Consider the following 71,694-nt stretch of genomic DNA (forward strand, 5'->3'; position numbering starts at 1 on the left):
CATAACCCACTTGAATCAAAGTGTGAAATATGATATATCAAGAACTATGTAATGTTTTGAACAACCAACAATAAAAAAATAAAAAAAAAGAAACTGAAAAAAAAAAAAACGAACTCAGAACCACCGCCAAATCACAGGGGCCCTCCACCTTTGTGGGTTTTACCTGCAGGAGTTCAATGTTCCCACTGAGACTCTCTCTAGGTTCCACATGTTTCTGGACCTTTCTGACATGCGCCAGAGCATTCTGTTCCTAACAAGGCTGCCCTCTAGAGAAACTGCTTTATCAGAGTCTGAACAACTGGGATTCACCAGAGCCTGTGTCACCTGGGGGAAGGCAGGCACCCAGATCCAGCACCCTCCATCCTGCTGTTCCACCTAAGAGGGCAACAGTGAGAAGCACTGGGGACATTCCTAGCCCAGGGATGCAGGCTCATGAGATGCTGACTCACTGGAGGGGCCACAGAAAGCTTGCCTCCCACTCCTGGACACTCCCCAAGGCCTATTTCCAGGAGCTCCCTTCCCCAGTGCTCAAGTTACAAGGCAGACTAAAAGGCAAAGGCTGAGCAGAGACAAGCAAACATGGACACCAGACTCCCACCAGGAGGGACGCTGGAACCCTCAGACCAGGAATCCCCCAAACAACCACGAATAACCTGCCAAGGGCTCTCATGGAAAGACAGAGAACAGGCACCAGCAGAAGGGACAAGTCAGCAAGAGATGGAGACACAAAATGCTGGGACACAAATGAGGAACAGCTTTGATGAGCTCATTAACATACTGGACTCCACTGAGCAAAGAATGTCTGAGCTTCCAAAACAGGAAAGCAAAGCAAGATAGGGAGACAGTGAGGGAGAGGGAGAGGGAGATGGAGATGAGGGAGAGGGAGATGAGGGAGACAGGGAGAGGGAGATGGAGAGGGAGAGGGAGAGAGAGAGAGAGGGAGAGAAGGAGGGGGCAACAAGGGAGAGGGAGATAGGGAGAGGGAAAGGGAGACATGGAGAGGAGTGGGGGAGGAGAAGGGAGAGGGAGAGGGGGAGAAGGGGAGATGGAGTAGGAAAGGAGGAGAGGGAGAGGGAGAGGGAGAGAGGCAGAGGGGGAGGGAGACAGGTAGAGAAAGAACCAACATTTAAGAACTGTGGGAAGATAAGAGGTGTCATGTAGACAAGATGGGAATCCAAGGAAGAGAAGAGGAGAACCTCCCAAACTAGTACCAAATCAAAGTGGCTCAGAGAACTTCAAGCAGAAGGAACAACAAAAGAACTCCACCTGGCCTCGGCCTCCAGGAATCCAAACTGCAGCACCAAGAGAAAGCCAAGCCAACACCAAAACAGAACTACCACCAAACACACACACCTTAAAGGGGCCAGAGGAAGAAGCCTGATTCTGGGAACGAGACACATTATATTCAACTGCTCAGAAACTATTCAAGGAAGAATGCAGAGCAAAACACCTAGAAGTGTTGAGGTGAAAGCCCCCCAACCTACAGCCATGTCCTGAAAACTCAGCCTTCAAAGTGAAGAGAAATAGAGACTCTCAGACACACCACGGAGGGACTGTGTCACCAGGAAGCTGCCTGGCAAGAAATGCTAAAAGAAGTCCTTTAAAGACAAGGACGATGATCCCGGCCGGAAAGAGACTTACATAAAAAAGAAAAACAACTTAATTTTTCTTGCATAAGTTTGTTCAGAACAAAATTAACAAATGTCCTCGATGAGAACTGTATACATACATGTGAGATGACGGTGTGACGCGGGGTGGCAGGAGCACCAGGAAAGCTTTGTTGCTGTGAGGTACCGACACCAGTCTCGACCCGGCAGTGTCATCTGAAAGTGGACCTGGGTTAGTTGTCAGTGTACATTGCAACCACTAAAAAAGGTTTTTAAAAAGAAGTATAACAGGTGTGCTCAGAAATGAGTAGATGGAATCAAAAGGCAGGAAAGAAGTGACAGACAAAAACAGGCACAAAGAACCAGGGCGATTACACAGAACGGTACCAAGCACAGCAGATACTAATTCAACTGGATCAATCATCACATTATACGTCAGGGGCCTAAACATACCAATTAACAGAGATTATCAGAGGGGTTCAAAAAACAGGTTCCAACCCTTTGGTGTCTAGAAGTCCACTTGAAATATACAGTAGTGCCCCCACCCAGGGATACATCCCGAGACTCCCAGTGGATGCCTGAGCTTCAGATGGCACTGAGCCCTATATACACTGGGTTTTCCCCTATATCTACATTCTTATGACTGTTATAAATTAGGCACAGGAGGAGATTGACAATGGTAACTAATAGTAAAATAGAATAATTTTAACATAATTCAAAAAACTTCCCACCATCGCTCCCCTTATGCTTTGGGACTATTAAGTAAATCAGGGGTATGGGAATGTCAGCACTGATCCTGCAACAGTCCATCTGATAACCAAGATGGCTACCAAGAGTGAGTAACAGGCAGGGAGTGTATACAGTGTTGACACACTGGACAAAGGGACGATTCATACCTCAGGGGGACAGTATGAGACTTTATAGCATTGCACACAATGAAATATAATTTAAAACTTAGGAAATTTTTTTATTTCTGGAATTTTCCACTTAACAGTTTTGGACTGCAGTTGACCACAAGTACCTGAAACCTTGGCGAGCTGAACCGTGGGTAAGAGGGGACAGCCATAGATTAAGAGTGAAGTGTTGAAGAGGGAAACGTGGGGCCAACTCTAGTGAAGGAAAGCCGTAGTCACTGTATGAAGCTCAGACTATATTAACTACGTGCAAGGAAAACCGCCAATTACAAAGAGGGACACCACCTGAATGATGATGGGACAGTTCTCCAAGACGCACCATCCTCAGGGAGCATGCACTGCACGGCAGAACATTAAAATACTTGAGAACTGCGAGGAGAGGTGGGTGACGCCATGACCAAAGCTGGAGGCTGGACCAGCTGCTGCCAGAAGTGGACAGACCCTGAAGGGGAACACCAGGAGAAAGTTAAGCACAACAGGACACAGCACAGTGCGCTGACAGGATGTGCACACGTGTTCAGATGGCTTGTACTTAGTGCAGTCGAGGAACAGCTGGTTTGAACTTCCCAGGCTGTGCCTTCGTTTCTTTGGGGCCGCCGGTTCCTTGTTCCCCTTCTCCTCTTTTCCTGCCTTCTCTTGGATTGAGGGCTTTTTGAGTTTGTTCTGTGGTGCTGGGGATGGAACCCATAGCCTCCCACATCGATGCAAGCAATCCACCACTGAGCTGGGTCCCAAGCCTTTTTATTTTTTCCCCAAGAAAATCATTTCTTTAAAAGCTTTAAAAACAAATAATGCTGTTTTGCAAATATGACTTTACTTAACGAGGGCCACCAAGTTATAGCACTGTGATATCAGGAACACAGAGTGTGCAGGGAAACTAACTAATGCTGCTACAGTTGGGAGATTGGCTGCTGTTGCTGACTGAAGTGTGGGTGATACACATTGGGACTTGTGGCCCATCAGATCAGCGTAGTTAATGGTCACACAACTCCCTGCACAGGCTCGGGTCTGATCCCATATTCTGCCTGGAGAGACATTTCAGCCTCTTTTGTATATAAAAGACACACACACACAAACACTCTCTCTCTCTCTCTCTCTCTCTCTCACACACACACACACACACACACACACACTCTCACACTCTCTCTCTCACACATACATGTATGTCCTGTCATACAAACATGTAAAATAGTCTGCAAGGGCACACACTAAATAAACAAGTATTACACGCCTCAGGCAATCCTATTCACTATAAATACATACACATTTTTTTTTGCATTTTTTTGTACCAAATTTCTACATTATCTAGCAACTTGCAAAAGAACACAGTTTCTTTTTTTTTTGATACAAAATGTCTCTAAAGACTTGTTATGTTTGGACTTTAATCAAAGGATATGTATAATCAACAAATCAAGAGCATTGTATGTTTGCCCAGCCCTTTCTGAGACAGGGTCCTGCTAAGTTGCTGAGGCTGGCCTTGAACTTGCGAACCTCCTGCACAGCCTCCTGAGCAGCTAGGATTACAGGTGTGTGCCACTGCACCAGCACAATGAGTTATTTTTAAGATTGCACCTCATTCTTTTTGTTGGCTTAATAGCTACAGCTCTGTGTCACACTAGTGACTCCTTTACAATAGGGTTTAAGTGCACATCTTTACCTTAACCAGTCCACCTTCAAATGACCCCGTGCAAGAACCATGTGACAGCGTATTTCCAAGTCTCCGGCCTGGTCTCTTGTGTTGTTATCATACATTGCACATCTACATGTGTTTAAAAAAATGTTGGCATTAATTGTGCTTTAACAACTCTATTGTCTTAAAGACAATAAACTGGGGGACTGTGACAAGGGCCTACCTGGGTAGGCAGAGGATCAGAGGAGGATGGGGGCAGAGAAAGTATTCAAAGAAACAGAAAATGATGATCCGACCACGGAGGAGGAACATGGTGGGTCACACCCCTTACAGGGGCCTGTGTCCACAATACTAAAACATCATTACAACTCAATGATAAAAACACAAATAACCCAATTTTTCAAATGGGCAAAAAGAGGCGAAGAGACATTTCTCAAGACACCACACAAACAGCATCAAGCGTGTGACAAGAGGTTCCTGCTGCTGGCACTTGATGTGCAAGTTGGAACAATGAGGCACTTCCTGCCACCAGGGCCCTGCTGGAGGTGGGTGCAGCCGTGGGGGACAGGGCAGGAGGTCACCTTCCCCGGATGGGCCAGCCCGAGTGGGCTTCGGGCACAGCCACCACAGCCCTTCACATCCCTGTGCACATTACCCCTGGGTGGGTCTTTTCCTGTCTCCCTGCTCCATTTACTTTTGCTGGTTTCATCGAGTATTTAAAGTAGTACCCACCAGAGCGCTTGGGGGAAAGAGCAGTGCCAGCTGATTCTGGATGGTTAAACCACAGTGGCTGTCACAGGGGGACGCCTCAGCCCACCTTTCCACCCCAAACTGGGGTTCGCCAGGCCTCGCCTTCCAAACTCCCTAAGCACGTGCCTGCTGGGCCAAGCACCAAGCCTGAACCTCATGGAGCCCTGAGATCTAACAACCAACTCACAGGAGGTCCAGGGGGGGGAAGGACATCAAGGACCCCACGGGTGCTCAACCCTGGAAACACTATGGGACAAACCACCTGACTTCCTCAACACAACAGCAGCAAGGGGGGAAGAGAGAGGGACAGACCAAGAGAGCCTTAAAAGACACAGGAGAAACCTCAGGTGTGCTGACCTCTCTGCAACCTGATGCAGACAAATTGTGTAAAACACTTTTTAAAAATCAGAAAAATGGATACATTTGTATGAACAAATTGGCTCTTTGATAACACTGTGTCACCAGTAATTTTTAGGAATGATAATGGAACCATGATTTTTTTTCCAGTGCTGGGGACGGAACCTGGGACTTGAGGCTTCCTAGCAAGCATCCCACCATGGAGCCACATCCCTGCCCTGCAAAGAGGTTTCTGATTCTGGTCTTTTAGAGATACATTGAAAGTGGTATGAATGAAATGAGAGGTGCCTGAGTTCTGGTTCAAAAGAACGGGGTGAGGTGATGTGGAGAAACAAGACTAGGTCTGGCGGGGGCGAGAGGCCCCTGGGGTCAATGCAGCAGGTGCCACACAGAAGCCTGGAAACAGGCAAATACATCCAGTGGATGGTTTAGTCATAGTTCCTGAAAATACCTGATATGTGTAACCCCGTGTAGACGGACTATGGCTGCTCTGTACTGTCCTAATTCTTTACGTGTGTAAAACTGGACAAAAGGTAAGCTGTTTGCCAGGCGTGATGGTGCACACCTGTAATCCCAGCAGCTTGGGAGGCTGAGGCAGGAGGGTCCCAAGTTCGAGACCAACCTTAACAACTTAGAGAGGTTCTAAGACTTGGTGAGACATGGTCTCAAAAAATAAAAAGGGCCTGAGATGTAGCTTAGTGATCAAGCACCTCGGGGTACAATTCCTGGTACCAAAACAAACAAATAAACAAAAACACAAGGTAAGCTGTTTCATAAATAAAATAAAATAATTTAAATTGGAGTCTTACAATGAATCAAAGGCATCTCACATAAATTAGTGGTGTAAGGTCAGGCACCAGTGACCAAGAGGAGGCAGATTAAAAGCTGCTGAACAAGGCTTTATTGAGGTTTGCTCCTGGGTGAGAACCTCTAGTCCAACAGAGTGGGTCCAGGGAAGTCGTACCCAGGCTCAGATGGATTGTAAATTTATCAGGCTTAGGGCAGGAAGGGAGGGCTTGGGACAGGAAAGGGAGGTTTTTAGGGTCCCTTGTCCTCCTGGGGTTGGTCAGAGGATCCTGCTGAGCTCCATGTCCTTCCAGGATCAGTGAGGAGACCACACTGATTGACAGGTGATTATCACTGCTTTCTGTTGGCCCCTGATTGGTTGTTGCCTGGTGCTTTGATCCCTTAGCCCCCTCAACATACCTAGCATCCTGGCCTTTTTGATGATATAGGGTGCCAAATTCCATCTGGCTACTTCCTGCTGGCTAGAGGTTCTGGAAGGGTGTCAGTTTGGTGGGGAGGCGACTGTAGGGGTGTAGGAGCATCTGGTTGTAGGTCACTCTGGTGATTTCACTCATGTACTTTTAGGCGAACCTGAGGAGGCAGGGAGCGACCATTAATAGAAGTCCTATTACTAACAGAGGAGTGAGAATGGGAGTCAGCCACGTAATGAGGGTTGACTTTAGCCAGCTTGGCCAGGGGTTGTTTGATTGTTGCTATTTAAGCCTTTCACCCAATCAACGGAGGGTGTCGACGTTCTTTTTGACCAATCCAGTGTCATGGATGTAGTAGCAGCATTCTTCTTTCAGGAATAGACAGGTTCCTCCTTGGTCTGCTGTCAGGAGATCCAGGGCTCCACGGTTCTGTAATGAAACTTGGGCAATGGATGTTATTTGCCTTTGTAGGGAAGTCAGAGAGGCGGCAGATGCTTCTTCCACTTCCCTAAGTTGTTCAAGCTTCTGAGTAAGTAGTTACTGCATAACCAAGTCCTCCTGCCCCCAGTCCAGAGGCAGCGAGGGAGGAGGCCAGGGAGAGTCCAATCACTACTGGTAGAAAGACGGCCCACCTTGCCCTGGAAAGGGAGGTGGTGACAAGCCAGGTTAATTCAGCCTCACTGTACAGAGTTAATTGAGGGACCAAGGTGGAAGGAACACAAAAAGCAAACGGCATGACGAGGCTTAGATTTTTGTTAGAGCAGCATTGCACCAGAAAAAGAACCCCATAGGAGCAAAGGTTGGGGAAGAGATTTGAAGGATCTGGTCACAGGTGTCAAACCTGAGGAAGTGTAGCAGTAGGGGAAATTCCCTGAGGGGTTACGAAAAAGAGGTACTTCCTCAAAGGATGGAGGGAGCGGCCCTTGGGGTCTGGTTGAGCTGGAGGAGTTGGACATGAGCTTTAGGACTCCGTCTTGGGCGTCAGGGGCTGGAGGTCTTGAAGAAGTAGTTGATTGACCGGCTGGTTGGTGAATCTGTGTATCTGATCTTGCTGGAACTTCTGTAGGCAAGTTAACAGACGTGGTCTTATTAGGAGAAACACGAAGAGGACTAACAGGGGTCCTGCGAGGGGGAGGAGCCAAGGCCACACTTGACTGATCCTTCCCATGGAGACTGCTGGCCTAGTTGCTGTCTCCTCTTTCCTAGCTGTTCCTGTCTGTTGGCACCTGATTGGTTGTTCCTGGTGCTTGTTCCCGGAGCCACCTCAACTGACCTAACAAGTGGCATTTTTGTCTTTTTGAGTGGAACATTAAAAAACAACTTGTCCTAACTGATGGCATTTTAGAAGAGATAATAAATAATAATCACAGCAGAAGTCTCAAATTGCAAGAGAAAACAAAGACAGCACGTGGAAGAAACATGAAAGGTAAAAGTGACCTGAGGAGAACCAATAGCTTCTACACCTAACGACTGACCCCCCACCAAGCCTGAATTTAGAAGTGCTTTGAAGGATGTTAGATAAAACCAACAGCACAAAAGCTGCTCCAAAAAGATCTTTTATCCAAAGCCTTTTTAAAAATGTTTAAATATATGTATATATGAATTATAAATACATACATATATACATAAATTACATATATACACATAAACTATATGTAGATAAAATATATTTTATGTGTAAATTAATATTTTCTGTATATATACACAATATATACATATTATACACATGCATATATATCTATATCTTTTTTTTTTTTTGAGATAGGGTCTTACTAAATTGCTGAGGCTGATATCAAAGTTAGGATCCTCCTGCCTGGGCCTCACAAATCACCGGGATTACAGGTATGTGCCACTATGCCCAGCTTAATTTTCATATTTTAAACAGGTATATAAAATGATTATGTGATTATCTTATTCAAAACCAGCCAAGTACTCTTGAAGGACCTAGAAATTCGACCAGAGACCTTGCATCTAATAGAAGAAAAAGGAGACCCAAATCTTCATCAAGTCAGATTAGGCCCCAACTTCCTTAACAAGACTCCTAAAGCACAAGACATAAAATCAAGAATCAATAAATGGGATGGATTCAAAGTAAAAAGCTTCTTCTCAGCAAAAGAAGCAATCACTGAGTGAAGACAGAGCCTCCAGGATGGGAGCAAATTTTTACCACACACATGTCAGAGGATATATAAAGATCTCAAAAAACACCAAAAAAACAACCAACCAACCCAATCAATAAATAGGCTAAGGAGCTGGACAGACACTTCTCAGAAGACATACAAATAATCAACAAATATATGAAAAGTGTTCAACATCTTTAGTAATTAGAGAAATGCAAATCAAAACTACTCTGATTTCATCTCACCCCAGTCAGAATGGCAGTTATCAAGAATACAAGCAATAATAAGTGTTGGAGAGGATGTGGGGGAAAAGGTACACTCATTCATTGCTGGTGGGACTGCAAATTGGTTTAACCACTTTGGAAAGCAGTGTGGGAATTCCTCAGAAAACTTGGAATGGAACCACCATTTGACCTAGCTGTCCCACTCCTCAGTCTATATCCAAAGGACTTAAAATCAGCATACTATAGTGACACAGCCACACCAGTGTGGCTGTGTTTTTAATAGCTAAATTCACAATAGCTAAACAGTGGAACCAACCTAGATGCCCATTAATAGATGAATAAAGAAACTGTGGTAATATACACAGTGGAATATTACTCAGCATTAAAGAAGAATAAAAGTATGGCATTTGCAGGTAAATGGATGGAGTTGAGAATATTATGCTAAGCAAAGTAAACCAATCCCCAAAAACTAAAGGCCGAATGTTTTCTCTGATTAGCGGATGCTGATCTATGATTGGAGGGGCAGGCATGGGAAAGTGGAGAAACTTTGAATAGGGCAAAAGGGGAGAGTGGGGAAGGCTTATGGGGGCTAGGAAAGATGGTGAAATCAGATGGACATCATTACCCTAGGTACATGTAATACTGCACAAATGGTACCTCTCTACAACGTGTACAACCAGAAAATTGAAATGTTGCACTCCATTTTTGGTACGGTGAATTGGAATGCATTCTGCTGTCATGTACAACTAAGTAGAACAAATAAAAATAATAATAAAAAAGAAAAAAGAAAAGAAATTCCATTTAAGCAAAATTTTTTCTATATACTTCTAAAAGATAAAGACTTACAACAGGTAGCCACAGTACCATCATCACATGCACACTGACTGTTCCTTAGTGTTGCTCACAGCCATCTCATGATTCTAGTGAGTGGCCATGAGTCTGACCAACAGTGGTGGTCTGAATGGCATCTCACAAGATACACAGGCTCTGAGCACAAGGACCAGTAGAGGGTTCTGGGACACGTGACTGTCTGCCTGTGGTGCCCTGGTGGCTAACACAGAGCTCATCATCATCTACTGCGTGACAATAAGGAAAAAAATTCACCCACTTGGTGGCCTTCCCAACAGCAAAACCAACAAAGAAAAATCCAAACTATGAAAAGGGAAAAAACTGGCCCAGCCTGTGCCTCTCCCCAGCTCACAGTTTGGGCTCCTACAACATTTCACGCACTTCTCCTTTCAACTGCCCACAGAACACCTGCATACACAACCAGCCATGAAGAAAGCCAGAGACCTGCTTATCTGTTCTGAGGCAATCTGGAGACATTACATTTGGATGTATTTATGAAACCCAAGTTTAGATGCATAACATTATCTTTTATAAATCTCTAATATAATGAAATATACTCAATTTTTAAAATTAAGTATGCTCTATATTTACAAGAGGCAAATGGTTTTGGACACTTGTGGAAAGAGATTCAAATGCCCAGAGGGATAGGGAAAAAATACATTGCTATAGAGTAAAACCATGATATTAATGGAACTTTGAGTGGTATTTAGATTTTAATTAACCAGGAAAATAAAAGCAACAGTTTGCAATTTGTAAATGCTTAATCCCAAGAAATGAGGTTCATCACAAGTTGCAGAAATGCTTCCATTATTTGCTGCCATCAGTTATTATTTAATTTGGGAAAAGTACTGTGTTTTTAAGTTATACACAGGAAAATAAAATACGCAAGACATCTGAGGCCTGGGATGAAAGGGGCTTGAATTCCAGTTCCTAGTTTAAACAGAACAAAGTAAACCATGGAAGTCCTAGAGGGAAATATATAATCTTCAAAAGGAGGCTTTCTAAGCAAAACATAAACCAGAAGTGATCTAGGACTGATAAATTTGCTATATTAAGGTTTAAAACTTCTGTGGATTTTAAAACTTTCGTGTGAAAAAAAAAATTAAGAACGAAGTCAATATATCTGATAGACAGAAGGCTCATGTCCTTAACTTACAAGAAGCTTATCCCAATCAACAAGGAAAAGAAACCACCCAATTAAAAAAATGGGCAAAGCACCTCAACTGACAGATGTCCAAAGTGAAAGCGCAACGGCCAATGAACACAAAAATGGTGTCTGCACTCTCCTAGCTTAGAAAGTGCAGGTGAAACTTGGAGAGATGTTTCAGGGACCAGGATGACAATCAGTAAAGTCTGATAATACTCAGGGCAAGGACAGGTGGTACAGAGGGACATAAACTGATGCAACCTTTGAGGAGGTGATTTGGCAATACTTGACATTTAAACCTAGTATGGCAGCAATTTCAAGATATTTCAAGCAATTTCAAGACATTTCCCCTATTGCTATATTTGCAAAAGTTCAACAATCTATGTACAAAAAGTTCATTTTTTTAAAATAAATGACACAAATTTGCAAACAAAAAATATTCAGCAATAGGGAGCAGGTAACAAAAATCAGGTCTGTGCATACACAGGGACACTAGGCAACCAGTACCAGAACAGAGGGGAATCTGCTTATGCTAACCCAAGATCACTGAGGGCAAAACCAAGCAAGAAGGGCAAGGTGCGAACTCACGGCTGTAACATGACGTCTTGGTGAAGCTTTTTACAAGGTTAAGGGTGATAGCTGGACACAAAATTTCTGAAAAGATATTTGGGGAAAGAGACAACAGTAACTGCTAACCATGATTTCTTACACCAACGCACTATCATGTGTATTACTTTTGCTTTGAAAGTGTCAGTATGAAGCAACTTATGGTTTTTCAGTTCCATGTGAATATATATCACAAACAAGATGTTCACTAGGGATACTTTAAAGAAAAGTCTAAAGAAGAAAATTTAAATGATTGGCAAACCTACTAACCCACATAAACACTTAACAGTGTATAGTCTACTAGATTTTCCTTAACATATAAATGACTTTAAAAAATCAAGATTACTGACACATTTTTAACAGTAATTACTTAAGTAATTACTTATTATGTAAGTGATTTTTTCACAAGCTATAGAATATTACATTGGACAGCTATCCTGTTTTTGTAACTGGGCCAGATTGGACTTGCTCTTCTAATTTTTCACTATTATACACAATACAATGGTGACTTAACCCTTTTAAAATACCCACTGTCCTCAGATGTAGGCCTTGGAGCTCTTCTTTCTTTACGCTGAGAAGCTTTGTGGTTTACCACAAGGTTTGTGAGCCCAGACCTCTAGACGCTCAGTGAGGGGGAAAGTGAGGCCAGCAGCAGGGCCCCAGGCTCCCAGGGGGGCAGCCAGGCCTCTGCACACCACCACCTCTGTGTCCAGAGTCACCCCACTCACCTGCAGCTCCCTGCCCATCCCCCACAGCCACCAGGACAAGGACCCATCTCTTCCTTCCCTCTTTGGCTGTCATACTGAAAACATTTCTTACCTAAAAGACAAAATGCCTCACCAATAGGACAGCTGAAGAAAACTCTGAGGTAGAGGACGAGGACCTGCTGGCTCAGCCACACAGGCTTGGTGAGGGGCCCAGCACCTCCAGTCTGTAGGCACAGAAGCAAACTCCCCAAATGAAACCTCCATCCGGAGCATTTCCTCAAGAACGGCATGGAAATAAGACTTTCTCCTCCTATTTCACAGGGTTATTAGGAGAGTTAACTGAGGTAACCTTGAAAAGAATTTGCAACTATATACCTCAATATACCCCATCGTAATCAATGCACCACAGGAAAGAAAACACTGTGGGTTGAACTTTGAAATAGTTTAACGCTGACTGTAAGACACATTCCAGGGTCAGAGACACTAAAGTGTCTTAGAAATGGTGAAATACAACATAAGAAGTTACTTGGCTGAACTGGCTCGCTACCTTAAGGATGAGGCTGAAACGAGGATACAAACTTTGGAAATGTCTGCTGATTATGAACTTCAGGAAAATCTCCAATTCTTTCAGCCTCTTTTCAAGGCCAGGAACTATGAAAGTATCAACTAAATTGCTTCAAAGGCAGCTGACTTTGGCTCATGGTGGCCCCTTTCTTAGGAAATGGTGTTGAAGGAAAAGGGAGGCTGAGTCCACTGTTGTGGATGATCTAACAGGAAACAACCTACATATGAAAGACTCTTTCAATGGGATCAACTTTCCAAAGCTATGAACTGGGCTGGATGCAGTGGGGGAGGCCGAGGCAGGAGGAGGGCAAGGTCAAGACCAGCCTGGGTAACTTAGCAAGACCCTTCTCAAAATAAAAGTAAGAAGGGCTGGGGATGTGGCTCAGTGGCAGAGTGCTTGCCCAGCATGCACAAGGTCCTGAGTTCACTACCTTGTGTTGATGGGGGGATGCCAACATAAAATGCTTGTAAACATACTTTAAATTCCATGATATAACTGATATTTAAGAAGCAATACATATTCAGAGAGGCTTTGTCACAAATTTGATATATTGATTGTTCCACTTTTATTTATTTTTTTCAGGGTAATGGGGACTGAACTCACGGACACTCAAACCACTGAGCCACATCCCCAGCCCTATTTTGTATTTTAATTAGAGACAGGGTCTCACTGAGTTGCTTAGAGCCTCACTTTTGCTGAGGCTGGCTTTGAACTCAAAATCCTCCTGACTCAGCTCCCGACCCGCTGGGATTACAGGTGTGTGCCACTGCACCCCACAAGGTAACAGTTTTAATCATTCATTTAAATTAAAAAGTGGCATTGAAATTCTATAGAACTCCTGTGCAATTACCCTGCACAGAAGATGGAAGGAGACCCTCATCGTTATACAAAATACATATATGTTGGTGTGAGGTGGAAAGAAAGAAAAAAGAGTGAGAGAGAGAAATGTGTCAAAGTAGATTGGGTAGAGAGAGGTGATATGGGGGAGGGGAAGGGAGGGGGGATAGGGAGGGCAGCAGAATACAACAGACACTAGTATTATTGTATGTATATACGTGGCTGTATAACCAATGTGATCCTGCAATCTGTACACGTGGAAAAATGAGAATACCCCATTTGAATCAAATGTATGATATGTCAAGATCATTGTATTGTCTCGAGCAACTAATAAAAAATAAAAATAAAAAAAAACAACAAAAAAAAATAAATTCTATGGAACTTATGATTCACTAGATAAAACTAAAATTTTGTATTATTATTCATTGTATTATTATTCAATTTATCAATTTAAGTGGTAACATTTTTTTATTTTAATTTTTATGTTTATCAGAAATTTTTTTATTGTATTGCTTTTGTTTCCTTTATATAGGTCCTGCATAGGCACAATTTTACTTGACTGTTACACTGTGAATATTTTCCCACATTCATAAATATTATTCACAACTATGATTTTTTAATGCCTACCCACTGAATTAAGTTCTTTATTAACATGCATTTTACTATTTTAATATCAAGTATAAGACTGTTGAACTTCAAAGGCTATTTAGATTTACTATTATTTCAACTCTTTCTGACACTTTCTGGAGGGACAATGAGGTTAACTTATACACCTGTTAACTTACACTTATGTGAGTGAAGTTCATGTTTGAAACACATGTGTGCATGTGCACACACACCGCATGCACAATCCATTGTAGCATCAACGTTGATAGACTGAACTCTTTCTACTTTTTGCAGTGCTGGGGATTGAACTCAAGGCCTTGTGCAAGCTGGACCAATGCTCTACCACTAAGCCATAGCCCCAACCCAAGTTCTTTCTTAATCATGCAAGTAACACCACTTACTAAATGGGACCCATGGAATTTAAGTGAGGACTCTACAACAGGGGACAGTTTCAAAAAGTACAAGGTTACATCCTCTTCAGTAAGTTTGGAAAACCCATGAGTTTTTGTGTCTTGGAGATCTAGAATTTCAAAAGCCATTTCCTCCTTGTCTCGAGGGGCAAAGTTGCAACATATGCAGTCGAGGGGGAGAAATAAAGAATGTCCCTGCACTTCTGCCCTTTTCAATGCTTTATTCACTAGAATCACTCAATAAAATTTCACTCTATAGGTTCTTAATCAAGAAGACGACCATCGTTCATGCTAGGCACTGCAATACATAATCAATTCACAGCAAACGATTCTAGATTAATTCTAAGCACTGAAAACACACTTAATCATGACAGGCTAATGACAGACATTCCCTCTGCATGCTAAGTTCAAAAGTCTGAAGCCTTAGGCTTTATGTCCAGCAGATACACACTCACTCAGACAGTGGTGATCAGGTCAGGAACCAAGGCAGGCTTCTCCTGGAATGGAGCTGACGGCCGGCTGAGAAGAGGGTGAAACAGGGAGAAGTTGCGGCTCTCACCAGGGTCAAGATGTGGCTGTAGAGTTGGAGAGCAGTAAGGATCAGGCACAAGATGACAAGTGATGAGATGTCAGTCCAGATCCTCATCAGACTCTCCAGCTTGGGTGCATCCTTGTTTTGGCTGGCTGAATGTCTGTTCCTTTGCTCTATTATTTATACTAAATTTTGGGGCTTTTGACCCCCCTTTCAATCCTGTTACCACCAGATTTCTTAGTGACAACATTCACCCTGGGGTTAAAACATCTGGTCTGGTGGTCCCTCCCTGATTTTCTCGCCTTTCCCTCTTTTCAGGGGAGAACAGCCTGACAGAGACTTCACTCTGTTTTTCAGGATGGGGAGAAGTGACTTGTTTGTGTCTGAGGGCTCCCTTAGGCATGCCAGGTGAGACTGCAGGTTTCAAACTGAAGTTTTTAAAATGGAGTCGCTTAGGCTCAGGCCTAAGGCCATCCTCACACTCCTGAAATAGCAAAGCATGCTGGCTTCCACAGAGGTCTCCCACTGCAGCCCAGCTCAGCAGGACTCAGGAGCAGTGACCTCATAAGTCCACATAACTGAGGACAAGGAGGGCTGTTGGAGAGTCAGAGGCAGATGTGGGCCAACAGTGCAGGTGTGTGAGGATGAGGGGCACGCTCGAACAAGAAGAGTTGGAGAAGAGCCTTTTTCAAGCAGGGAAAAGATGATCAGAAATAAAATTCCCAAGGCCTCTGGGTCTAAAATACTCCTCTAAGGATAAGAGTCAACTCAGAAAAAAATGAGGCTGTGGGCATGAGGGGGAGAGACCAGTGGGCCCAGCTCTAGCCACCTCTCTTCTCCTTGAACCTAAATCCACAGGTACAACCAAGCCTGTGGTACTCCAGCCCCGTGACCTGACCCTCGTTTCTGTGTCACTACACCACTAATCTAGGTACCACGAGACTTCCACACTAAAATGATCCGCATCTTCACAGTGGAAAATTCCACGGTCACCACACAACCCGGGGAAGCACACGACATGGTGCTGTGTGAAAAGAGTGGCAGTCCATTGTTGGAGCAGCAGATCACTGGCCAGCTAATCCCTTCTGATTTTTCTATATCTGCTGGACATTCTAGAATGATCATGAAATGCCTTGGTTATCCAAAATTTAACCTACTGCTAAACTGTGAACTCCATCTTCAATGATTGCCTGACAAGCTAATTTAGTCCAGATCACACTTTCAAACACTATCACAAATAGGAAGCGTGAGTAGTGATGTGTCTTGAACTTTTCAAGATGCGATGTCCTATCTCCTTAGCTAAGGCCCAGCTAAAAACAGTGTGTGCCTTCTTGGTGTGACTCTAAATCAGCAGGGTATCTGGGGCACAATTCAATACCTTTAAGCCTCAGGTGCCCCAAATAAGGGGCTCCAAGTAAACTAGCGCTCTCCAAATACAGCTGTGGCACATGAGATAATTCTAGGAGCTACTTGAACAAGAACATGCATTTTTAGTTTAATAATCACTAAAATGTTAATTCTTTAAAAATCAATAAAGGAAAGCACCCCTACTTTCCTGTTGCAGGAGGTGGAAGTGTGTGCCAGTCTACGTACATTTAGTGAAGAAGCTGTAGGGTCTGTACTGCTGGCCTGACCAGCTGATGGGAGGAGAGATATAGCACTGTGTCTGCAGCGCATGGCTCAAGCTCGTGAAGTGTCGGCTGTCTCTGGCTCCCCACAGTGACAAAGGGCCTACAGAGAGATGAAACAAAACCAAGTTAGACATCCCTGGCTATGGCGTTGCCAGCACCAAATAACTGTCACTAAAGTCACTAAAAATTCTAATCTTTTGAGAATCATATTTGAGGACAATTGTTCTTTAAACCAAATTTTTGGCTGATAGCCAGCTAAATGCCCATCCTCATTAAGAGAGGTTACAGTTGCTTCACTCAGTGGATGTCACAGTCTCAAGAAAGCTCTGTGCAGCCAGGGTTTCTGCCCTGCATTATCCAGTCTGAGCTCCTGGGCTGCTCTGGGCAAATGGCGCCCTCTGCTGTATGCAGCTGGGCAGTGGGCAGATGAGGAAAGACCTTCAAGTGAAACTGTTCAGAAGAACAAGATGCAATGTGTAGAGGGTACCCTGCCCTTTATGTTCAAAACACAGGGAGGCAGGGAATGCATGTTGTAGACAACACCAGAAGATCATGCAAAAAACTGAAGAGCGGCTGCCTCTGTGGAAGAAAACAGGGGCATTTAAGGCTGGATGTGAAAGACCTGCGTTTTCGTATTTTGAGGGATTTTTTTTTTTTTTTAACCACATGCATCTATTACTTGAGAAATGGTTTTAGAACAGCCATGTCTGAGAGGAAGCCATCTGACCAGTCCCAGGGATGGCGGTGTCAGGTGAGGAAGAAGGCAGAGGTGACAGGAACAGGTGGCTATGAAGGAGTGGGACAGTGCTGGCAGGATCAGTGTATGCACAGATTCTAGAGCTCTGTGCTTCACTAGAGAAGTGACAGGATTAAAACAGCCCTGGAGGGAAAGTGGCCTTAAGGGCATTGGATTGATAAACAGAAAACAAAAACCTGACAACAGCTGTTTTCAAGTCTGAGTGAAGCCATGCAGAGGACAGTAACTGCGGCTTCATCAGCAGCACCAACCATGGCTCACAGGGCCAGAGAAAGAAGGCAGGTAAGGACAGGGAGAGCAACATCTAAGGGTGGTAGGAAGCCGTCACAATATCTCCTCTGAATACAGACAATGAAACACAGGGATCATCTTTAATCACCAGAGAGAATTTAATAACAACCTTTTTGTTTCATAAGATAAGAAATGTAGGCCTATGAGACTTCAGAACTTTGTCATCCCAAATCTCATTCTGCTGTACACATTTTAGCCATTCTTGAGAACCCCTTCATCTTCAACACAATATCTTAATTAATAATATTTCATCTTGCCCTGTGCACCATTATGACCTCTGATATATTTCAAGAAGAGTAAAAATCACTATCAGATTTTTCTTCACACTGAGAATGTGTCCGAGTTTATTTTTTACGTAAATTTTTTAAATTTATATGACGGCAGAATGCATTACGATTCTTATTACACACACAGAGCACAATTTTCCATATCTCTGGTTGTATACATAGTATATTCACACCAATTCGTGTCTTTGTACATGTACTTTGGATAGTAATGATCATCACATTCCACTATCATTAATTACCCCATGCCCCCTCCCTTCCCCAGATTATTTTTGAAAGACAGAAATATCATTCATAGCTAATAATGTATCCAGCCTAAAAGAGTTCAACTATCAAACATAGAAAGAAACCAACTTCAGAATTTAGAAATAGCCACTATTTTTTAATGGGGGGAAGGGAAGAACTGGGAATTGAACCCAGGGCCTTGTGTACATTAGAAACAGTCATGTTTGCTGGGTGCGATGGCGCAAGGCTGTAATCCCAGTGACTCAAGAGGCTGAGGCAGGGGGATCACAAGTTTGAAGCAGTTAGAGAGAGACCCTGTTTCAAAATAAAACATAAGAAGGGCCAGTGAACGGCCTCATTGATAGGGTGCCCCTGAATTCAATCCTCAATACCACCAAAAACAGCAGTCTACAACTGACTGTGCTAACATTGTATCATAATATTTTTTTTAAATATTTATTTTTCAATTGTAGTTGGACACAATACCTTTATTTTATTTATTTATTTTATGTAGTGCTGAAGATTGAACCCAGGGCCTCACACATGCTAGGTGAGCGCCCTACCGCTGATCCCCAGCTCCTGCCCTGTATCATAAGATTTTAAAGAAGAAATCCCAAAAGGTCACCCTGAGTCACGTTCTGAAGCTCAGTGACAGGTTACCATCATCTCACTTATCGACTCTGCTCTGATTCTTTGAGTTCTTATTCATTTCAGGCCATGAGACCCGAGACTCAAGAAGCAACACCTTGCATCCCCAAGTCGGAAGCCCCTCAGGTGGAGACACGAGGGCCCCCAGGGTTCTACCTCAGCACACATCACTTTCCACACCAAGAACTCCTTCCTTCTCACTTGGGTCTCTTCTATGAAACCAAACTGGTTGGTGAGAGATTTTGGATTACTATGTTTCTAACTGATCTGTTGCAGCATTTAGAAAAATACAGTGACAGGTACTAAGGAAAGCAATCGACTTCTTAAAAGTCAGGCAATTATTAATTCCAGGAAAAAGAAACTGTAACAGTAGAATACTACCCTAGCTCAGCTCTGAATGTGCACATAATTTAATAACAAACAATGCCCAGAGATACAGTCCAAACTGTGCTTCTACCGATATTGGAAGAAAGTAAGGGTAAGGATAGACTGTTACATCTCCAAGTAGCATAACAATGTTGATTAAAGAACAGCAGACACAACGGATTTAGAAATATAACCAGAGGAAGGTGAAAGAATTGAAAGTGTCCCTGGATGATGGGAAGGAGCAGGAAAGGACTAGGAGTGAAAGCTCTGAGTCTTTCACTACTTTATGGAAGCTCATTTTTTTTTTTTTTAAACTTCTGGTGTGGGTGCTGGGGATTGAACTGAGGGCCTTGGGCACCCTAAGCAAGGCTCAACCTCTGAGCCGCACCCCCAGCCTGGAAGTTAATATTTTAAGGAATAGCACAGCAACCTGCAGTGGGGACAGCTATCCCTATTTACAGAGGAGGAAACCCAGGTGTCAACGTGCACCTGGAAGCAGAGGTGGGAAGTGTCGCTCCAAATCAGTGCTCCTTCCCAAAGCCCATCCTGGGCCACCCCTCAGCCAAGAGTGGTCTTCGCTGGTCTTCCTCCCAGAAGCCTTTCCCAGGCCCCTGCCAGCTCAGGTCAGGGCAGTGCCTGGCACATGTTAAGGGGCAAATGAGTTGTTTATACATCAGTGAGTGAATCAACCAAGCCACAAATCAAACTGGTTGATTCATAGTGGGTGTGACAGGTCGTAGGAAATCTGCCACTATGCAGAAAGCTCTGTCAGCTGGACTTCTCCCAGGATCTCCAAGGCATCTCACAGGCCAGTCTCCAAGAGGAAAAGGCAGGAGACCCACAGGGAAGCCCAGCACTCAGGAGTCCCAGAAGCTCAGGACACAGCAGGACTTCAGCTCTGCTCTACACAGCCCAGGTGAAAGGGCCAGGCTTCCCTGTACAGCAAGGCTGGCCTGGCCTCCACTCCCCAGAGGTGGCAGAAGAGAGGCCCTGCACTATGTGAAGGGAAGTCTGTGTCCACAGGAGGGGACATCACAGCAGCCAGACAGCTCCTTGACCAGCCCTGCCATCACCAGCTGTGGGATTTTTTTTTTTTTTTTTTTTTTTTTTTTTTTTTGGTACCGGGGATTAAATTCAGAGGTGCTTAACCACAGAGCCACATCCTTACTTCTTTATATTTTTTATTTTAAGACAGGGTCTTGCTAAGTTGCTGAGGCGATTCTTGAACTTGCGATCCTCCTGACTCAGCCTCCTGAGTCGCTGGGATTACAAGTGTGCACCCCTGCGCCTGGCCTGGCTGTATGACCTTGAACAAGTCACTTGGCCCCTCAGAGACTCACCTTATCATCTCTAAATGGGAATAATCTCATGAAAGCCAGTGTGAGGGTTGAACGAGGTGACATGTTTAAGCCCAGTGCCCAGCACCTGCCCAACCATGGAGACCATTATGTTTGAAAGCCATGAATTACAACATCTGAACTCATGAGAAACTTGAAAAACACTCAAGACTGTATTACCATCATCAAGGATATGCCTTGTCCATTTACATTTTGAAATCTACAGAAACTATTATTAAATCTATGGGAAAAGGGAGTTGCCAAATGAATCTCACCAATGCTGAGCGCCCAAACAGAAACTGTGGAAAGGTGTTCAGGAGAGCTGCCTGCACCAGAAACGACCTGTCAATTAAAAGTAAATAAATAAATAAATAAATAAATATTCTTTTGTTCCAGTGCTGGAGTTGAACCCAGGGCCTTGAAACTGGAGTCCCGGTGCTTCGCCACTGAGCCACATTCCCCGCCCCCCCCTACTTAGGGTCTCCAACTTCTAATTCTCCTGCCTCAGCCTCCCAATTTGCTGGGATTATAGGCAAGGACTACTACCCTCAGCAAAAGTGGTTTTGTTTTCTGGTGCTGCGACAGATGCACATGAGTTCCCATCACAGGCTAGACTGTGACAGTCCCAGGTGCATGCCTGTCACGCCAGCCACCAGGGAGACTGAGGAAGAGGAACCGTTGAGGTCAGCCTTGGCAATTAGACCCCGAGGCCGAGGGGAAAAACATTTACAGGGGTCTCTGAGGGTGCAGCTCAGGTAGGTCACTTGCCTAACAGGCTCAGGGCCCTGGGTTCAATCCCCAGAACCACACATACACCAAAAAGTGACCTTGGAACATGGTTTAAAATGATGGGTCAGGTACACAGAAGGAAACAGGAAAGGGTTGTTAAAGCGAGGACTTAAAACAAAATCCACAGGTGCGACAGGAAAACAAAAGGACACAGAGTCAGTGAGACCTGAAATACCTGGGCGGGTCTCTCTTTTGAACCGCCTCCGGCTCCCCAGGTCACACTGGGCTCCTGCGTCGCCCTCCCCTCTCCAGGGGGCCTGCGGGTCAGGCCACCTCTTCTCCTCTGAGGTCCGCGGCCCAGGCCACTCTGCTGAGGCCCCCGCATCCTGACCAGGACCCTGCAAGTCAAACCCACCCAGCTGTGAACAGCAGCTCCGCTGAGGAGAGCCTCAGGTGAGAGCCGGACAGCGGGCTCGGGCGGTGGGCGCTGTGGGGACCGCCCTGGCGGCTCCAGGGCACAGGCAGCCCGGACCGAGGCTCCCAGGCGGCGGCAGAGTCCTCCCGGGTCCCACCCTCGTGTGGGCGCCTAGACCGGGGCCGCTCCTGGCCAGCTCACCTTCTCCGCTCCTGGACCCCGCGAGCCTGACCCCACAACCGGGACCCGCAGCCCCGCCTCCGGGCGCTACTTCCGGGCTCCTCCTCCTCCAAGCTCCGCGCGACCAGGCTCAAAGTTCCCGCCCTGGCATAGGCCCCGCCCCCGTCTCCCTGGCGATGGCCCCACCACACTTCAGCATCCACCTCTGCATGCTGAGGGCAGGGCTCTTGGCGCCCACCCTGCAGGGCTGTCAGATAGGCTGCTGACCTAACGTGAGACAGCAACTAACTAGCCTCCTCACCTGTCCCCAATTTCCTAGATGTGAGGCCTGTGGCTGCCTCTCTAGACGTGGGACCCAGTGGACACGGCCCTGGATGCTGGGCTTTCCAATGGGAAATGGCTCCTCAGCCAGGGGGATGGGACTGCTGCCCAGAAGGACAGAGCCCCTGAAAAGGTGCCTGCCACTCCCCTTGCTTGCAAGGGGACACTGTGACATAGGCCAGGCAGGGAGAGGGGTGGCCCAGAGCAAGGCCCAGACAGAGCGCTGGATGGGCATTGCTTGTAAAATGACTGCTGTGGGTCAGGACACCAACAACCAATTGCCGTCTGCCTTAATAGTCATTAGGAAAATATCGCTCACAACCATTTTTCTACCTCTATTATGTGACTGTATTCCATTCCCCAAGCTTAAGGTCACAGGCATGTGTCGTTCTGTCTTGCTTCTGTCTCTTATCCCAGAGGCCCCTGGTACTCTTTGGGCTCCAGGACTGGAAGCTCTCTTACCATAGGAGTTTTCTGTAAATTGATTTTTTAAATTCAGTATATGTGACAGCAGAATGCATTTTGATTCATTGTACACTACTGCAAGAAAACTTTTCATTTACCTAATTGGACACCATGGAGCATTGCACCCTATGTTACTCATCCATGCACCTGGGGGAATAATGTCCATCTCATTCCACCATCTATCCTGCCCCATACGTCCTCCCCTCCCCTCCCTCCCATTTGGTCAAAATTTCTCCATTTCTCACATTCCTCCCATTTGGGATCAGCATCCAGTTCTTAGAGAGAACATTCAGCCTCTGGGTTTATGGGATTGGCTTACTTCACTTAGCATGATAGTCTCCAACTCCATCCATTTACCTGCAAATGCTATCATTATATTTTCTTTGAATGCTGAGTATAAGTCCATTTTGTTTATATAGGACAATTTTTTTGTATCCACAGTAGAACATCTAGATTGCTTCCACAGTTTAGCTATTGTGAATTGAGTTGCTATAAACATTGGGGTGGCTGCATTGCTACAGTATGCTGTTATTAAGTCCTTTGGGTATAGACCCAGGAGTGGAGTAGCTGGGCCCAATGGTGGTTCCATTCCAAGTTTTCTAAGGAACAATAGAGTTTTGAACTGGCTGTTGGTCACCTGATGGTACTCCATGGGTTCCTCCAAGCCTGGCTTGCATCTGCCTCCCCTCATCCTCTGGGATGACCCAGAGGCTCAGTTGTGTCATCTGCAGTAAAGATGGCTTTCCTATGTCCTGTCCCTCATCAGCTTGCAGTGCTGGGTCTGCCCCCAAGATGGAACTGAGCAGTGGATGCACAGGCATTGCTCCAATGTCCTGCTACCTCCTGACATGGAAGGAACATCTCTGAGGTTTGTTGTATATCCAACCCCACCCCTGCTTTTTTTTAAATAACTTTATTTATTTATTTATTTATTTATTCATTCATTTATTTATGTGGTCTGAGGATCCAACCCAGGGCCTTGCACATGTGAGGCGAGTGCTCTAACTCTGAGCCATAACCCCAGCCCCCCCACCCCTGCTTTTGCTCTCTCTCCTTGAAGTCTTAAGTGACCTCATTCCACTTATTCTAACAAGACTTTAGACATTCCGCTTCTCCAAAACAATGGCTTTTCTCCTCTGATGGATACCCCTCATTCAACACCTACATTTGCAAGTTGCTGAAAAGATAAAAAAAATTAGGTGCTATACTAAAATTCTCAGAACCGATGCTCTAGCATTGAAAATGCTGCAGACACACTTGGCTCCACCACGAACAAGCTCTGCCATTGACTTCAGGTCCTTCCCTGCTAGGAAAGGAGGCCAAGTGCTATCCAGATGCAGCTAATAGAATTATCTCTGTTCTCTGGCTTTGATTCTTCAGAATCAAACACACACACACACATACACACACACACACACACACTCTCTCTCTCTCTCTCTCTCTCTCTCTCTCTCAAAGAAATAAAATTTGGACATCGGCACACATATCAATATGGTAAATACTAATTATTTACAGAAGGTTCTAGACCATGTGTTTGCTTGACGTTATTGTTTTTATTATTTTCTCAAGAGGCTAGGAGCAAAGAGGATCCTGTGGCTGTCCTCCTTAAAGTCTTCCATGGCTCTTCCTTTCTGGCAAGTCTCATGGGTTGTACAGCCAGGAAGGGGGAATGAATTTGGAGGCCAGAGCTAAGGACAGCCCAGCCTGTGAAATTAGATTTGGTGTTTTCTGGCACAGTTTGGAACACTGACCATCTGAGCCCAAAGATCTGTCCAGAGAGTCAATTTTGAAAACACTTGTCTTTACACATGAAAGGCACATCTTCAGGGAAAGATTAAAGGAAGGAAATGTGACTTATAATTACTGCCAAACATGTGTTAACAGTTGTGTATACTAACATGACCCATGAAGAAGGCCAAATTTATGCCCTGTTTCCAAACCACATACACACACACACACACACACACACAAATTCTAACAATTAAAACATCCATGACACCTATCAAATAATTGTCCAAAGGGGGTAAAATTATATGTATAGCAAAGGAATTTCAGAATAAGCTGCTGAATTTGTAAAATGAATCAATTTTTAAAACCCGTCAATATGATGTCTGTGGGTAAGGTACATCAAATATATGTTTATTCAGTGCAAAGTGTTTGTTTCCTTCAAGAAAATGTTTCATGACACAAATAGGCCAGGAGCCAAAACCTGGAGGCTTTCTCAGTTGAGAGAAGCCAGGAACTTTGTGTTTCATTGGAGAATTTCTGCCTAAATCTCAAAAGCAGCACCTCAATGACATGACCAGATAGAGGGTTTATTGGAGAATGTCCCCCATTCCTAAAATGATAGTATGGACCATAGCCCGCTAGGCCAAAGGTAGCTTTGGCTTCTGACTTCTATTTGATGCCATTTTCCCCTCTCTGCTTCCCCCTCCCCACCAGCTCACTCTTGAAAGGCATTCTGTTCTGCCAGCCATAGTGACATCTGCTGGCTGACATGGGAAGTCACAAATCTGTGAGGACCCTCTCAACCAAACCTTGTTAATTCTGCCATTTGTCACAGGGGCAGGGGTGCGGGCTCTGGAGGGCTGGGCGTCATGTCATTTCTCCCATATCCTCTCCCAAGAGAGCAACCGTGTCTCAAGCAGCCAGTTCCCACCTTCCATTCGCAGAACTGAAAGGCAGGCAGATGCAAACCCCAATGTTAGCGTGGGCCCTGGAAAAGAAGCCACCATTCCAGGTGACAATAGACTTGACTGGATGCTTGGGGACTGAAGTAAGGTAGTTCTCACCCACCTCTGCACCCTCCTCATTTTCAGCAGGCCTCTGCCTGCGGCTAGGAGAGGAGTGGAGCTTTGTCCCCCACCTGGTCCCGCTGTCTCAGCGCTGCTTTAAGGGCAAACTTGCAACTAGGTGAGTCCAAAGAGGATTATTCAAACTCAGAGTTTCTTTTCTTCTGAACTAATGCAGGAGATGTCCACTTTGCATTTCTGAGAAGTTCATGGTGTCCTAAGAACTCCACGTCACTTTGGCTACTTAAAGTGTGGTCGATTGGTCAGCAGCACCAGCATCCCTGCTCAGAGCTTGTTAGAAACGCTGCCACTCAGAGGTGCTGGAGTTTTGCACTGACAGAAGCCACCTTTGAAACAAGCCCCGAGGCCATACCTGCACACACCCAAGTTCATGTGCTTGTACTCCACACTGGGTTCCTCACCTTGGCGCCCTTGGCCCATCAGGCCAGATCCTTCTTAGTCTGCAGAGGTCTTCCCCGTGCAGTGTAGACATTCAGCAGCACCCATGGCCTCTACCTGAGTTTTGCACCAGCACCCTTTATTTGTGATAACACAAAAGATCTCCAGGCATTGTCAAATGACCCCAGGGGAGGGGGAAAGTCACCTGTGTTGAGACCCATCACCTTCAGGGTCACCTGGGACCTTGTTACAAACACACATTCTCAGACCCCACCCCAGATTGGCAAAACCAGGAACTCTAGTGGGGCCTGGGAAACTGGTTAACTCTCTGCGAGACACAGGCACTCTGAGGTAGAAGAGGACTTGGGAAAGGCCCTGCAGTGAATCACTATTTGGTGACGGCCAGCGCATTCCACGGGTATTGATGAAGGTCTGCTGTGCGCCTGGCACTATGCTGAGAAGTAGACGCTACATTGAGCACAGTCTCTGACCTTGCCCTGCTAAAGATCCCAGGGATTCAAAGCTGGATGACATTGTCCAGCACTATGCCATTTCTTCACATGCCAGCTGACCTCCAGCCCCCAGCACCATGGCCCATTTGCCTACAGTGCAGGCCAGCAGCAGCTTCCTGCCATGGCTGGAAGGAGTGGGTGGAGAACACCCCAGCTCTCTCACCCTGTAAGAGGACTTCTATTAGTAGCATGATCTACATGGACCTCCAGCATTCCTTATCAGGACTGTGCTTAGTCACTCAGTGACAACAACTGGCTGGTACACCCTGTCTTCCAGTTCCTAATCACTTCCTGTTCCCACCTGGAGTTTTCTAGCATCGCCTCCAAGAACACTACTTGCTAACAAATCTGGATCGCAGGGTCCCCACACTTTACCTCAGGGAAGCCAGAGCATGCAAGAAGGTTCTAGAAAGGTGTACAGTGACCCCAGTCTATCTGGCCATTTTATGCCTGAATTGATAGTACTCCTTGGCTGCTCTGACTGCCCTGATAGGTTTAGGAGAAAAGACAAGCCATATTTTGGAATGTAAAATGCATTCAGGCCGAGTCTCTTTCACACAAGCTACCAAGTAGGGGCAGAATCTCATGAAATTTTAAGTACAACAGAATGCCAAACGACTACTCATTCCATGAAGACATGCTGCAAATAAGACTTAGAAGACGTGCTGCAAATAAGACTTCGAAAAGTGTCCTCAGAGAAGATTCTATCATTCTGCATTTGCTTCTGAAAGTTGAAGCACACAGTTCTAATGAGCCCAGGAAGACAAGGTTGATACCCAGTTGAGTTGGCATATGATGTGCCAGAGCTCAGGACTTTAAGGCAGCTGTCAGGTGGTTCCCGGGCTCTTCTGGTCCTCAATTTCACTCAATGTCTTTTTGTTGGTGATGTAGTTCAGCAATGGATTACTGGGCCAGAGACTTGTTCAGTATTGCTCAGCAGTAGCAAAACACTGTCACCAGTTGTAGGTAGCCAACTCCAGGTGAGAAACATGATAGATGTTAACTCTCACGGCTTCACACCCGCAACCTGCCCCTCAGTGATCATGCTCTCTAAAATATACACCATGCTTAATTGTGTGGAAGAATTCTACATCTAGCCAAACCACATGAGCTTTCAAAAGCCAGCCCAATAACATTTAGAGGATTCGCTCTCCAATGCAAGCTTGCCAATGCCCGAGTGCCCCCACACTCTATTGGCGCCAACCTCACCTCCTTTTAGAATGCACACATCCACCAAGATATCACTGCCTGTGGTGGTTGAGCGGCCTTTCCGATGGACGAGGTGGATGTGAATGTAACACGTGAATGAATTAGCATTTACCAACAACTGGAAGAAAAAAATTCACTCTCTATGATATGATGACAGAGCTGCTCTGTGATCTAGACCATCCCCCTCTCCTACATCCGCTGTGTTTTCCTCTGCCTGGATGGACCTCCATCTCAGCCCAGAAGGATGTGTCATTTCTAGTCAGAAGCCCTGTCATTGCTTCCAATTCTAGGCCCTGATTCCTGGTTAATGCAGCCAGATCTCGCTTTCAAGGTAGTCTCTTCAGATCCCTTCCCTACCCTAACCACAGTGTGGGCTCTGGCCCCACCCTTACTCTCTACACCACTATTCCACATTATGGTCTTCCTGTCCCTCTCTGTGACCCAGGACTGCCCATGACCGACCCCACCCAACAACAAGCTGTTGAACCAGGTGCCATCAGAGGGTAGAAATGACCAGAGATTGCTAACTTGAAGATTTCACAGATAGTTAATGAGACAAGGAATATCCTGAACCAGTCAAATGACATAAGAGGAAGTCAATGAGTTCTAACCTCAAGGGGAAAATCCTACGGTACACTGGCTCTCAAATTCAGCTGCACACTGGAACCACCTGGGAACTGTACATAATACTGACCCCTGGACCACCCACTGGCCCTGGGCTGATGGAATATCTCTGGGCTAAGATGGGACACTGGGGTTTGTAAATTACCAGTTGAGTATAATATAAAGCAAACTTTGGAAACATTCCTTTTTTCCCCCCCACATGAAGAACTGTGTGCATACAGATACAGAAGTACACAAATCTGCAGCATAAGGCTCCTTGAGGTCCATAGATTAAACGCACTGCAGTGACCAGCACCCTGGCTAGGAACACCACCAGCCCCCTGGAAGCCTCCTATTTCCACCTTCCAGGTGATCACAGCCCTGCCATCCAAGCATGGAGGAGTCCTCCCTGCTGAGAGACATCAGTGTGGAGAATGGAGAGCCCCTCTCTCCTTGGAGTCCCTGCTTTGACAACAAGTGCACTGGAGAAGTTTAAATCAAGTGGGAGGCACATGGGCAGGCTTCCTGGATGAGGCCCTATTGAAAGGAGGATGGGATCTGAGGAATGGACCAGAGAGAGGAAAGATGGGAAGTACAGCAAGTACATTCAGAGCCGAGGTCACGCCCAAAATACAATATTGGCTGACAAGAGAGTCCTTGCACCAGGATCACCAATTTTGAGAAGGCAGTGAGGACTGTTGAAAAGATCAATTCCACAAAATTCCATGGAAACCACTCATCAGACCTTTCTGAAAACACTGGAAATGCGGGTTTCATGCAAGGAACTCTGGGTGACAGATGGCAAAGTTTGCCAAATGCAAACATGCCTACCAGCTCTGAGAAGCCATTCTCATTCACACTGCTTCAACCTGGGAAAAATCACCATGTGCTCACTGAGAACAAGTTAGCTTGTGCCACTTGAAGCTGCTTCCACAAACAGCTTCACTTCTGCACTTCTAAGCTGTTCTCCTCAAGAACTTTCAGAGCACAGTTCACGCATGAAACACGAAGGGTGCCAGAAAGAGATCTCTTGAATCTAGCATCACCAACTTGCAGGGGAAAAGAGGACCAGCTGAGAAGATCAGTTCTCCAAAGTCTCATTGAGAGCCATTTGTCACACTTGTTTACAACATTCACTTGAAGTACAGGTGCCACATGAGTGAACTGTTTTTGATCAATGGCACAGAGGCTTCAATGTGAAAGCATGCCTGTCACCTGTAAGAAGCAGTTTTGATTTCTTCTAGGTCACACAGAAAAAAATAGCATGTGCCCACTTACAACAAAGTTAATCAACAAAGCAAATTGAAACTGCTTGCAGCAAACAGCTTCCATTCTCCCACTCCCCAGCTATTTTCAGCAATCACATCCAGAGTCCAATTCCAGCCCAATATAAAATGTGTGCTCCCAAGGAAGCCTTATAATTGACATCACCCAACTTGGGGAGGCAAGGGGAATGCTGAGAAGATCAGTTCTCCAAAACTCCTACTTTTTCAGAAAACTCATTGAATGGCAGGGCCCCACTTGCAGCCATCAGTGGTTGACAGATGGCACAGAGGCTTCAATGTGAAACCATGAATGCCAATCATTACAAGTGCTTCTGACACACTCTAGTTCAACCAGGGACAACCCAAAGTGCTCAAGGAGAACACACTTTGTTCCTGCAAGTGGAAGCAGCTTGCACGAACTGCTTCAGTTAGAAAATTCCAAGCTCTTCTCAGCAAGCACATTCAGAGCACAGTTCTGGCCCAATAGAAAAAGGGTCCTAGCAAGAGTGTCCCACACCTACGATCACCTTCATAAGGTAGCTTCCCATCTTCTGTGTGGAAATGGGTTTCTCCTTGGCCCTTATGCTGTGGAGGAGACCACTAGGAGCTCAGCTTCATGTAGGACCATCTGACCATTTTGCAAGCCCTATAAAGCCCTCACACATGCTCAAATGCTACAGGACTTTGCAGACCAGTCCAGGCAACAGTAGACATTCATTCATTGCCTAGAGTCTACAGATTCCTAGATGCATGGCATTCATTATCATCAAATGCACAATTTTGATCAAAAACCATATATATATATCAATCATTGCAATCTGAATCAAGAAAATCAGAAATATCCCCAAATCCAAAGAGTGGATCCCCATTGTGATGCTACCAGTGGAAAATTCTACAGCTGACCTCATGGGATGGTTCACAGTCAAAACACAGCTGCAAGAAAAATATTACATGACATGACCTTCTGGTTATGTGAAAAGTGGCATGTGAAGTACACATGCATGTCTTCTTCAGACATGGGATTCATTTGCAGGACACCTTATGCAATTGAAAATACTCTAAAATGGGAGAAATCAGAACCACGTCTCCAAAGTATTTCAGGAGAGACCAACTCCATCTATCTATCTCTCAGTGAGTGTGTGTGCTCTAGTGTGTGTGTGTGTGCTCTAGTGTGTGTTTGTGTGTCTTTGTTTGTTTTTGTATCATGATAGCCAATACTTCATTGCCCCTATTGGAAAACTGACTCAGATAATGCCATCTGCCATACTCCTAAAAACTAAAGTTCTTGCTGATAGAATGAAACATTCCTTCCTGTTGGTTTGGATGTGTCCTTTAGGAATCACTGCTACATTAATATACTCAAATCATCAGAGTAGATCAGGTAACAAAAAATATATATATTTTAAAATAATAATATATTAATGGAAACAGCAAATACAGGATAGAGTAACAACTGTCTTACTAAACAAGGTCAAGGACAAAGGCAAACTATAGGTTCAAACTTTGAAGCAAATAGTAATCAATGTAAATATTCCTGGGCTGCCTCAGCCCCGCCCAGGCACACAGCAGTAGAATGGTTTTGCAAGCATCCTCAGGAGGGCTGGAGCCTTCTTTGCAGGACGAGAGGGAGGTTGAGGCTGGATCCATTCATCATTCTTTTGGGAGAGGCTCCTTTTCCTCAGCACAAAGTTGGATTCTGGGTGAGGGTTCTTTGCATAAAATACATTGGCCTGCGCTGGAATCCTCAGCTCTGGGGAGAGAGGGGTGTACAAAAAGAAGGTGGCACTCAGGAGGTGCTCCCTAGGACACCCCAACATCTGAGAGCCTGTGCCAGAAATGACCTGAGCCACACACTTGAGAGCTCTCCAATTCAGCACCAATACCAACAAAGACAGCCTCCACAGTCCTCCCTGAGGAAAAACTAGGCAGAGCACTTCAACAGACCTAATGTCTGTTCCTACCAAAGGCTTTGGACTCCAGAACATCCCAGGTCCTCTTGCATCTGCCAAAGCACACCACTAGGGTTTGCATCTGAAATCTTCCACAAAAGGTTCCTGTGCCAAAGATTCAGACCCCACATGGGCCATCTTCATAGGTGGCTTTGGAGGGAAGCATTCGATGGTGAGTGCTCTGATGTCATCATGAAATTCTCATTCAAGATGAACATACTACTGGGAGGTAGGAGGGACTGGAAGAAAGGTTGGGTAAGGTTGGAGGAAGACCTAAACAGGGGTGCGCCCTGGGCAATAGTACCTTGGCCCTGTTGGCTCCACTGAATCCTCATCCTCCAAGTAGAGGTCCTCCTTCTCCTCTCTGTCTTTCCCTCTTCTTCCTCTCTCCCAGCCTCATTCTCTCTCCCATTCTATGCCTGTTTGGCAAGGGCTGAGGAGCTCTCCACTGCCACACACTAGAGCATTATGGAGACCCTCAGGGCACAACCGAAGACAAAGCTATGAAACCCGGAGAAAAGGCCTAGGCTTCCTCTTCTGAGTTATTTTCCTCAAGTATGGCCACAGTGAGGACAGGCTGACCAGCACAGATACCACATTAGAGCCATGCTTCTGTGTTGGTGGAGCCCGCCTCCATGTGGACCAGCCTCCGAGAATGGAGGCCACATCCCAAATGCTGCCCTACTAAGAACAATGGTTCCAAAGACCAGCAAAGGGAATGCTTCCCTCCAACATGGTGTATGGTCCAGTGGTGCCATGACCCCGAGTGGGGGAATACAACAGCCAGCTTCTCCTTCCTCTGACACCTGTTTCCTGCCACCCTCCTCTAGCCTACAGCCTGTTCTCCATCCCTTCTGGGTTGGATGCGGGGATCTCTGCTATGAATTTCCTAGGCTACCAAGGCCTCAGACAGACTTCCTCTTCCAAAGGCTCTTCTGACCTAACAGTACGTTAAGATAGGAGAAAATTGATCCTAGAACTCATAGGGATGGTGGTCTTCAGCGTACATAGGCTGGGATCATGGCTGCTGTGGTGTTTGGCTCACAAAAACTAACCAACCAACCAACCAAAAAGCTCTGGCATTACTATCAGATGAGCTTTGTGGCCGACGTGCTCAGGAAGCCCTCATGTGACTTTAGTTAGGGTTCTTAACCTGGCTATGGTGATCACTCCTTGGCAAGTGGACTCAGGTGCGGAAGACCATGGAATTTAGCCAAAAACAGATGATTCAGGCTGTCTCCCAGCCTGTATTTTCTTTCCAATTTCATCCAGTTACTGCTTGCTAGAATCCTGGCACTACTCTGCCCAGGCAGTGGTTTTCTGGTCACAAAGAAGGCTTTCAATAGTACTGCTTCAGTCCACAAAAGTGCCAGTTCCGTCTTTAGCCCATGCATTCCCATGTCCCTCTGAAACCACTCCTATCCCAGACCACGGAGCCATACGGCTCCTGGGAAGAGGCTTTCCTCCTCACTCCTCAATGATGTCAGCTTTGGATGCCTGTTCATGTCCAGAGGAGGGCACCTGGTAGGGGGCCGCAATAGCCACTGGGGTATACCATAGAACCTCGAGAACTTACACCTGCAGAAGTGCAGTTGGCTTTGTGCACAAGCCCCAACACACCCTGTTGGAGTGTTCTTGGGGGTCAGAGACTACTCTTTGGTGCTAAGAGTTGACCTGAGTCCACATCCTGACCCTTGCTCCCTGCCATCTGATTGTCCCACTTACTCTGACGGTGAGAGATGATTTGGCCCAGCTCATATTCCTCCGGCTTCTCCTGAGTAAGCAAGTGTAGCTCGAGGGCCCTGCGGATGACGACAGGAGCCCTATCATGGCAGGTCACCTGGAGCAGCATGGGAGACAGGCCTTCAGGAAATGGGCCTTGAAGTGACTACTCAAGAACAGTGGGCAGAGGCGTTATGGAGGCACCTCAACTCTAAATACAAAGGCAACATCCATGACCCTACTACCTGAGGCTGGCCTCCTGCTCATCGCGTGGGCTCTTCCCATAAGCTACTGGCCAATCCTTGTACATAGGACTGCCTGGACCTGCCATTGCTCTTTGTGGAGCCACACTCCACTCGAGGTGAAAGGACCCCACTACCTGTATACACATGGAATCTCATCCCACAAGTTGGGAGGAATGGGACAGTGGCCTCCAAGATCCCAGGTCTGCCTGAGGATGCAGGCGGCATTTGGGGTAGCCCCGGCACAAAACCTAGAGGCTTTGGTCTGGATTGCCAGGGCCCAAAATAGACCCAGGAACATGACCACACACAGGAGTGCTAAAAGATAGCCACGAGAGCTCCTGGCCTCCAGAGGCTCAGTGCTGGCTGGGGTGTAGGAGGATACCTCATCCGGCAAGGGTGGTCATTGGAAAGGGCTCCTGTCCTGCAGGTTACCTGGACATTTAGTGTGCTTGCTCTATATCCATATCGACTCTGCAGATAGACCCTCTCAGCTCCTTGTTCAAGGAACATGCAGAACCTCATACTGCTGTCCTCCTCCATGGACGCCAGCATCCCATACAGGGGAACCTGCAACCTAGGTCCTGTCCTATTCTCATCTGTCACCCATACCTGCCCCTGCCCTTCCAGACTGCATGCTTCCACCCGACACAGACTCCCTCACACATGGTAGTGGACAAGCTGCTGCTCTCCCTCATCTCAGCTCCGGCCCTTCACACTGACCTCTCCCTTCTTGATTCCCATCTATCCTCCTGATCATCCAGAAGCTCCAAATTCAAGAGGGCATGAGTAGTCCATGGTCTTGGGCTAGTGTCTGTTCCCCACCCAGGTGGAAGCACCAGGGGACACCCCTGCTCCCAGGCTTACCAGGACAGTCTTGGCCATCTTTGGACTTTGTGTTTCTAAGTGGACACGAATTAAGCAGGTGTCTCCCACCAGCTTGTGGGAAAGCGGCCTGGAGGACTTGCAGGTTGATTCTGAGAACTGTGGGGGATGGAACATCAGCTAAGCCCAGAAACAGAAAGCCACCCAGCCCGTCAGTTGGCTCTATGGGCTTCTAGCACATATGTTTAGGTGATGAAGCTTCTTATTTCCCCAGGTGGAAGTGGAATGGCAGCACAAGTACAGCTTGAATAAGGAACGAGTTTACCTCATTTCCCTTGACCTGGGGGCGTTTCCTCACGATGAAATGATATTTTATTCACGGATTCATGGACAGATACATGAGTGAGTGGTCAGGGACCTTGATTTCTGCAGAGAGAAGTGGAGAGAATTGTTAGGTGGCACTCAAGGATTATACCACAAAACACCACCAACCCCTGAGAGTCTCCACCAGGGTGGGCCTGCACCAGAATTGAGAGCCCTCCAATCCAGCTACAGTGCCACCAAAGACTCCCTCAATGATTCTTCCCTGGAGAAGATGATGTACAGGATTCTAAACCAAAAGAGCACCTGACAATGGAAACAGCACCTTGGGCCCCAGAACTTTTCAGTGCAGGTCAGATCTGCCAAAGAGACACTGCTAGGCTTTGTATCAGGATTGGCTAAGGCTCCTGTGCTTAAGCCTTTCTCCACAGTGCAGCCATGCTCAGACATGGGCATTCAGGGAATCCTTGGATGAATCCACTTATGGATGAATACGCGGAGGGGAGGTGGTATCCATCAGAGGTGTGTTGGGCATGGACATGGGAGGACTTCAGCAGGGTGATCCCTGGAGAACTCTATAGTTTTCTAGGTTCGCTCTCCTTCCCATTGTTTCTCATCATGAGCTGTCTGCTTGGTGCTTGTATTCTGGTTCTTGTTCTACTTCTGGCTCTTCTTTCTGTCCTGCATCTTCTTGTAGTTCTTCCTGGGTCTTTTTCTTGTTCTTACATGATTCCTTCTTGTTCTTTTTCTTGTGTATCTCCCTCCACCCTTCCTTCTGTTTCACCTCCTTCCTTTTCTTCTTCTTCCTCCTGCTCTACAATGTGTGATCTTCTCCCCATTCAGGAATGTCCTCTTTCTCCTCCTCCTCCTCCTCCTCCTTCTTTCTCTGGTAATGGTTGGGCGACCTCTGAGGAGTTTTAATCTATCACACTCTTCTGCCCAGATGCAGCCTCGGTTCAGAACCCCAAGATGAAATCAGTTCTCAATCAATGGTCGGGAGTGAAACCAAGACCAAAGAAAAGTGACTTCCTTTCTTTGTCATTGTCACAGTCAGGAAAGACTGAATAACAGACACCGCATTCTGGATAGGCTTCTACCTGTGGTAGTCAACACCTCATCTGGACCAGGATTGCTAAAATAGATTCCCCCTCCAAAAAGCTTCCCCAATGAAAACAAGGTTTTCAAGATCTAGGAGAGGGCCAGCATCACTGCCACCCTCCTGCCATAAGGCATAGATGCCATCACACCTAGTGGGTTCCAGGCCCCCGGTAGTCCTCACTTTTGATGTCTGTTACACACAAACCTTCCCTGGTCTGGAGCTGCTCTCAACTGATGCTTGGGTTGAAAGTGTGTTTCTGAAACCACCTTCGTAGAATCTCAGTTTGGTAATTCCTTATTGACTGGCTTATTTTTGTACCAGGGATAAAACCAGAGGCACTTAAGCACTGAGACCATTCCCAGGCCTTTTGACTTGGGTACAGGGTCTCCCTAAGTTTCTGAGGCTGTTAGGAAATCCCCATCCTCCTGCGCAGCCTCCCAAGTCCCTGAGATTCACAGACACTGCCCCCTTGCTAGCTCCTTGCACCTCAGTCTTCCTCATGTGTAAGACAGAGCCAACCCAAATGAGGTGGTGTTTGAAAATGAGAAAACTCACTTACATGCCCGACAGATGGTGGGTTCTATTGTGGACAGGCTGGGATGGTGGAGGCTAGGAGTGTCTGGCTCACAAGAAAGGAAAGAGCACTGCATTGTGGACAGCTCAGCATTGTGGCCTATGTTCTTCAGATGCCCTTCTTAGTTGCTGGAAGGAATAATAACCTGGCCATTCTGATATCTTCAGGAGAAGGTAACCCAGGCACAGAGGACTTGGAATTGTTCCAAAAAGAACCCAAACAGGTGTCCCCTGGCCTTGACTTCCTCTTCACTGAGTTCTGTTCCCAGTTGCTGCAATCCTGACATTCTTGTGAGTAGGCAGGACTTCTCATATCCTGGCTATGGATTGGGACCTGTGCTGCTTCCGTCCATAGCAATGCTGATCCAATCAGGACCCGTGTTCTCCTCCTCTTCATTTGAAGGCATCCTTATCAGTGAGCCATAAACCAAACTGATGATCAATTGAGCCTCTCTCTTCCTTGCCCCTCATCGATATTAGCTTTGCATTGCCAGACCAGGTCCAGGGGAGAACACATTTAGGGAGGTACAGCAGCCCCCTCGGGCCTCATTGAGCACCTCCACATTGGACACGCCCATCATTGCAGTTGCTTTCCTGCACCAGGCCCACCACACTCTGGCTATTTGGGGGCCAAGGCCCACTTTCTCTTGGCTGTGAGTTACCCTGAGCCCACTGTGGATCATTTCTCCCCACTGTCTGATTGTCCTACTTACTCTCATGCAGAGACATCATTCTCAGCAGCTCAAAGTTGTCCACATCCTCATGCTGCAACAAATTTTGGTCCAAGGCCCTGCGGATGAGGCTCGTCACCCTCTCCTGACAGGTCACCTGGATCAGGGTGGGACAAATGTCATCAGAGAATGGGTTTTAGAAGAGCTACCCAGAAGATTCTGGTCAAACATTCAGGAGAAATCTCAGCTATATATACAAGGGCACAATCTTGTTATCCTGCTACCTGAGTGTGGCCTCCATATACCCCCTGGGTTCTTGCAACGTGCTACTAGAACAATCTTGGTACAAATGTCCGCCTGTACCTGCCATCTCCCCTCCCCCTGGGGAGTCACATTCCACTCAGGTCAAAGGACCAAACTGCCTATGCACAGACACACTCTCATCTCACTGAGATGAGAGCAATGGGCCAGGGACCTGCGTGCCAAGTGTGCTCTGGGATGCAGGCTGCCTTTGTGGGTGCAAGAGGGAGATACACTGAAAATTTTGGTCCTGACTGCCCCGGGGTTGGCTGTGTCTCCTGCCTTCCACTGTGTGGACACCCAGGAGGCAGCCCTGCTGTCGGGCTTACCAGGATGCGCTTTGTCTCCCTCGGGCTCTGTCCCTCTAGGAGGACGTGAACCAAGCGGCTGTCTTCCACCTGCTCGTTGGAGTGAAGCAGTGAGGAGCTGCTACTGGTGACTTTTCTCATGCAGCGCTCATTGCTTTGGGTGGCCTGGGGCAATGGTCCTGCAGCCACTGCAGAGCTGCTGCTCACAGCTGCTGGGATCCTGGATGCCACTGCCATAGAAGGCTCCAAGAACTGTGGGGGATGACAACATCAGCAAAGCCTACCAACTGAACCCCACCCAGCCTGGCAGTTGGCTCTATGGGCGTTCTACAACATCCATCCAGAACCTGAGGTTCTTGTCACCTTGGAGGATGTGGAGTGGCACCAGGAGTAAAGACTGAAGAAGGTGGCTGTTTACCTCCTTTGGCTTGACCTTGAACCACTTGCTGGCAGCTGTTTCCGAAAAAGAAAGTTATAATCCACTCTGCCGTCCAGGGCGTAATATATGTTCCCATCATCAGGGATCCTCAGCTCTGGAGAGGCAGGGGCAGAGGCATGGTAGGTGACACTCAAGGAAGACACTACCCAACATCCCCCACAACTGAGAGCCTCTGCCAGCTCAGGTCTCACACACAGACCTGAGAGCCTGCAAATCCAGCTACTGTTCCACCAAAGACTCCCCACTGATTCCTCCCTGAGGACCCTCTGTGCACAGGAGGTCCACTACAGGAACACCTTTCAAGGAAATAGCCCCTTGCACCCCAGAACCTCTCAGTTCACGTTAACCTGCCAAAGAGAAACAGCTAGACTTTGCATCTGGATTGGCCCCCAAAGACTCATGTGTTGAAGGTTTTCTCCCCACTGCAGCAATGATCACAGGTGGGTTTGGGGAAAAGCACTTGAGGGTGGGTGCCTCCACCTTGCCAGTGGATTCATCCACTCATACAGGGCTATGCTAATTTGAGGGGTATGGATTGGAGGTGTGTTGGGCGTGGGTGGAGGATGTCCACAGCAGGGCTGTGCCATACAGAGAAATATGTTTCTCTTGAGTTCCCCACTTCTGCATTTCCTCCTCATCAGTATAATTCTCATTCACATTTTTAATTGATTTATTGTTTGTTATATTAGTTGTTTGGCTTGTATTTCTCCTTCTTGTTCTTGTCCTTCTTCATTTTCTCCTCATGCTTCTTCTTATAGTCATCTTGACCTTCTTGTTCATTGTCTCCTCCTTCAACTCATTTTCATTTCATTTTTCTATTCCTCCTTCTCCTCCTCCTCTTCCTCCTCTTCTTCCTCTTCCTCCTCCTCCTCCTCTGCCATCTTGTTCTTCTTCTCCTTCTCCTCCTCCTCTTCCTCCTCTTAATCCTCCTCCTCCTCCTCTTCCTCCTCCTCCTTCTTCTTCTTCTTCTTTTCTCTCTCTCTCTCTCTCCTCTCTCTCTCTCTCTCTCTCTCTCTCCCCCTCCCTCCCTCTCTCTCTCTCTCTCTCTCTCTCTCTCTCTCTCTCTCTCTCTCTCTCTTTCCAAGAAGAGTTTACAAGCTGTGAAGGGTTCTATTCTACCACACACTTCTCTCTAGAAATGGCCTCTGGTCCTAAGTGGACTCAGTTTGCAATGAATAGAAAGATTGGAAGCCAGAAATGATTCTTCATTGAACTGCTTTTCTCATGTACTCATCTCAGTCAGGAAAGGTTGCCAAAGTAGGCACCCTGTGGTTGTCTGTCTTCTTTGACACAAGACAAAGGAGCCTCTCTTCTTGGCCCCTCATGGATAATAGCTTTGCAATGCCTCCTCAGACCAAGGAAAGAACACATGGTAGGCAGGTCCACAGCCCCTGGGGAACATGAAGAACCTGCAGATTTATGCCCCATCATTACACTTTGTTTTGCGCACAAGTCCCACCATACTCTTCCTGGGCATTGGGCCAACGCACACTGTGTTTTGGCTCCCAGTTATCCTGAGCCCACTGTGACTCACTGCTCCCTACCCTCTGATTGTTCCACTTACTCTGATGGTTCGAGACAATTTGCAGAAGCTCAAAGTTTTCTGGATCCTCCTGCTGGAGCAAGTGTGCATCTAGGGCCCTGAGGATAATGACTGGAACCCTGTCCTGGCAGGTCACCTGAGCAGGGTTGGAGAAAGATCATCAGAGAGGGAATTGGGGAGTAGCTACCCAGAGGACAGTGCTCAAGGACAATCAGAGACAACTGGGCTCTCAACACAAGGGCACCATCTTGTTACCCTGCTACCTGAGGCCTTCATGTGATCATGTGGGGTCTTCCTATGTGCTTCTAGCCCAATCTTGGTACAAGAGTTTGCTTGAACCTGCTATGCCCTACAGGGAGAAGGGAACAAGGACCAAACAGGCTTTGCACAGACACACTCTAGTCCCATCAAGATGGGAGGTACGGTCCAGTGAGCTTCCATATCCCTCCTCTGGTCTGGGATGCGGCAGCATTTGTGTGCAGATCAGGAACAATCCCTAGGTGCTTTGGTCCTGACAGCCAGGGCACAACACACACTCAGGACTCTTTAATGATAGGCATGGAAGCTGCTGGCCTCAAGAGTGTCAGTGCTTGCTGGGGTGTCAGGAGGTATGGACCCAGAAGGTGAGGTGGTTCAACATGGCTCCCCTGCAGCTGGACACCAGAGTCTCATGATGGATACTCCACACCCAGGAAAATTCTGCAGAGAGAGCCTCTAACTGTCTATTCACATACATGCAAACTAGGACACTAATGGACCCTCCAAGGCCCCCAGTTGTCTGTGACCCACACCTACCCACCCTAATCATCCCACAATGGCTCCCTTCCCTTCAACCAGCAACATATCCCCTCCCACACACAAGAAAATGACTGCCAACTCCTCTGCTTCAACCTCCACTGTTCAATATACTCCTCCTCAATACCAAAGTCAGTAGAGGATGGCCTGTACCCTCAATAGTTCTCTGACCTCCTCTGAACCCAGCACTCGCTCCTGCACTTCTGGCCTGCACACCCCAAAACACGCAGGCCCACTCCCACCCAGACCTGGCATGCTGCTGCTCCCCGCCTCTCAGGTCAAGCTCTTAACACCGAACTCTCTCTTCCTCATTTTCTGCTCTCCTTCCTGACCTTTCAGAAGCTCCAATTCAAGAAGACAGGCCTAGTCCAAGGTGTTTGCTGTGGACTCGGTCTTCCCCAGTGTGGGCTCCCAGGAGGCTCCCCTGCTGGAAGACTCACCAGGATGCTCTTATACTTTGTTGTCCTTTCGTTTTCCAGGTAGATGTGAATGAGGCAGCTGCCTCCCACCCGCTTGTTGTACTGGGGCCGTGAGGAGTTCCTAGTGGAGACCCCTGATGTCCTGGACTCCGGCTCTGCCCCTTCCCAGGGAGAAGGCTCTGGCTCTGGGGTTGGCTTAGGAGCCGTGACAGGAACTGAGCTTGTAGCTAGAGGAGAAACAATGCCAACATGACTGCCTTGCCCTGACCTTCGCACAGACAGATAATACCCCTGCTGCCAGGAAGAACTCAGGCCCTTAGCCCACACAGGACCTCTTTGCAGACTGGGGTCACTTCCTGAGTGGACAAAGGCTTATCCTCATTTCCAGCCCAACACCACGCATACAGACTCCCCGCAGTGGGACAACAGTCGGACCTTTCCTCATATACCCTTAGGTACTCACCCCAGTCCGCCTGGCTCTCAGGCTCTGCCTGGCTTGATTTGCCATCTTCAGTCTGGGCCAGCAGGCAGTGTGCTTGTTGCTCCAGGTTCAAGCCACCCAGAAGGAGCCACATGGATCGCAGCAGCAGCTGCAGACTCAGAGAGCCTGGAGGCTGATGGGAAGCCTCAGTGTCGAAGTTCACCCAGGTCCCCGGGAAGGAAGGTGAAGCACTGTGGGGAGGCAGGAGGGGAGTCAGCAAAACCCTGGCCTTGCCTTCGCCACGGCCTCCAGAGCAAACCTCTGACGCTACACTCCTGAACCTTCCCTGGTTCTGAACACACCAGTCCACCCTAGACAAGACACAGTGGCTGTACAGGCTACGTGCTCTCCAACCTGGAATGCACCTTCCAGGAGTGTCTGTCCTCCTGCCCACTCTTCTCAGGGCTCCAGAGACACCTCCCCCCTGGCGTGGGCTGCAATGCTACCTCATTCTCTGTGAGCTCTCACTGAGTCCCCCTGAGCACCAACGGACCTCTCTTTTCCCATGAGTGCAGAGCACATCTCTGTGGCCCTGGGGGAGGACTGGGAGGTGTAGTGTGGGGGGATCCATTGTCCCAGGAGCTTCCCCAGAGGACCATGACTGTACCTACAACTCCCTGCCTTACCCCTCCTACTGTTGAAGCCCCGGACCTTACACCGCATGCAGGAAACAGAATTGGGGAGAACAGTCTTTTCTCAGCCTTCCCAAGTCAAATCACCTTGCAGGTTCCTCTTCTGGAAAGAGGAGCCCACCCTCTTGACCCCAAGTCCATTCCATGTAGAAGTCGGTCCAGGGGTCCACCATGTTCACTGAAGAGGACAACGTGCAGTTATGCCTCATGGAGTCAGGGATGCTGTCACATGTAGGATATGTACTCATGGCACCTGCGGTTTCAGGCTGACCCCCATGAAAAGGGACACAATGGGAGTCATTTGCACCCCATTTTTCACTGAATTATGAAACGTGACTGGGAACGTGTCTTCACACAGTGGGTGCTTTCTCCTTGTTCATCAGTGAATGAGCCCAAATTGCTGATTCCCACATATCTCTCTGGTTGTGGGAGCTGCCATCTCCAAAGCCCCCGTCCAGCTATGTCCCAGCTAGGAAGCTCTGGCCCACTATGGAAACTAACATGTCTTTATTAACCCAAAAGTGCTTTGCCCAAGGCCCGAGTTTTGAGACGCCTCTGGCACAGATCTACTTTCTTCACGAAGCCAACATCACACCAGAAAGACCACCTGGCCTCACTGAGTCCACCTGGGAATGAGCTCAGCGCATACCTTTGAGCTGTGGTGCCCAGTGTGTGGGGACTGCTCCACGGACCTCTGTGGATCAGCTGGAGTCAGGATGGTTTCTCTGCCTGAGAGGGAAGTTCACTCCCCTTGCAAGGCTGTGGCAGGCACCTCCAGGACTCGTCCCACTCGGGGCTGACATTCCACTATGAGCGTGGTCCTCTATCTCACTAGGTATCACAAACCTTTGGGTCCCTGAGAGGTACATGGCAGCCCCAAGACCCAGGCATGAGGGGGCTACACACTTGGGCTTCGTGGTCTGGTGCTTACCTTGGGAACAAGAGATCCAGCACCTGCTGGGTGGGGATGAAATCCCAGGAGATTAACCCCATGTTGCTGCGGAAATGTAGGTTCCTCCCACAAATGTCAGGCAGGAGCTCATTCCTAAGCTGGTCCTGCCTGGAAGATTCAAGGCTCTGTACCCTGAAGGGCTCCTCCGTGTTCTGATCATTTTCACCCTGGGTTGGGACCAAGAATGGTGGGTTCAAAATGGAAATGGTGACAAACAGAAAAATGCCTTGTGCCAATACACTAGAGTCAAAGCACAATGGGACAGTTCCCATCAGTACAAACACACACACACACACACACACACGCAGTCAGAATAGGAGTCCTGGGCCATTCATCAGGGATCAGACTAGAGGGCCTGCTGGGCTCCCCTGCCCTGTGCTACTCACTGTTACTCTTGAGCTCCTCTGCGAGAATCGCCAGAGGCTCTGGCGTCTAAGATGAAGCCTCACCCAGTGTATCCACAAAAGGGCTAGTGGGCCCCCCTGAGATTCCTGGGAGCCTCAGGCTCGGCATTGTTTGCAACCACAGGAGAACATCCTTCTCACTCCAGTGTCTCCAACCAAATGAGTTCGGATGGCTTGGTCAGTGAAGTGGGTGCCTGGATACCAGGGTTCCATGTTCTGTTTGATCCATTGTCAAGGCGATGATGTCATTTCCTGTGCCCATACCTGAGCCTCTTTTCACATAAGACCACTTTCAAAAGCCCTATGGGCTGCTGATTTCTCCTCCATGCCTACCCATATATGGTGCGCATGTGTTCACCAACAACTACCCAAATACCCCCACCAGCGTCTGGCCTGCTTGGTGCCACTAGAGTTCCAGCTTGGAGCCTTCAAAAATGCATTCACAACCAGTCCTTCCCTCTCAGCAGCTTTTGGACCCTGGTCTCATCATTGTGCAACTCATGGTGTGCCCAGTCTTTTCTGGAAAGCAGGGTAGCATCTAATCTCTAGGGGTTATTGTGTCTATTGGCCCATAACACCCTCTATTCTCTCTGAAACCAGAGATGGGACTCACAGGTGGCTAAAGCACAAATGTAGAGATGGGACAATCACAAGAAGGGGAGAGACAAAGAATGCACCCCAACTCAATCAGGCCTGTGTCCCACACAGGGATGTGGCCAATGTCTGTCCCATCCTGGCTGCAGTTCCCACTCTGCACCATGGCAAGTTGGAGGCGACTGAGATGCAGAGGCTGCTCCCCTCTGCCCTACAACTTCCCAAGGCTTCTCCTAAGAATTCCAAAGGGCCCAAGTGCATCGAGTGTTGGGGTCTCACAGAGACTCCAAGGTACCACAACATCCTGCTGCCCAGAACCAGTTCACCCCTCACCTCAAGGGGGCTCAGCCTCTAGATTCATGGGAATTGAAGTGGGTATAGGTGATGGGATATCATCTCCAAGACTGAGTTATGCCAAGTCCATGACCCCTGTCTGCATCCCTGTCTCCAGCACCACTTCCCTCTCTCTTTCCTCCTCAGAGCAAACAAATCCATTTAGCAAGTGTGTCCTGTGATAAAGACATGACAGTCACCCATCCTCTCATTACAAAAACACTGAGGCTCAGCCAACATGGATCCTACCAGGAACACAGGCATGAACTCAGACTCTGATCCTCCCAGCCGAGCCTCAGTGGAGCCTGGACTCCCAGCCTCCTGAGTCAAGGAAACAGAGGTGCCTAGCCGAGCCACCTTGGATGCAGCCGCACACAAACTGAACTGATCAATGCCTCTTGCTCTCAGTTGTGAGTAAGAGGGGAGGTGGTGTCTCACAACCCTGGACATCAAGTGCAGTCTCCAGGCTTTGGGGTGTGCCCTGGCCTCTCTCTATCTGCCCAGGCCCTCCAACCCACACTGGCCTTTTACCCAGCCTCCTCCTAAGGCCAAACTCAATCCTGCCTCTCAATTTCTGCTGCCTTCCCCAACACACTGCTCCCCAAAATGAGCAGGGCTGGCTCTCTGTCATCATGCTGGTGCCAGCAGCAATGCCACCCCACTGACATAATTCTGAGTCCCAACCTAGGCACTCCAGCTGTCCTTGCCACACCTGGCCTGTTTGGGCTCTGGCTCTTGCTCTTTTCATTCATGTGCATGTGTTTTGAGGTTTTGTGTTTCTCCCACTGCAGAACTGCAGCTGGAGCAGTGTACAGCTCATGAGGGTGACATTCTGAGCCACATCCAGTCCCATCAGGACTGTTAACTGGGGTGACTGCTGGAACACGGTGATGAGTGAACACATGGGAGGTGGTTGGACCCACCTTGCCTCTGAGGGGCTTCCTTTCAGGACAGGAGTGCTAGGGATGGGAGCCCCTGGCGTGGGATGCTTTGGACAAGGCGTGACCATGGGCTCTCTTTCCTGGAAAAAATGGCTCCACTGAGCATGGAGAGCACTGTCATTCCTGGTGGCTAACAACAGCCCTGGACCCCAGTAAGGACCCCACACTCAAGACCTACTCCTGAGTGTGCGTGTCCTCAAGGAAATGAGGTCTCCTGATCCCAGGTGCAAAGGGGTAAGTCCTCTAACTCCAGGGGCCATGAAGGGACTTCTGAGTTTCCCTTGTCCTTCTTTCCCTCTGCTGAAACCACGGTGTCCTCACACTAACCACAGTTAGGACCCTGGCCTCATTCCCCATAAAGGCTCCATAAAGGACAGTCTCTAAGATGCTCAGTGGACCAACACCCTCTGCACAATGCATAACCCTATTCACTCAAGATGCAAGAGGATTTCTATTCAGGAAAACCAGGAAAGGGAGAGCCTTTCTCAAGGACACAAGGACATTAGTGAGTGAGGGAGTGCTTAATGGATGGAGAACTATTTCCACCACCAACTTCCAGGAGCATGTATGGCCCTTTGGGCCCTTTTTTTCCAATCAAGTTTTTCAGAGAAGTGAGACTGCCTTCTAGATGGCACCTCCACACTAAGGGGGTCTCCTACTTCTTCCACAGGTACGTAGTGGGCAATGGGCCTCCCACTATGTGCATCCGAGAACACTCTGTGGGCATCTGTAGCCTTTCAAGACCCCGGAAACCATGCGGGCAGCCCAGCACCAGCAGAGCATTTGTGCACATCACAACAATCACCCCGGGTGAGAACTCTCCATTCCACTCTGTACTATGCCCTGCCATCTGTACTGATCAGTCCAACCCCTCTCCTTCCTGTTTCTTGATTATACTACCATGGTTCCCACACATGGATGCCAGGGTGCTTGTGGCCCACCCCAACCATTTGGGTTCCAGGAACAAATGACACAGTGGAATGTGTTTGGGAACTTCTGGATGATGGGAAGTCCCACCCTCCAGGTTTTCATCTTCAATGTAATGAGTGCAGAGGGAGCCAGGAGGGCTCTGTCAGGTAGAGAGAGGTGGGAGCTGATGGAGCCTCAACTAAGTGCCCAGGACTCTGGGTTCAGAGCTGGTGTTATGTGGAATTGTTGAGAGACGTGAAGAAAACCCAGCTCACTGTATGCAGAGACAGCAGATGCCCTCACGTGATCAGGCTGCTGTGCTTCTCAGAGCCTCGAGATGTTCCACAGGTGTGGAGGTGGGGAACCCACGTGCCAGCCCAGGCTGCTCCTGAGCACCTCTACCTGGATTCGAAGCACGTGACTCTGCATCAGGGTCATCACATCAATGTATCCCGGCCCCCCACCCCAAAAGTTCTCTCAGAGACACTGAGATTCCACTGGCTCTGGACTTGCCCTTTCCTCTGGGATTCTGGGGGCCCATTAATTAGGAGGTCACACCAATTCTCAGCACACAGGCTGAGCCCACTGAGATCCCAGGAGTATCCAGGCATTGCTTCTATTTATAGTCCATCATGACCCAGGACACTGTGGACACGTATTGCACTCACCTAAGGAAACCACCAGGCCCAGGGCCTTCGCGCCACTGGCCTGCAGAGACCTGGAGGAGGAGGCAACCTATAGGCTGCGTGGAACCCAAGACCCTAGATCCTGGGATCTGAGCTGGACAGACAGCTCATGTGCACACAGTCACCACTGTCACTGAGAGTGCATTTGAAATACCTGCAGAGTTGGCAGAGGACCTGATATGCCCACGAGTAGGGGTGAACTGCATCCCTTGAAAATGATTGTGTCCAGAGAAATGCAAATTTTGTAGGATTTCACTTATCTCAGATTCTCAATTTTATCAGGTTCATAAAAAGATAAAGTACAATGTTCTTTTCCTGGGCCTCAAGGGCACTAGAATTTAGCACTGATGGCAAGAGTATGTTCACGTGAGTTCTGGAGATGCAGGGTGGCGACACCTATACACCAACATGAACATGGTTAATGCCACTCAACTGTGTACTCCAAAATGGTTTAATTACAAAACGGATGTTTGGTGTCAATTACCAGAATGTAAACACTTGGGAGACTGCTGATTGACTCATCTTAGCATAGTTTGTGTTGTGATGGCAGAATACAAGACACTGGGTAATTCATAGCACAGATTTTATTTCTCAAATTTGGGAGGCTGGAAGACTAAGACTGAGGGCCAACTTGTAAGAACGTTCTTGTTGTGTCCTCCTGGGGATGCAGGTGAAACAGGGACAAGGGCTGCTTTGAGAAGCCCTTTCCCAGGGAAGGAGAATCCATGGCCTAAGCACATCTTCAAGTTCCCACCCGCTAACACATTATAATGCAGAGACAAAATAGAATGACAGCCCATGCTCCCCAGAACATCCCAACTTCTTGGCATGAGTCCATTTCTGCAACATTTCACAAGTCATGATTTTGGATAAGACAAGAGTTAAGCTGAACACATGGGGAGAGGGCTCCCTTCTCGGCTCCTGCTTGCAGTGTTGCATGTGGCCTTACAAGCCATCACTGAGGTTCTGCACAACAGCTCCGACTGCCCCCCTATCACATCCCCATGAGGCTGACTCACACTGAACACTCCCAAGTCCAGAAACCAGAAACGTTACAAGAAATCCAAGGGAGATTTGTTCAAAGTCCGCCCAAAACACCAGTCCACACAGGCTCAAGTCTCTTACAAAAATGCCAGAGTATTTGCATCTAAACACTGCATATCTTCTTCCTGTAGCACTTCCATTATCTCTAGATGACTTCTGACACCTAATACAATGAAAGGGCAGTGTCATTCTCTGTAACACTGTAAGATCCAGGAAACAATGAGGAGACAAGCATCTGTCCAGAGAGACACAATTCCTTTCCTAATAGTTTGGTTTTTCCAGCTGGTGGGGACCATGGATGCAGAAGAATGGGTGCAGGGCCAACTGCACTTTCTTGCTTTGCATTGAGGGGAGGAAACACTGCAGCCAGGATGAGGGCTTCTAGGAGCTGATATCCTTCAAGTCAACATCTGGACACAATTGACCTTCAGGCCAGAAGACTTTCTTGCAGGGGATCCAAGGACTTGCCTACTGTGGGAGGAATCCAAAAGAATAACTTACTTCAAAGGGCATCAAAGAGGTTCAGGAGGCAGGAAGCCAACCCAATTGTCTAGACCACTTTTAGAGGTCAGGGGGTGGGTTCCAATGCAAAACACCACAGTTCCATGGAGAATTCTGCAGTGTGTTGGTGATTAAGGAGAATGTGTGAATCCAGGGGTCACTAGGTCCTCTCAGCCATAAGGAGGGAATCTGCCATAAAGGAACGAGGACAAAGGTACGAGGAAGGCTCATTGGGGGGAGATCTGAAGGAAGGAAAGTGTACTCATCAGAAAAGTGTTCCCTGAAAATTCTTAGCCACCCAAAATTCATGTGCACTTGTGTGGAAAAAGAGTCTTTGTAGAGTGATGAAGATAAGAGCTCACATGATGGAACACAGCATCAACTGGGCCCAAATCCAATATGTGGTATTCTTGTAGGAAGAGGGGAGTCTGGACTCAGAGACCAGGGAGACTTGGGGATACAGCCTATGTGAGGTTGGAGTCAGGAGGGGATGCCCATATGGGAACCACAGATCGTGGGCAGCAGGAGGAGAGTGGGAAAGGGCTGGGAGAGTTGTGGGGACAGTCCCCTAGGAACCTGTGAGGGGTTGTGGCACTGGGACAGCCCAACACCTACTGTGTTGAGCCTCTGGAGCTCAACGGAAGACCCTTCCTCGGTTGTCGGCCACCCAGGTGACAGGGTTTGGTTGCAGCAGCCTAGGACCCAGCTGAAGGTCTGAGCATGTTGGCCATGCAGGGTGGATCTGGGCCACAGATAAGCCCTGATGACTGTAGGGTCTCAGCCCTGGGTCAAAACAAGCACCAAGTCAGGCCAGGTGGGGAAAGGGCTAGGCACACACTGGGGGCTGGTGTTACTGGGAGCACTTCTGACCCCAATTTCCTGATCTGCTGCCAACACAGGCTACAGAGGAGGGTAGAGGGACACAGAGCACGGATCTGCCCCACTCATTGGGCCCAGGCATACACCATGGCCAGCAGCCTCGTGCCATGCCCAGTGAGTCCTGAAGCAGCCCCCTCTTCCCATCCTGAGAGCTCTTCCCTTCCTCATGTGCCACTACCTCCCCACTGTCTCTGGTCCTCTGGCAGTTTATTATTTAAGTTAAAAAAAAAAACAGGTCTTGGTACTCAAAAATATTTGATTTGCAAATCCTCATCCCCCAACCCCAATATTTTCATTATTTCTTTAACATATGAAATTTTAGTAGCAGAAAGTTAATTTCGTATTATACAAATTTGATTGAAATGACATTGGTATAAATAATCAATCACCATACTTTCAATTTTTGTTCTCCTTTCCTTTTAGAAACCACTTGGATACAAGAGAATAGAGGACAGACTCATGGAAATGCTTGAAATGACAAGAATCTCCCACTCAAGCTCAGCATTCAGTCCTGGACAGGGTAAGACCAGGCCACTTTCATATCTGCTCCAAAGAGTCTACCAGACAGAATTCTCTGACTGATCCCTGACTGAGCCATAGGAACTGGCTAGAAAAGGCTTCACATCCTCAATACATTCTTCACTTCAGAATACTTGACAACCATTGATATCCATCTCTCGTTACCTTGCTCCCCAGCCAACCATTCTTCCACAAATTCAAAGGAGCAACTCATGCAAGCACACAGAAAGGGATGTTCACTACACACATCCATGTGTGAAAAAGACAACTGGTATTTCTTGTTTGGGCTATTTCAAATGAAATCCCTTGTGCATGACCTCCACAAACCAAAAGAAAATATTTGTGAAATTCCCAAGTAGAAGACAAGATACATTTGCCAAGGAGGCAGTGCCAAGAATTTTGACACTCCAAATGTAGTGTGTGTGTTTAGGAAGCAGTCACAGTTTCCATGAGAGAGTCCCTGAAATCAATTAGGAAGATCCATGCTCTAGCCCTACCATGCAAGTGATGTGACCTTGAAAGAGTCACTTAGTCTTAGCAACCATCATCACTAACCACTAAGTCAATGAATACAGGTCCTCAGGTGTCAAGCTACAAAATGTGGGATGAGCATGGATGAGGATGGGTGGGAGAAGTCTCCCCCTCTAACACAATTAGGGAAGGCTGTGCCTGCCCTCAAGTGGCTGGGGGGCCTGGGATCCTGCCACAGAGGGGGATTCCAAACCTCACATCCCCTGACCCAGGCCAGAACACCAGGTAGGGTCCAAGGACCCTGGGGCGGCCCAATGGCAATAAAGGTCAAAAGGAACTAGGGATCTGCCTGGACCCTCAATCCCCTACTCTGAGCAGGGCTGCATGACGAGGCCAGAGGCCATCCACAGCAATCTGCCTTTACAGGAAAACGGAGGGACTGCAGGCTGCCTCTGGCTCACTGAAAAGGGGTGGTGTTTTCATAAAGCAAGACCACTTCCTCACATTTGACCAGCAGCTCATGCGCTGACAGCACAATGGCTGGCTTGACTCAGGCCCTGAGATATGAAATAGAAAATTCATAGCAAACCCATCTATAGCTCTTCCACATCATCAGGGGCTCTGATTCAATTCCTTCAAGAAAGGGGTCTGAAATGGTGTCTAAACATGCTGGGGACTCACCTCTGTGTGGAACTTTTCAGGAAAAAGGGGATCAAATCTCATGAAGCAACTCTTCTTTCTTCTAGCCCATGGGCAATGCAAGGAACCTGCATGATACCAGAGGCTCACTTCTCTCTTCTCATGTCTTCTGGAAAGGAATCATTAATGCTTCCTTCAAGGTGAAGCAGAAGCCTGCATTCCCAGCTGCACAGACGTGTTTGAGGGCACTGTCTCCCTTAAAACCCAAGAAGAAAAACAGGTCATTAAAGAGGCACATGGATTAGAGTACATGATCAATGATCCCTCCTCCCTGGAGCCTTCCACATGCCCATCTTCCACATTCACAGAGCAATGCTTGGCCATTCTCAAAGACCAGGAGACCATGATGCTCATCACCAGGAAGTCAGTAAGGAACATGAAGAGAGCAGCATGGATTGCAGAAGGTGGCACACCAAAAATCTTCAGCTCAGCTGCTAGAACACAACAGCTTAACTTCAGTATTGACTTTCTGCCACCTACCAAGTACGATATTAGTGTCAAGCACAACATGCAGACATCCAAGTAGCAGGTGACACCCCGCATCCATTCACACAAGTGGGCAACATCTGCATTGGAACAAGGAAGTATCTTATCCTTACTCATAAAAATCATAAGAAACAAAGAATAAGATGGATGCAAGATTTCTCATTTCACTGTTACATAGCTGTTGGAATTCCCTATTAAAAAATACCTCCTCCAAAATAAAAAGTATCTCAGAGATCTGCCAACTATTCAATGGATGACATTTTAAAACTATGGCCTTTACTTATTATTTATGTATGCTATAGCCCTGCCTAATGCTCTTTGAGAAAGGAGCACATAGAATTGGATCTTTGAAAACCTCGCATTTGCTGATAAATATTACTGCCTATGTCAGGCATGGTGAAGTGAAAAGTGGGACTTTGGATACTCAAAGAACGCAATGTGTGGGATTGGTGTCCCTGATTCATAGACAGCATGTGGTTTCTATGAAAGCCAGTGTGGGAGCAGGAGTAAGGAAGCTGATTGAACAGATGACCTGAGGGGATACTGGCAGATAGGCCAAACTGGAGAACATGTTCCAGCTAACATTGGTATTTGGGCTCCTGAGCCCAGACTGGTTGTTAAAAAAGGTGCAGACAGGCAGTGTTCATGTATAAAATGTCTACCATTTAAAGTGGGTAATTTAAATGGCATCTAGTTACACATCTGAAAAAATGGTCTGCCAACATATGAATTTCATTTTAACAACAACAACAACAACAAAAAAAAAAAAAAACAGACAATTGTGGGAGGCTATCCTCACACGTGATTTGACTTACCTCCCTGGCTGGGTGAGAGGTGCTCAAACACAGTTGTGTCAGAGCCATTCCCCACCCTTTCCCAGGTCTGAGGGCTTGTCCGTGCAGAGGCGTGCCTGGCCACTGACCTGAAGACCCAATCGTTGTCCTTGACCTTGGGATGCTGCCCCCCTTAACCTTCACTGGATGGGATTTTCCCTTGAATTTTTTATTCCCCAATAAAAGCTCACTCCCTGGCGTGCTCTCCCTCTCTCCCTAGTCTCTTGTGTAAACCTCGCCACCACATTAGTTGGCTGGAAGCAGGAGCTAGGAGAAGCCATCTCGGAGCTGTGTGAAAGGTAATGAGAGTCTTGTCTCTTTAACTGAAAACTCACTAGCAATTTCTTATGAACTGAACCTTCTTTCATGAAGCTCGCGCTGGTCGCAAGGCAGAGACAATGAGACATATAAAGATAAAACCTTGTCTTCACTAGGACACCTAGAAATAGGTTTTATTTGGCTCATGCAAATATCTTTCAATAGAACTTCTGATTTCTGAATGAACCCATTCAATTTTATAATGCACAGATCACAAGGTTTTCTTTACAGAATATTCTCTTCTTCTTCTTAAAGCCTCACATAGAAAATGTCTCACAGGACATAGGAGGGGAATGACCCAAAGGATGAGAGAATGGCTGGAACTGTTCTCAAATGTGCCCATATAGCCTAAAGTTTGAAGGCATCTAATTGTACTCTAAAACAATTATGAACCTATTTGATCCATTACTAATAAACATCACCCCTTTACCACTTGATCCAAATCATAGAAAATTGGAAACAGATGATCATTGGCTTTGATACCTTTACTTCCATTTCATTACCCAGAGACGATCAACTCTATACTTCAAGTGATGCAGATTTATTACAGAATGCTAAGATCCTGAGGATATATTTTGGCTCAGCCCATGGTATTGCTTCATTATTTTATTATTTTGTAAGTAATAAAATGTAACTTCATGTTGGATGATATATTCAAGCCATGAAAATATCATCCAACATCGTGCTTCCCAAAACATTAGCCCAATTTCTGCGCATGCTCACTTACTATTTAGGAATTTTACTAATTGTTTAAAGGTTCTAGAGGACCTGTTAGACTCGTAATGGACAAACAATCCAACATACTCCAGAGAACGTACAAGTGCCATAAGAAGAAAATAGGGTCAGCCTACAGCAATGGGCAGCTGCCTGCCCTCGGCTGGGAGGAGCACTGGCCATGGCACCAGGGCTGCTGGGCAGCAGAAGCCTCCACAGCCCTGCAGGGAGCCTGGAGCACAGCTCTGCATAACCATGCTCAGCCCTGGACAGATGCACATGAGTTCCCATCACAGGCTAGAGTGTGACAGTCCCAGGTGCATGCCTGTCATGCCAGCCACCAGGGAGGCTGAGGCAAGAGGAACCTTTGAGGTCAGCCTTGGCAATTAGACCTTGTGACCAAGGGGGAAAAAATTACAGGGGTCTCTGAGGGTGTAGCTCAGGTAGGTCACTTGCCTAACAGGCTCAAGGACCTGGGTTCAATCCCCAGAACCAACATACACACAAAAAGTGAACTTGGAATACCGTTTAAAATGATGGGTCAGGTACACAGAAGGACTTCAATATGACCTCCTAGAGGAGCTCAACTTGAGATCAAAAGGCAACAAAAGACCACCCAGACTATTGACTCCGTGTCTGAAACCCTCTGTGTGCATGGAAAGCACTGCTGGCAAGTCACCAGAGGGCCAGAGCACTTGTGCCCCCTGCAGGGGTGTCTCTTGGCTAACACCGAAGACTGTTCCCCTCTGGGGCAGCTGAGAGCAGGCTGGGCCTTGGAGCAAGGACTAGTGCTTTAGATATAGACTATGCAGGCAAGGGACAATGTCTAATAAAACTAAAATTAAAAAGTCACATTGAAAAAAATTTTAAAAAGAAGAAGAAAATAAGGTCAAGTAGAGGAACGGGCAGAGGCATCCAGAGGAAGCCCATTTTCACAGGAGAAAATCCCCCAGTGAAAAGCATCAGAATAGATACCAAGAAAAATACCAACAAAAACAGTGTTCTCCCACTATGTATCTACTCAACATGCAAAAGTTAGAAAGCTAGATAATACAATCCTGGCCACAGGTAGAGCTATTCAGAAGAGCCACCTGGCAGTGCTTAGTCAAAGAAGGAAACATGCACACTTTGACCTAGAAATTCCACCTGTGTGTACATTACCCACGTAGTGCTTAAGCAGTTTCACAAGGGGACACGCACAAGGAAATTTATCCTCAGGTTCCTTATAGAGTTGTCTGTGCTTACAGGGGATTGAGGGCTGTCAGGGTGCCCACAGCTGGGAAAGTCAAAAGCTAAAAAGGTAATGGATGCCAACCTGCATATATTAATAGAAATCAATGAAAAACAATAGATTGACATGACAGTAAAATCCCTGAATTCAAGTTCTTGCTAGTCTACCTACCAACAATCATGCTTGGTCAAGACACAGACATACTTCAAGGCAAAAAAAGGGAGAAAATATAATGTCATTATTAGTTTTCTTAAATGCAAAAAAGGAAAAGGTAATATTTACCCAGCCATGACCTGTTATGCATAATATGTGAGATTACTGTGGACATGTTGGTAAATGATTATCTACTCAGACACGTTCTGTGACTCACCAAATGCAAAGGTCCATGAAGAATTACAGTCTCCATACATGAATTCATCATCAAAAGCCTTGAGTCAACAGGGGATTCACAAAATGGCTTCTTGGCCAACTTGATGAGTGCGTCCTTGGACAATGCTTCCACCTGAAAGATGTCACCAACTTGTTCTCATTCACATTTCTACAGTGCCACAAAAAAAGAAACAAAGTCTGATACTCTATTGAGTGAATCCTCAAGTGGACCAAACACCATACTTCCTTCCATATTTTAAAATTAATAAATGCAACTTCACCCCAGTCCGCCTGGCTCTCAGGCTCTGCCTGGCTTGATTTGCCATCTTCAGTCTGGGCCAGCAGGTGGTGGGCTTGGTGCTCCAGGTTCAAGCCACCCAGAATGAGCCACATGGATCGCAGCAGCAGCTGCAGACTCAGAGAGCCTGGAGGCTGATGGGAAGCCTCGGTGTAGAAGTTCACCCAGGTCCCCGGGAAGGAAGGTGAGGCACTGTGGGGAGGCAGGAGGGGAGTCAGCAAAACCCTGGCCTTGCCTTCACCACGGCCTCCAGAGCAAACCTCTGACGCTACACTCCTGAACCTTCCCTGGTTCTGAACACACCAGTCCACCTCAGACAAGTCACAGTGGCTGTACAGGCAGGGACAGGACAGGTCGCGAGGCAAAGAACCTTCAACGAAGGAGCGTTAGATCCATGGTATGACCAGCTCTCCCCTCCTCTGGGCAGGCCTGACACTCTTCTTCCTCTTGGCTACGTGCTCTCCAACCTGAAATGCACCTTCCAGGAGCGTCTGTCCTCCTGCCCACTCTTCTCAGGGCTCCAGAGACACCTCCCCCCTGGCGTGGGCTGCAATGCTACCTCATCCTCTGTGAGCTCTCACTGAGTCGCCCTGAGCAGCAATGGACCTCTCTTTTCCCATGAGTGCAGAGCACATCTCTGTGGCCCTGGGGGAGGACTGGGAGGTGTAGTGTGGGGGGATCCATCGACCCAGGGCCTTCCCCAGAGGACCATGACTACCTACAACTCCCTGCCTTACCCCTCCTACTGTTGAAGCCCCGGACCTTACACTGCATGCAGGAAACAGAATTGGGGAGAACTGTCTTTCCTCAGCCTTCCCAAGTCAAATCACCTTCCAAGTCCCTATTCTGGAAACAGGAGCCCACCCTCTTGACCCCAAGCCCATTCCATGTTGAAGTTGGTCCAGGGTCCACCAAGAGGACAACGTGCAGTTATGCCTCATGGAGTCAGGGATGCTGTCACATGTAGGATATGTACTCATGGCACCTGCGGTTTCAGGCTGACCCCCATGAAAAGGGACACAATGGCAGTCATTTGCACCCCATTTTTCACTGAATTATGAAACGTGACTGGAAACGTATCTTCACACAGTGGGTGCTTTCTCCTTGTTCATCAGTGAATGAGCCCAAATTGCTGATTCCCACATATCTCTCTGGTTGTGGGAGCTGCCATCTCCAAAGCCCCCGTCCAGCTATGTCCCAGCTAGGAAGCTCTGGCCCACTATGGAAACTAACATGTCTTTATTAACCCAAAAGTGCTTTGCCCAAGGCCCGAGTTTTGAGACGCCTCTGGCACAGATCTACTTTCTTCACGAAGCCAACATCACACCAGAAAGACCACCTGGCCTCACTGAGTCCACCTGGGAATGAGCTCAGCGCATACCTTTGAGCTGTGGTGCCCAGTGTGTGGGGACTGCTCCACGGACCTCTGTGGATCAGGTGGAGTCAGGATGGTTTCTCTGCCTGAGAGGGGGGAGTTCACTCCCCTTGCAAGGCTGTGGCAGGCACCTCCAGGACTCGTCCCACTCGGGGCTGACATTCCACTATGAGCGTGGTCCTCTATCTCACTAGGTATCACAAACCTTTGGGTCCCTGAGAGGTACATGGCAGCCCCAAGACCCAGGCATGAGGGGGCTACACACTTGGGCTTCGTGGTCTGGTGCTTACCTTGGGAACAAGAGATCCAGCACCTGCTGGGTGGGGATGAAATCCCAGGAGATTAACCCCATGTTGCTGCTGAAATGTAGGTTCCTCCCACAAATGTCAGGCAGGAGCTCATTCCTAAGCTGGTCCTGCCTGGAAGATTCAAGGCTCTGTACCCTGAAGGGCTCCTCCGTGTTCTGATCATTTTCACCCTGGGTTGGGACCAAGAATGGTGGGTTCAAAATGGAAATGGTGACAAACAGAAAAATGCCTTGTGCCAATACACTAGAGTCAAAGCACAATGGGACAGTTCCCATCAGTACAAACACACACACACACACACACACACACACACACACACACGCAGTCAGAATAGGAGTCCTGGGCCATTCATCAGGGATCAGACTAGAGGGCCTGCTGGGCTCCCCTGCCCTGTGCTACTCACTGTTACTCTTGAGCTCCTCTGCGACAATCGCCAGAGGCTCTGGGGTCTAAGATGAAGCCTCACCCAGTGTATCCACAAAAGGGCTAGTGGGCCCCCCTGAGATTCCTGGGAGCCTGAGGTTCGGCATTGTTTGCAACCACAGGAGAACATCCTTCTCACTCCAGTGTCTCCAACCAAATGAGTTCGGATGGCTTGGTCAGTGAAGTGGGTGCCTGGATACCAGGGTTCCATGTTCTGTTTGATCCATTGTCAAGGCGATGATGTCATTTCCTGTGCCCATACCTGAGCCTCTTTTCACATAAGACCACTTTCAAAAGCCCTATGGGCTGCTGATTTCTCCTCCATGCCTACCCATATAAGGTGCGCATGTGTTCACCCAACAACTACCCAAATACCCCCACCAGCGTCTGGCCTGCTTGGTGCCACTAGAGTTCCAGCTTGGAGCCTTCAAAAATGCATTCACAACCAGTCCTTCCCTCTCAGCAGCTTTTGGACCCTGGTCTCATCATTGTGCAACTCATGGTGTGCCCAGTCTTTTCTGGAAAGCAGGGTAGCATCTAATCTCTAAGGGTTATTGTGTCTATTGGCCCATAACACCCTCTATTCTCTCTGAAACCAGAGATGGGACTCACAGGTGGCTAAAGCACAAACGTAGAGATGGGACAATCACAAGAAGGGGAGAGACAAAGAATGCACCCCAACTCAATCAGGCCTGTGTCCCACACAGGGACGTGGCCAATGTCCGTCCCATCCTGGCTGCAGTTCCCACTCTGCACCATGGCAAGTTGGAGGCGACTGAGATGCAGAGGCTGCTCCCCTCTGCCCTACAACTTCCCAAGGCTTCTCCTAAGAATTCCAAAGGGCCCAAGTGCGTCGAGTGTTGGGGTCTCACAGAGACTCCGAGGTACCACAACATCCTGCTGCCCAGAACCAGTTCACCCCTCACCTCAAGGGGGCTCAGCCTCTGGATTCATGGGAATTGAAGTGGGTATAGGTGATGGGATATCATCTCCAAGACTGAGTTATGCCAAGTCCATGACCCCTGTCTGCATCCCTGTCTCCAGCACCACTTCCCTCTCTCTCTTTCCTCCTCAGAGCAAACAAATCCATTTAGCAAGTGTGTCCTGTGATAAAGACATGACAGTCACCCATCCTCTCATTACAAAAACACTGAGGCTCAGCCAACATGGATCCTACCAGGAACACAGGCATGAACTCAGACTCTGATCCTCCCAGCCGAGCCTCAGTGGAGCCTGGACTCCCAGCCTCCTGAGTCAAGGAAACAGAGGTGCCTAGCCGAGCCACCTTGGATGCAGCCGCACACAAACTGAACTGATCAATGCCTCTTGCTCTCAGTTGTGAGTAAGAGGGGAGGTGGTGTCTCACAACCCTGGACATCAAGTGCAGTCTCCAGGCTTTGGGGTGTGCCCTGGCCTCTCTCTATCTGCCCAGGCCCTCCAACCCACACTGGCCTTTTACCCAACCTCCTCCTAGGGCCAAACTCAATCCTGCCTCTCAATTTCTGCTGCCTTCCCCAACACACTGCTCCCCAAAATGAGCAGGGCTGGCTCTCTGTCATCATGCTGGTGCCAGCAGCAATGCCACCCCACGGACATAATTCTGAGTCCCAACCTAGGCACTCCAGCTGTCCTTGCCACACCTGGCCTGTTTGGGCTCTGGCTCTTGCTCTTTTCATTCATGTGCATGTGTTTTGAGGTTTTGTGTTTCTCCCACTGCAGAACTGCAGCTGGAGCAGTGTACAGCTCATGAGGGTGACATTCTGAGCCACATCCAGTCCCATCAGGACTGTTAACTGGGGTGACTGCTGGAACACGGTGATGAGTGAACACATGGGAGGTGGTTGGACCCACCTTGCCTCTGAGGGGCTTCCTTTCAGGACAGGAGTGCTAGGGATGGGAGCCCCTGGCGTGGGATGCTTTGGACAAGGCGTGACCATGGGCTCTCTTTCCTGGAAAAAATGGCTCCACTGAGCATGGAGAGCACTGTCATTCCTGGTGGCTAACAACAGCCCTGGACCCCAGTAAGGACCCCACACTCAAGACCTACCCCTGAGTGTGCGTGTCCTCAAGGAAATGAGGTCTCCTGATCCCAGGTGCAAAGGGGTAAGTCCTCTAACTCCAGGGGCCATGAAGGGACTTCTGAGTTTCCCTTGTCCTTCTTTCCCTCTGCTGAACCCACGGTGTCCTCACACTAACCACAGTTAGGACCCTGGCCTCATTCCCCAATGAGGATCATTAGGCTCCATAAAGGACAGTCTCTAAGATGCTCAGTGGACCAACACCCTCTGCACAATGCATAACCCTATTCACTCAAGATGCAAGAGGATTTCTATTCAGGAAAACCAGGAAAGGGAGAGCCTTTCTCAAGGACACAAGGACCTTAGTGAGTGAGGGAGTGCTTAATGGATGGAGAACTATTTCCACCACCAACTTCCAGGAGCATATATGGCCCTTTGGGCACAGGTCCATACCCTTTTTTTTCCAATCAAGTTTTTCAGAGAAGTGAGACTGCCTTCTAGATGGCACCTCCACACTAAGGGGGTCTCCTACTTCTTCCACAGGTACGTAGTGGGCAATGGGCCTCCCACTATGTGCATCCGAGAACACTCTGTGGGCATCTGTAGCCTTTCAAGACCCCGGAAACCATGCGGGCAGCCCAGCACCAGCAGAGCATTTGTGCACATCACAACAATCACCACGGGTGAGAACTCTCCATTCCACTCTGTACTATGCCCTGCCATCTGTACTGATCAGTCCAACCCCTCTCCTTCCTGTTTCCTGATTATACTACCATGGTTCCCACACATGGATGCCAGGGTGCTTGTGGCCCACTCCATCCAGGAACAAATGACACAGTGGAATGTGTTTGGGAACTTCTGGATGATGGGAAGTCCCACCCTCCAGGTTTTCATCTTCAATGTAATGAGTGCAGAGGGAGCCAGGAGGGCTCTGTCAGGTAGAGAGAGGTGGGAGCTGATGGAGCCTCAACTAAGTGCCCAGGACTCTGGGTTCAGAGCTGGTGTTATGTGGAATTGTTGAGAGACGTGAAGAAAACCCAGCTCACTGTATGCAGAGACAGCAGATGCCCTCACGTGATCAGGCTGCTGTGCTTCTCAGAGCCTCGAGATGTTCCACAGGTGTGGAGGTGGGGAACCCACGTGCCAGCCCAGGCTGCTCCTGAGCACCTCTACCTGGATTCGAAGCACGTGACTCTGCATCAGAGTCATCACATCAATGTATCCCGGCCCCCACCCCAAAAGTTCTCTCAGAGACACTGAGGTTCCACTGGCTCTGGACTTGCCCTTTCCTCTGGGATTCTGGGGGCCCATTAATTCGGAGGTCACAACAATTCTCAGCACGCAGGCTGAGCCCACTGAGATCCCAGGAGTATCCAGGCATTGTTTCTATTTATAGTCCATCATGACCCAGGACACTGTGGACACGTATTGCACTCACCTAAGGAAACCACCAGGCCCAGGGCCTTCGCGCCACTGGCCTGCAGAGACCTGGAGGAGGAGGCAACCTATAGGCTGCGTGGAACCCAAGACCCTAGATCCTGGGATCTGAGCTGGACAGACAGCTCATGTGCACACAGTCACCACTGTCACTGAGAGTGCATTTGAAATACCTGCAGAGTTGGCAGAGGACCTGATATGCCCACGAGTAGGGGTGAACTGCATCCCTTGAAAATGATTGTGTCCAGAGAAATGCAAATTTTGTAGGATTTCACTTATCTCAGGTTCCCAATTTTATCAGGTTCATAAAAAGATAAAGTACAATGTTCTTTTCCTGGGCCTCAAGGGCACTAGAATTTAGCACTGATGGCAAGAGTATGTCCACGTGAGTTCTGGAGATGCAGGGTGGCGACACCTATACACCAACATGAACATGGTTAATGCCACTCAACTGTGTACTCCAAAATGGTTTAATTACAAAACGGATGTTTGGTGTCAATTACCACAATGTAAACACTTGGGAGACTGCTGATTGACTCATTTTAGCATAGTTTGTGTTGTGATGGCAGAATACAAGACACTGGGTAATTCATAGCACAGATTTTATTTCTCAAATTTGGGAGGCTGGAAGACTAAGACTGAGGGCCAACTTGTAAGAACGTTCTTGTTGTGTCCTCCTGGGGATGCAGGTGAAACAGGGACAAGGGCTGCTTTGAGAAGCCCTTTCCCAGGGAAGGAGAATCCATGGCCTAAGCACATCTTCAAGTTCCCACCCGCTAACACATCATAATGCAGAGACAAAATAGAATGACAGCCCATGCTCCCCAGAACATCCCAACTTCTTGGCATGAGTCCATTTCTGCAACATTTCACAAGTCATGATTTTGGATAAGACAAGAGTTAAGCTGAACACATGGGGAGAGGGCTCCCTTCTCGGCTCCTGCTTGCAGTGTTGCATGTGGCCTTACAAGCCATCACTGAGGTTCTGCACAACAGCTCCGACTGCCCCCCTATCACATCCCCATGAGGCTGACTCACACTGAACACTCCCAAGTCCAGAAACCAGAAACGTTACAAGAAATCCAAGGGAGATTTGTTCAAAGTCTGCCCAAAATACCAGTCCACACAGGTTCAAGTCTCTTACAAAAATGCCAGAGTAGAGAAGAGGAGTAGAGGCCTGCTTAGAGGCAGAGCCACCCCCTCCCCCCGCGCCTGCCAGGTAGGCGGAACTGTGACCACCAACAGAAAAGGCCCAGTGGCCCGCGGAGGGGCAGAGCTTCCAATCACTCCTGCAAGGTAGGCGGGCCTGCGACCCACCGGCAGAACAGGAGCAGCGGCCTGCTGAGAGGCAGAGCCGCCCCCTCCCCCTGCGCTGGCAAGGTAGACGGAACTGTGACCACCAACAGAACAGGCCAGACCTGCAACCGACAGACAGAACAGGCCCAGTGGCCTGAGGAAGGGTAGAGCCGTCCCCACCCCCGCGCCTGCAAGGTAGGTGGACCTGCGACCCACCGGCAGAACAGCCCCAGAGGCCTGCAGAGGGGCAGTGCCGCTGCCTGCGCCTGCAAAGTAGGCAGAACTGCGACCACCGACAGAACATGCCTAGCGGCCCACAGAGGGACAGAGCCGCTGCCCGCGCCTGCAAGGTAGGCGGACCTGCTACCGACCGGCAGAGCAGGCCCAGCGGCCTGCCGGCGTGGTAGGCACATTGCCCCAATTGGAGGAGGGGCAGAGCCGCCGCCTGCGCCTGCGAGGGAGACTTTGCAACTATACAAGACCAATATAAATATATAGGGGGAAAATTCAATAGCACAACAGTTTCACCAAGTAGAAAGGAACGCGAACAATATGAAGAGACAAGGAAAGAAAGGACCACAAGCAATGCAGGTCAACTCAACGTTAGAAGAGGTAATAGCTGCAGCAGATGGAATGTCAGATAAAGAATTCAGGATATACATGCTTCAGATGATCTGGAGTCTCAAGGAAGACATCAGACAGTAAAATCAGACAATGAAAGATCACTTCAACAATGAATTACATAAACAAATCCAAGAAGCAAAAGATCAACTATACAGGGAGATAGAGGTTATAAAAAACAAACAAACAGAAATCCTAGAAATGCAGGAAGCAATAAACCAACTTAAAAACTCAATTGAGAATACTACCAGCAGAGTAGAACACTTAGAAGATAGAACATCAGACAATGAAGATAAAGTATTTCAACTTGAAAAGAACATAGACAGCTCAGCAAGACTGTTAAGAAACCATGAGCAGAACATTCAAGAAATATGGGATAACATCAAGAGACCAAATTTAAGAGTCATTGGGATACAGGAAGGGACAGAGTTTCAAACCAAAGGAATGAGCAATCTATTCAATGAAATAATATGAGAAAACTTCCCAGACTTGAAGAATGAGACAGACTTCCAAATCCTAGAAGCCTACAGGACGCCGAATGTGCAAAATCATAAGAGACCCACACCTAGACACATTATAATGAAGATGCCCAACATACAGAATAAGGAGAGAATTTTAAAAGCTACAAGAGAAAGGAAGCAGATCACATTTAGGGGTAAGCCAATCAGGATAACAGCTGATCTTTCAACACAGACTCTGAAGGCTAGAAGATCCTGGAATAACATATTTCAAACACTGAAAGAAAATGGGTTCCAACCAAGAATTGTGTTTCCAGCAAAATTAAGCTTCAGGATGGAAGATGAAATTAAAACCTTCCACGATAAACAAAAGTTAAAAGAATTTGCAGCTAGAAAACCATCTCTTCAAAACATCCTTGGCAAAACATTACAGGAAGAGGAAATGGAAAATAACAATGAAAACCAACAGTGGGAGGTAGGACAGTAAAGGGGGGAAAAATAATCAAAGAGGAAAACAAACCATGTTTAGTAACATAAATAAACAAATATGGCTGGAAGAACAACACATATCTCAATAATAACCCTAAATGTTAATGGCTTAAACTCACCAATTAAGAGACACAGGCTAGTAGAATGGATCACAAAACAAGACCCAACAATATGCTGCCTACAGGAGACGCATTTGATAGGAAAAGACATACATAGGCTGAAGGTGAAAGGTTGGGAAAAATCATATCACTCATATGGACTTCGGAAACAAGCAGGTGTGTCCATACTCATATCAAATAAAATAGATTTCAAGCCCAAGTTAATCAAAAGGGATAAAGAGGGACACTACATACTGCTCAAGGGAACCATACACCAACAAGACATAACAATCATAAATATATATGCCCCTAACAATGGTGCAGCTATGTTCATCAAACAAACTCTTCTCAAGTTCAAGAGTCTAATAGACCACCATACAATAATCATGGGAGACTTCAACACACCTCTCTCACCAATGGACAGATCTTCCAAACAAAAGTTGAATAAGTAAACTACAGAACTCAATAACACAATTAATAACCTAGACTTAATTGACATATATAGAATATACTACCCAACATCAAGCAGTTACACTTTTTTCTCAGGAGCACATGGATCCTTCTCAAAAATAGATCACATATTATGTCACAGGGCAACTCTTAGACAATATAAAGGAGTAGAGATAATACCATGCATCTTATCTGATCATAATGGAATGAAACTGAAAATCAATGATAAAAGAAGGAAGGAAAAAGAATACATCACTTGGAGAATGAACAATAGGTTACTGAATGATCAATGGGTTATAGAAGACATCAAGGAGGAAATTAAAAAATTCTTAGAGACAAATGAAAACACAGACACAACATATCGGAATCTATGGGACACACTGAAAGCAGTTCTAAGAGGAAAATTCATTGCGTGGAGTTCATTCCTTAAAAAAAGAAAAAACCAACAAATAAATGATCTCATACTTCATCTCAAAATCCTAGAAAAAGAAGAGCAAAACAACAGCAAAAGAAGTAGAAGGCAAGAAATAATGAAAATCAGAGCTGAAATTAATGAAATCGAAACAAAAGAAACAATTGAAAAAATTGACAAAACTAAAAGTTGGTTCTTTGAAAAAATAAACAAAATCGACAGACCCTTAGCCATGCTAGCAAAGAGAAGAAGAGAGAGAACTCAAATTACTAACATACGGGATGAAAAAGGCAATATCACAACAGACACTTCAGAAATACAGAAGATAATCAAAAATTATTTTGAATCCTTATACTCCAATACATTAGAAGATAGTGAAGGCATCGATAAATTTCTTAAGTCATATGATCTGCCCAGATTGAGTCAGGAGGATATAGACAACCTAAACAGACCAATATCAATTGAGGAAATAGAAGAAACCATCAAAAAACTACCAACTAAGAAAAGCCCAGGAACGGATGGGTATACAGCAGAGTTTTACAAAACCTTTAAAGAGGAACTAATACCAATACTTTTCAAGCTACTTCAGGAAATAGAAAAAGAGGGAGAACTTCCAAATTCATTCTACGAGGCCAACATCACCCTGATACCTAAACCAGACAAAGACACTTCAAAGAAAGAAAACTACAGACCAATATCTCTAATGAACCTAGATGCAAAAATCCTCAATAAAATTCTGGCGAATCGGATACAAAAACATATCAAAAAAATTGTGCACCATGATCAAGTAGGATTCATCCCTGGGATGCAAGGATGGTTCAATATACGGAAATCAATAAATGTTATTCACCACATCAATAGACTTAAAAATAAGAACCATATGATCATCTCAATAGATGCGGAAAAAGCATTCGACAAAGTACAGCATCCCTTTATGTTCAAAACTCTAGAAAAACTAGGGATAACAGGAACATACCTCAATATAGTAAAAGCAATCTATGCTAAGCCTCAGGCTAGCATCATTCTGAATGGAGAAAAATTGAAGGCATTCCCTCTAAAATCTGGAACAAGACAGGGATGCCCTCTCTCACCACTTCTGTTCAACATAGTTCTCGAAACACTGGCCAGAGCAATTAGACAGACGAAAGAAATTAAAGGCATAAAAACAGGAAAAGAAGAACTTAAATTATCACTATTTGCAGATGACATGATTCTATACCTAGCAGACCCGAAAGGGTCTACAAAGAAACTATTAGAGCTAATAAATGAATTCAGCAAAGTGGCAGGATATAAAATCAACACGCATAAATCAAAGGCATTCCTGTATATCAGCAACAAATCCTCTGAAATGGAAATGAGGACAACCACTCCATTCACAATATCTTCAAAAAAAATAAAATACTTGGGAATCAACCTAACAAAAGAGGTGAAAGACTTATACAATGAAAACTACAGAACCCTAAAGAGAGAAATAGAAGATCTTAAAAGATGGAAAAATATACCCTGTTCATGGATAGGCAGAACTAACATCATCAAAATGGCGATATTACCAAAAGTTCTCTATAGGTTTAATGCAATGCCAATCAAAATCCCAACGGCATTTCTTGTAGAAATAGAGAAAGCAATCATGAAATTCATATGGAAAAATAAACGACCCAGAATAGCAAAAACAATGTTAAGCAGGAAGTGTGAATCAGGCGGTATAGCGATACCAGACTTCAAACTATATTACAGAGCAATAGTAACAAAAACAGCATGGTACTGGTACCAAAACAGGCGGGTGGACCAATGGTACAGAATAGAGGACACAGAAACCAATCCACAAAACTACAACTATCTTATATTTGATAAAGGGGCTAAAAGCATGCAATGGAGGAAGGATAGCATCTTCAACAAATGGTGCTGGGAAAACTGGAAATCCATATGCAACAAAATGAAACTGAATTCCTTTCTCTCGCCATGTACAAAAGTTAATTCAAAATGGATCAAGGAGCTTGATATCAAATCAGAGACACGCCGTCTGATAGAAGAAAAAGTTGGCTACGATCTACATACTGTGGGGTCGGGCTCCAAATTCCTCAATAGGATACCCATAGCACAAAAGTTAATAACTAGAATCAACAAATGGGACTTACTCAAACTAAAAAGTTTTTTCTCAGCAAAAGAAACAATAAGAGAGGTAAATAGAGAGCCTACATCCTGGGAACAAATCTTTACTCCTCACACTTCAGATAGAGCCCTAATATCCAGAGTATACAAAGAACTCAAAAAATTAGACAATAAGAGAACAAACAACCCAATCAACAAATGGGCCAAGGACCTGAACAGACACTTCTCAGAGGAGGACATACAATCAATCAACAAGTACATGAAAAAATGCTCACCATCTCTAGCAGTCAGAGAAATGCAAATCAAAACCACCCTAAGATACCATCTCACTCCAGTTAGATTGGCAGCCATTATGAAGTCAAACAACAACAAGTGCTGGCGAGGATGTGGGGAAAAGGGTACACTTGTACATTGCTGGTGGGACTGCAAATTGGTGCAGCCAATTTGGAAAGCAGTATGGAGATTTCTTGGAAAGCTGGGACTGAAGCCACCATTTGACCCAGCTATTCCCCTTCTCGGTCTATTCCCCAAAGACCTAAAAAGAGCACGCTACAGGGACACTGCTACATCGATGTTCATAGCAGCACAATTCACAATAGCAAGACTGTGGAACCAACCTAGATGCCCTTCAATAGATGAATGGATAAAAAAAATGTGGCATTTATACACAATGGAGTATTACTCTGCATTAAAAAATGACAAAATCATAGAATTTACAGGGAAATGGATGGCATTAGAGCAGATTATGCTAAGTGAAGCTAGCCAATCCCTAAAAAATAGATGCCAAATGTCTTCTTTGATATAAGGAGAGTAACTAAGAACAGAGTAGGGACGAAGAGCATGAGAAGAAGATTAACATTAAACAGGGATGAGAGGTGGGAGGGAAAGGGAGAGAGAAGGGAAATTGCATGGAAATGGAAGGAGACCCTCAGAGTTATACAAAAGTACATACAAGAGGAAGTGAGGGAAAAGGGAAAAATAATACAAGGGGGACAAATGAATGTTAGTAGAGGGGGCAGAGAGAGAAGAGGGGAGGGGAGGGGAGGGGAGGGGGGATAGTAGAGGATAGGAGAGGCAGCAGAACACAACAGACACTAGTATGGCAATATGTAAATGAATGGATGTGTAACTGATGTGATTCTGCAATCTGTATATGGGGTAAAAATGGGAGCTCATAACCCACTTGAATCAAAGTGTGAAATATGATATATCAAGAACTATGTAATGTTTTTGAACAACCAACAATAAAAAATTAAAAAAAAAAATGCCAGAGTATTTGCATCTAAACGCTGTATATCTTCTTCCTGTAGCACTTCCATTATCTCTAGATGACTTCTGACACCTAATACAATGAAAGGGCAATGTCATTCTCTGTAACACTGTAAGATCCAGGAAACAATGAGGAGGGAAGTATCTGTCCAGAGAGACACAACTCCTTTCCCGATAGTTTGGATTTCCAGCTGGTGGGGACCATGGATGCAGAAGAATGGGTACAGGGCCAACTGCACTTTCTTGCTTTGCATTGAGGGGAGGAAACGCTGCAGCCAGGATGAGGGCTTCTAGGATGATATCCTTCAACTCAACATCTGGACACATCTGACCTTCAGGCTGGAAGACTTTCTAGCAGGGGATCCAAGGACTTGCCTACTTGTGGAAGGAATCCAAAAGAATAACTTACTTTAAAGGGCATCAAAGAGGTTCAGGAGGGAGGGAGTCAACCCAATTGTCTAGACCACTTTTAGAGGTCAGGGGGTGGGTTCCAATGCAAAACACCGCAGTCCCACGGAGAATTCTGCAGTGTATTGGTGATTAAAGACAATGTGTGAATCCAGGGGTCACTAGGTCCTCTCAGCCATAAGGAGGGAACTTGCCATAAAGGAACTAGGACAAGGATGAGAAGAAGGCTCAGTGGGGAGAGATCTGAAGAAAGGAAAATGTACTCATTAGAAAAGTGTCCCCTGAAAATTCTTAGCCACCCAAAAGTCGTGTGAACTTATGTGGAAAAAGAGTCTTTGTACAGTGATGAAGCTAAGAGCTCACATGATGGAACAGCATCAACTGGGCCCAAATCTAATATCTTATATTCTTGTAGGAAGAGGGGAGTCTGGACCCACAGACCAGGGAGATTTGGGGATACAGCCTATGTGAGGTTGGAGCCAGGTCGGGATGCCCATATGGGAACCACAGATCATGGACAGCAGTAGGAGAGTGGGCAAGGGCTGACAGAGTTGGGGGGACAGTCCCCTTGAAACCTGGGAGGGGTTATGGCACTGGGACAGCCCAACACCTACTGTGTTGAGCCTCTGGAGCTCAACGGAAGACCCTTCCTCTGTTGTGGGCCACCCAATTGACAGGGTTTGGTTGCAGCAGCCTAGGACCCAGCTGAAGGTCTGAGCATGTTGGCCATGCAGGTTGGATCTGGACCGCAGACACACTCATCAGACACTGTAGGGTCTCAGCCCTGAGGCAAGTCAAGCACTAAGTCAGGCCAGGTGGGGAAACGGCTAGGCACACACTCTGGGGGCTGGTGCCTGTGTTACTGGGAGCACTTCTGACCCTAATTCCCTGATCTGCTGCCAAAATAGGCTACAGAGGAGGGTAGAGGGACACAGAGCATGGATCTGCCCCACTCAGTGGGCCCAGGCCAACACCACACCCAGCAGCCTCGTGCCATGCCCAATGAGTCTCAAAGCGGCCCCCTCTTCCCATCCTGAGAGCTCTTCCCTTCCTCATGTGCCACTACCTCCCCACTGTCTCTGGCAATATCTACTCTGTGAGATGACAACATTCGTGGGTACTGCTCTCTCATCCCAGGACAGTGTGGTCCCACACACCCTGGTGAAATGGGCCACCTGGAGGCTGGACCTGGAGGTTGTTGAGGCTGAATGGCAGGTGTGGTCCTCTGGCACTTTATTATTTAAGTTAAAAAAACAAAAAACGGGTCTTGGTGCTCAAAAATGTTTGATTTGCATATTCTCATCCCCTAACCCCAATATTTTCATTATTTCCTCACATATGAAATCTTACTAGCAGAAAGTTAATTTCGTATTATACAAAGTTGATTGAAATAACATTGGTATAAATAATCAATCACCATACTTTCAATTTTTGTTCTGCTTTCCTGTTAGAAACCACTTGGATACAAGAGAACAGAGGACAGACTCATGGAAATGCTTGAAATGACAAGAATCTCCCACTCAAGCTCAGCATTCAGTCCTGGACAGGGTAAGACCAGGCCACTTTGACATCTGTTCCAAAGAGTCTACCAGACAGAATCCTCTGACTGATCCCTGACTGAGCCATAGGAACTGGCTAGAAAAGGCTTCACATCCTCAATACATTCTTCACTTCAGAATACTTGACAACCATTGATATCCATCTCTCGTTACCTTGCTCCCCAGCCAACCATTCTTCAACAAATTCAAAGGAGCAACTCATGCAAACACACAGAAAGGGATGTTCACTACACACATCCATGTGTGAAAAAGACAACTGGTATTTCTTGTTTGGGCTATTTCAAATGAAATCCCTTGTGCATGACCTCCACAAACCAAAAGAAAATATTTGTGAAATTCCCAAGTAGAAGACAAGATACACTTGCCAAGGAGGCAGTGCCAAGAATTTTGACACTCCAAATGTAGAGTGTGTGTTTAGGAGGCAGTCACAGTTTCCATGAGAGAGTCCCATGAAATCAACTACGAAGATCCATGCTCTAGCCCAACCATGCAAGTGATGTGACCTTGAAAGAGTTACTTAGTCTTAGCAACCATCATCACTAACCACTAAGTCAATGAATAAAGGTCCTCAGGTGTCAAGCTACGAAATATGGGATGAGCATGGATGAGGATGGGTGGGAGAAGTCTCCCCCTCTAACACAATTAAGGAAGGCTGTGCCTGCCCTCAAATGGCTGGGGGTCCTGGGATCCTGCCACAGAGAGGGATTCCAAACCTCACATCCCCTGACCCAGGCCAGAAGACCAGGTAGAGTCCAAGGACCCTGGGGCGGCCCAATGGCAATAAAGGTCAAAAGGAACTAGGGATCTGCCTGGACCCTCAATCCCCTACTCTGAGCAGGGCTGCATGACGAGGCCAGAGGCCATCCACAGCAATCTGCCTTTACAGGAAAACGGAGGGACTGCAGGCTGCCTCTGGCTCACTGAAAAGGGGTGGTGTTTTCATAAAGCAAGACCACTTCCTCACATTTGACCAGCAGCTCATGCGCTGACAGCACAATGGCTGGCTTGACTCAGGCCCTGAGAAACGAAATAGAAAATTCATAGCAAACCCATCTATAGCTCTTCCACATCATCAGGGGCTCTGATTCAATTCCTTCAAGAAAGGGGTCTGAAATGGTGTCTAAACATGCTGGGGACTCACCTCTGTGTGGAACTTTTCAGGAAAAAGGGGATCAAATCTCATGAAGCAACTCTTCTCTCTTCTAGCCCATGGGCAATGCAAGGAACCTGCATGATACCAGAGGCTCACTTCTCTCTTCTCATGTCTTCTGGAAAGGAATCATTAATGCTTCCTTCAAGGTGAAGCAGAAGCCTGCATTCCCAGCTGCACAGACGTGTTTGAGGGCACTGTCTTCCTTAAAACCCAAGAAGAAAAACAGGTCATTAAAGAGGCACATGGATTAGAGTACATGATCAATGATCCCTCCTCCCTGGAGCCTTCCACATGACTGTCTTCCACATTCACAGAGCAATGCTTGGCCATTCTCAAAGACCAGGAGACCATGATGCTCATCACCAGGAAGTCAGTAAGGAACATGAACAGAGCAGCATGGATTGCAGAAGGTGGCACACCAAGGTTCTTCAGCACAGCTGCTAGAACACAAGAGCTTAACTTCAGTATTGACTTTCTGCCACCTACTAAGTACGATATTAGTGTCAAGCACAACATGCAGACATCCAAGTAGCAGGTGACACCGTGCATCCATTCACAGAAGTGGGCAACATCTGCATTGGAACAAGGAAGTATCTTATCCTTACTCATAAAAATCATCAGAAACAAAGAATAAAATGGATGGAAGACTTACCATTTCACTATTATGTAGCTGTTGGAATTCCCTATTAAATCATACCTCCTCCAAAATAAAAAGTATCTATGACTTTTTAAAACTATGGCCTTTACTTAATATTTATGTATGCTATATCCCTGCCTAATGCCCTTTGAGAAAGGAGCACATAG

General features: G+C 47.0%; 1 protein-coding gene and 3 long non-coding RNA genes across 5 annotated transcripts in view; all 4 read right to left on the bottom strand.

Annotated features, from left to right (window-relative positions):
- Window positions 1–1,832: 1,832 nt before the first annotated feature.
- On the bottom strand, window positions 1,833–12,509 carry LOC114082483 (uncharacterized). Its single transcript, XR_003580986.2, has 5 exons — window positions 12,241–12,509; window positions 11,404–11,469; window positions 6,465–7,535; window positions 4,179–4,280; window positions 1,833–2,963 (listed from the first exon to the last, which is right to left on the bottom strand). It is a non-coding gene; the product is annotated as an uncharacterized lncRNA (long non-coding RNA).
- A 2,238-nt stretch (window positions 12,510–14,747) lies between these two features.
- On the bottom strand, window positions 14,748–20,962 carry LOC139701748 (uncharacterized). The gene is made up of 3 exons (XR_011704257.1): window positions 20,893–20,962; window positions 16,672–16,809; window positions 14,748–15,121 (listed from the first exon to the last, which is right to left on the bottom strand). It is a non-coding gene; the product is annotated as an uncharacterized lncRNA (long non-coding RNA).
- A 9,922-nt stretch (window positions 20,963–30,884) lies between these two features.
- Window positions 30,885–42,772, bottom strand: LOC139701822 (ral guanine nucleotide dissociation stimulator-like). Its single transcript, XM_071601832.1, has 12 exons — window positions 42,758–42,772; window positions 42,476–42,555; window positions 41,914–42,092; window positions 41,177–41,385; window positions 40,735–40,940; window positions 39,521–39,635; window positions 37,936–38,050; window positions 37,539–37,769; window positions 36,952–37,066; window positions 34,288–34,404; window positions 33,182–33,296; window positions 30,885–31,257 (listed from the first exon to the last, which is right to left on the bottom strand). The coding sequence occupies exons 3-8, from the start codon at window positions 42,072–42,074 to the stop codon at window positions 37,721–37,723; spliced, it is 855 nt and encodes a 284-aa protein (XP_071457933.1). The 5' UTR covers window positions 42,075–42,092; window positions 42,476–42,555; window positions 42,758–42,772; the 3' UTR covers window positions 30,885–31,257; window positions 33,182–33,296; window positions 34,288–34,404; window positions 36,952–37,066; window positions 37,539–37,720.
- Window positions 42,773–47,211: 4,439 nt separating this feature from the next.
- LOC139701823 (uncharacterized) overlaps window positions 47,212–71,694 on the bottom strand; it is a 26,397-nt gene continuing 1,914 nt past the window's right edge. The window contains exons 3-7 of one of the 2 annotated variants that reach the window (XR_011704421.1): window positions 70,879–71,092; window positions 56,673–56,860; window positions 54,711–54,842; window positions 50,741–50,954; window positions 47,212–48,160 (exon numbers count right to left, since the gene is read on the bottom strand). This is a non-coding gene — a long non-coding RNA (uncharacterized lncRNA). Of the gene's footprint in view, window positions 48,161–50,740; window positions 50,955–54,710; window positions 54,843–55,909; window positions 56,573–56,672; window positions 56,861–70,878; window positions 71,093–71,694 lie in introns of those variants that run through there. The other variant, XR_011704422.1, reaches the window with a different exon arrangement.

The sequence above is a fragment of the Marmota flaviventris genome, chromosome 14, assembly GCF_047511675.1.
Source record: "Marmota flaviventris isolate mMarFla1 chromosome 14, mMarFla1.hap1, whole genome shotgun sequence".
Classification (NCBI taxonomy): domain Eukaryota; kingdom Metazoa; phylum Chordata; class Mammalia; order Rodentia; family Sciuridae; genus Marmota; species Marmota flaviventris.

What these genes read in the sequence shown, in the direction of transcription:
- LOC139701822 (XM_071601832.1), bottom strand. Translation starts at nt 42,074, where the DNA reads ATGAGTACATATCCTACATGTGACAGCATCCCTGACTCCATGAGGCAT. An exon ending in CCAGAAGAGGAACCTGCAAG is followed by an intron (nt 41,386 to 41,913) that starts GTGATTTGACTT and finishes GCCTCCCCACAG; the next exon opens with TGCTTCACCTTCCTTCCCGG. An exon ending in CAAAGTATAAGAGCATCCTG is followed by an intron (nt 39,636 to 40,734) that starts GTGAGTCTTCCA and finishes AACCCTGCTCAG; the next exon opens with GTGACCTGCCAGGACAGGGT.